The sequence below is a fragment of the Oryctolagus cuniculus genome, chromosome X (assembly GCF_051225735.1).
Source record: "Oryctolagus cuniculus isolate XC-2025 breed Fujian yellow rabbit chromosome X, ASM5122573v1, whole genome shotgun sequence".
NCBI classification, from domain to species: Eukaryota; Metazoa; Chordata; class Mammalia; order Lagomorpha; family Leporidae; genus Oryctolagus; species Oryctolagus cuniculus.
The window spans coordinates 67,957,502-68,029,590 of NC_142888.1; the positions used below are offsets into that span (position 1 = coordinate 67,957,502).

The window sequence follows — 72,089 nt, forward strand, 5'->3', positions numbered from 1 at the left end:
AGTTCACACAGAAATTTGAACAAACAAAAGTGTCTACAATACATATGTTTGTTTTGCATTTCAGTCTTTTGGTAAACACATCTCTATAGTTAATTAAAACACAATATTCCTCAATGTGTGTTATGTACAAAGACACTGTGCCAGATTACAATAAAGGTACAGAGAAATAAAATGTCAAGTCCAGCAAGTAAATATGGCTTAAAATAGCAAATAGATTGCATTTATCAAACACAACATTTGATAAGTAGTGAGCTTACCTTTTACACACATAGTATCATTTCATCCTGACAACTATCCTACGAGCTGTAGTAATCCCATTCCACAGATGGAGAGAAATGAAGCTTAAGACATAAAAGTAATCTCATCTAATCTATATGACAAACCGGTGCTGCAATTGGACTAAAAAGCCAATGATCCCTGACTTTGTACTTTTAACACATGACTTCCTTGTTATACTCAGATTAACTGTTACGTCTGTGTCTGGCGTCTGGGATATTCTGTGACTCCTGCCTTACAATACTAAATCTAGATCCTGCTATTGAACTAAACAAATGGTAGCATTTAGACATGGGGAAAGAGAGCTGCGAGTAAATTTTATATTATAGAAAGTTAACTTTGTGTGTCATATATTGCTTTAAAGTAGTTGTTTCTTAAAATTTTAAATAGGGAGGAGGAAGAGGAGTGGGAGTGTGGGTGGGAGGGCTGATATGGTGGGAAGAATAACTATATTCTTAAAGTTGTACTTACGGAATTTGTATTCCTTAAAAAATTTAAAAAATTAAAAAAATAAAATTACGAACTGAAAAAATTGTATATATTTATAGGGTAACACATGGTGTTTAGATACATGTATACATATTGTAATGTCCAATTAGGATAAACATATTTCTCCTTATTTTTCATTTCCTTAAGGTAAAAAAATTGAAAATAATTTCTCCTAGTGTTTTAAAAGAAAAATTGGCAACCCATTATCATCATATATAGCCATCCTACTTCTATTTATTTATTTCTTTATTTAAAAGAGTTACACAGAGAGAGGAGAGGCTGGTTCGCTCCCCAATTGGCTGCAATGGCTGGAGCTGCACCTATCTGAAGCCAGGAGCTAGGAGCTTCTTCTGGGTCTCCCACGTGGGTGCAGCGGCGCAAAGACTTGGGCCATCTTCTACTGCTTTCCCAAGCCATAGCAGAGAGCTGGATAGGAAGAGGAGCATCCCGGACTAGAACCAGCGACCATGTGGGATGCCGGCGCTTCAGGCCAGGGCCTTAACCTGCTGTGCCACAGCACCATCCCCATAGTCATCCTACGTCTAACGTGGGCAGTTGCAATGTCTCTTGGTACATCTGCATCTCATATTGGAGTGCTTGGGTTTGAGTCCCATTTCCACTCTGGATTCCACATTCCTGCTATATCACATGCTGGGTGGAAGCTGGTGAAGACTCAAGTACTTGGGTCCCTGCCGCTCACATCGGAGACCCAAAATAAGTTATAGACTCCTGGCTTCCATATGGCTCAGCCTCAGTTGCTGCAAACATTTGGGAAGTGAACCAGCAGGTAGACATTTCTCTGTCTGTTTCTCTCTGCCTTTCAAAAAATTTTGAAGAAAACATCAGAAATTCTTATTCCTATTCATAACTCATTACCTTGGCCATTCTAACGTTATTAAGAACTTCCTGTGCGCTTTCTTCTAATAGTTTTATAATTTCAGGCCTTACATTTAAATCTTTAGTTCACTTTCGGTAGTATTTTTTAACATGGTGAGATTTATTGATCTAGTCTCATTCTTCTGTATGTGAATATCCAATTGCTCCAGAAGCATTTTCTTTGTATTTTATCTTATTTATTAAGATTACTTATTTTGGGGACGGCGATGTGGCACAGTGGGTTAAAGCCCTGGCCTGAAGTGCCGGCATCCCATATGGGCGTTGGTTCTAGTCTAGGCTGTTCCTCTTCCAATCCAGCTCTCTGCTGTGGCCTGGGAAAGCAGTAGAAGATGGCCCAAGTCTTTACGCCGCTGCACCGACGTGGGAGACCCAGAAGAAGCTCCTGGCTCCTGGCTCTGGATTGGTTCAGCTCTGGCTGTTGCGGCCATCTGGGGAGTGAACCAGTGGATGGAAGATCTCTCTCTCTGTCTCACTGCCTCTCCTTCTCTCTCTGTGTAACTCTGACTTTCAAGTAAATAAATAAATCTTTTAAAGAAGATTGTTTATTTTTATTATTAAACTTATTTTCTCTGATACTATATTTTGTCATTGATGTAATATTAATACAAAGAGAACAGATTAATTGCAGGTCATAGATATAAATCTAAGAATATATTTATATTCCCTCCTCCCTCCCATGATTCCCCTCCCTCCTGTCATCCTTCTCTCTCCTCTCCTCTTCTCTTCTCTTCTCTTCTCTTCTCTTCTCTTCTCTTCTCTTCTCTTCTCTTCCCTCCTCCTCCTCCCTTCCTCCTCCTGCTCCTCCTCCTTTTTCTTCTTCTTCTCTCTCTCTCTCCCTCTCTCCCTTTTAGATTTTGAGGTATCATTTTAATTCACAGTACATTCAAGGGCTTAATGCTCCACTAAATTTTTTGAAATGAATGTCCTATCTCCAGTGAATGTTCTTAGCACCTTTTTCAAATATCAATTGTCTGTACATACTGCTGTTTTCATGATTATAGAAGAAATGTTTACTGAAAGCAAAAAATATCACTTAGGATAAAAGTGCAATAGATGAAATATCATGGAAATATCATGGAAATCCCTACTAGTCATAGTATATAGAATTAAGTAGTTAACATTTTAGGATTTACTTCCTCTGTGTGTATATATGTATAGCTATATATATTTATATATATTTATATATTTATATATATATTTATATATATATTTATATATATATATTTAAATATATATATATATAGCTATACATAACTTGTTTTTCCTTCTAAAAGCAGAGTCATATTATATATGGTGTTTTATAATTTTCATTTAACATTATGAGTATTTTCCATACCTATAAATATGCATCACCATGATTTTAATTATTATATAATGTTTTATGAGATTAATGCATATTTACTTAATACATTTTTGTAGAGCAAAATGTCTGGTTTGGTTATGATTTTTCCCTAGTCTAAAAGAGTCATGTTGTTTCTATATCTTTTATAATTTTCTTACCACAGTGTCTTAGAAAGGAGATAGGCAGGCTGACGTTTATGAACATTATTAAGATTCTATTTATATTACTAGATTTCTTTTAAAAAACACTATATCAATTTAGTCCTGAAAATCAGTATTTATTTATTTATTTATTCTTTAAAGATTTATTTATTTATTTGAAAGGCAGAGTTAAAGAGAGGCAGAGACAGAGGCAGAGGCAGAGGCAGAAAGAGAGAAAAGTGTTCCATCCATTGGTTCACTCTCCAAATAGCTGCAATGGCCAGAGCTGACCTGATCGGCAACCAGGAGCCTAGAATTTCTCTCCTGGTCTCCCACGTGGGTGCAGGGATCCAAGGACTTCAGCTATCTCCATCTGCTTTCTGATGCATATTAGCAGGGAGCTGGATCAGAAATGGAGCAGCCAGGAAAACCAGTATTTAATAGTGCCCGTTTCCCTACTCTTCATTCTGAATTTTAACTCCCATTTGAAAGATATTATCCACAAACATTGAAATAATACTAAATTTATTTCTGCAACCATGTAAATTTCCTGAAACCCTTATGTAAATTCACACATCCGAATTAAGATACGAGCAACTGATGAGCTGCTCCGTAACTGGATTAAAGTGTGTTTGAGCCTCTATATTTTCTAGTAGGAAAAAATAATGTTGCTGCTGCTGGTGATGACAAATGAGGTGAATACTACTGGAATCCATCCTTCAGATTAAAATGCAAGTGTTATATTACTTACCTTGTATAGAGTCACTCAGCTAAACTGTGGTAGAGTTAACTTGAAGCCATCACACATTTGACCCAGCATCTTTGAGTTCAGGCACTAAGATACCACTCCTCTCTTCACTGTACATGTCAAAGTCCTACAGTGTCTTTGTACTCACACCTTACGTGCTGAATAGACAAGAAATGAAAACAGACTTATTCTTCCAAAATCATTTAAGTCAGGAAAGCAGAGAAAGCTAGTCTCTTTTCTCATTGTCCTCAAATAATATCTATAGCATAGCCGTGCTACAAATATATCAAAGAAAGGAGTTTTTTTCTGTGACAGTTTCCTCCACTAAGACCAAATTCCCCTGGCAAGGTGAAATGGGGACTTTTGATGTGGGAGTGGAGAGGCAATTTGAGATCATGAGGAATTTTAAACTCAGTTTTATCTGCCTGCAGAGGGAATCAGAGGTCAGTCATGGGGCATTTGAGGGCACTGATAATGTAGGTAGTTAACAGGAGGGAGAGGCAAGAAGTGGAGAGACACAAAAAGAAAAGTGAAAGAGTATGTGAATATAGTGGGGCAGTATTGCTCATGGCTAATTAGTCATCTCAAAGTACAGGCCTATGGACTCAGTAGTCCAATTTCAATAGCGGATTTTATTTCTTATGTTAGTCTATGATTATAATACAAACTGACTCCGTTCCCTAGTCTTAGAAATTAGTAGGATGAGTAAATGACATAATTTCACTCATGAAACACTAAATATCACTGGAATTTCCTTGAACTGTAGTAGCTTCCTTTAGCTTTGGTAAATCAACAAAACACATATACAGGGACACACAATTTTGTGATATTTGCACTGACAGAATGTCAATTGTAAACCACAATCATATATCAGGGAGATATAAAAAATCACATCTTCGGCAAGTAATTCTCACCAACGCCCTAACCAAACTACAGATATTGCATAGAAACACGTAGCCCTATGTAGAAAAATATAAATATATAGCACTGTAGCATCTAGATTGTGAGTATACCCTATGATGTTCACATAATGATGAAATCACCAAATGATTAATTTTTTAGAATATATCTCTAGTTAAGCAATATATGACAGTATATTTCACTTAAAAGGATAACTCAGAAAGCTCATGGAAAATGAATGTTCCATGAGGTTCCTTTTCCATAAAGATAAGTTTATTTTAGTGCAAAATTTTTGAAATTCATGCATATGAATGGTCTTTCAAAAGTTCATGAAAAATCCATATAATTAAAAGAACTATGCACATACTTCATTTTCTGTACCTAAATAAGCCTATCTTTTAATTCCATTTTTCCAAGAATCTTTTAAACTGTCCTCATATATAATACTCTAACCTCTCCAGTCATTACACCTTGGGAAGTAACAAATTAGGTTCTATTGGTTTGAGTACCATTAGAAATTTTTCTCTTTATATATTAATTACTTGGTACAAGTAAGCCTACTAAATTGGTAGTAATTTGTAGCAATCTTAAATGTAGATACTTTAAGATGAATGCATATTTTGGATCTTAGATAACTGTACCACCTTTATAAAATTATTTTATTTGAAAGGCAGGATGAGAGAGAGAGAGAGAGTCCTCCCATCTGCTGGTTCACTCTTCCACATGGCCTCTAGGACCGTAACTGGGCCAATTTGAAGTTAGAAGACAGGAGCTTCTTCCAGGTCTTCCAGGTCTCCCACATGGGTAATGGGGCCCAAGCACTTGCACCATCATCCACTGCTTCCCGAGGTGCATTAGCAGGGAGCTGGATGGGAAGTGCAGCAGGCAGTACTCGAACTGACCCCCATATGGCATGCCAGTGCTAAAAGCAACGACTTTACTCACCACACCACAAAAGCAGCCCCAACTGCCCCACATTCAATTATGGTTGAATTTCCCAAGTCACCACAACAGAAGTTTCATTTACTATTACAGAAAATACAGATTATCTCCTAATTCAACTCACTGCCAACTTTTGAATCTAACATTAATGAATCTTTATGCATTATTCACGGGGTCTGACTTAATATGATCAATATTCTAGTGTTAATATTCTGAGAATATCACCTTCTGATAGGTGCTACTTCTTAATGATGTTATTCTAAAACAACATCCATCCTTTGTAAGTTGCAAATCATGGCCAAGAAGGCATCTAAATGAAAGCAAGATTCTTGAAGCTTAAAGAAACCAAAATCAAAGATTTGGTTCTTAGGTTATAGTGAGTGTCTTCTCAGACTTTCTGCTGATCATGCCTGTGTGATACTACAAAGAATTTTTGCATAATAGACATAAATCTCTCTACATGAGCCACCTGAGAGGCAAGAAAAATGGTCTCTGTCAAGGAACTACACACAGAAATACATTAAACAACAGCTCTCAGTAGAAGAAAGGTTACCATTTTAAACATGGGATTGGGGAAATATGAACAATTTTAAACCATTCTGAGACATCTTTGTTTAAAAAGAAGCGTGTTAGAATTTGTGGTTTTGGAGGCTTTAGAAGTGAATAATATAGTATATTTCTCATAATTTTAACTGACCTTCCAGAGAAAAATTTAGAGGTCTTTTCCTCTGCAGGCAGTCAGCACAGAAGTAGTTATTCATCTGGGAATTCACAGCACCACTGTAACTTCCAATTAGCAAAACATACATTAAAAGCTGCTGTAAACCACTCTAGGAGGCCAGCTGATGGCTGTGATTAATGGCTATGCATCTACAGCTATTGCACATAGGTCTTAACAGAGCTATTTGTAAATTGTCAACACAAACTCATGCAACCTCAGGTTATCAATCAGGAAGGTATGCACTGGAGTTGTTTAATTACAGCCCCTCTTCTATGGCACCACTATGTGTATAATATTTCTCAATGACTGAAAACTGCCAAAGACTAGTGATGAAGCTAATTTGAAAGCAAAAACTCACAATGGAAGTGTACTTGTTTCTTTCTGCTTGTTAGGTCTCACAAAGAGAAACATGGGTCTTATTTAAGTGTATAAAGCTCCTTCCCTTTCAATTTCCACGGTCCTTCCTTTGTTATACATGTCCTCATAAATTATTTTGTTGCTATAGCAATACTTTTCTATGTTGTAAAACCAAATCTAGCAAGAATGGTATTTGTAGAACTCACACTCATTACAGGCTATATCCTTACTAACTAGTCTCAAAGGTGTCTATCACACAATTGTGAACTCAAATGTAAATGTTTTGTGTGTCTCCTTTCCCCCTTAAGATTGGCCACCTTTTGTAATCCTTGGCTCATGGATGTCCCATTTCAGGCCTCAACAAGAACAACAGTCCTTTTGTATGGTACAGTTCTTTTTACTAGGCAGTGCATTAATATCTATTATTTCATGTGACCTTACAACATCCTGGTGAGGTAGGTAGGGCAGGCATTGTAGATCACAATAAATGGCAATGGAATAATTAATAACACAGGCATACATTGTTTTGATTAGTATGGTCATTCATTGTCTATATGAATTTATTTACTTGTATGTAAATAAAAGTATTTATTTATTATCTACTTTTATTTACACTTAAATAATAGTTACAAGTCCTGTTAAAATCAGGATTGACTAGTTGAGGTTAAAATTCTTTCCTGAGAAATGAACCACAATTGTAATCAGTGTTGATCAATTAATTTCCAGGAATACTAAGGTTTAGAGAGCTATGTAGGACAGATGCTAGGAAAACTCGTAAGATTAGTGAGCCAATAAGATTCCTCAATAATTTTTAACATGCTCAAATTGCTTTTCCTAAAGGGCTTGGTATAATTTTAAATTGTAAATATTAAAAGCAATCATTTAAGCTTGAGTTAAATGTTTTTAACCTCGTCTATGCATACGTTAAGGGATATATCTAATCAAATATTTCCAAAGAATTGTAGTATACAGAAATGAGTTTAAATAGGTTAGAATAAGCAGAATAAATGGAAACATATTTTCTTTTCATCACAAATGAACCAAAATGGGATGTTTTATTGGTACAACGTTTGAGACAAATGATATTTGACATTGTAAAATGTGGGTACAACTGTCAAAACTAACTCTAACTGCAAATTTACATCAGAATAAAATAAGGTAAATGTGACAAAAAATGCCACTGTATAGTTCCCAATAAGTGTTGCTGTATAGGGGTGGTCATTGTGGGAGAAGCCTGCACAACTATGAAGTAAACAAAATCTATCTTGCACTCTCTTCTGACCACTATCTTAAATCTATTAATATACATCAATGTGTTCCTACTGTATCAGGCTGCCTTGTGTCCACTGAAGCCCAAGGTCTTATGAGTCTATTCTGTGTTCTGTGATTGGAACTCATCTTTTTATGCTTTCCCCCTCCCCCCAACAAAATGAAACTTACTTGTGTATTAGATTATTAATTCTGATTTTTCCCATCTATATAATTAACTAAGATGTTGATATATTTTGCCTGATTCAAGTATTTCCATTGTCACAGGACAATTCTGGAGAAAGAGTTTCCTAAAAGGGTGATTCTAACAATGAATAAAAATTTAGGTTTGAGTGCTTTTTTTTGTCCCATGCGTTCTACCATCAGGCCATTTGCCTACTACACCTAAGCTCTGTGTTGACCCTAATAATCCTACATTGGCTGAGATCGAATAGTCTTCCCACTGGGTTAATAGTCACAGCTGAATAAAGCACACTCTGATTTTGGCACCCATTTAGAAATGTAGTGCTGAACAATAAATGGAACATCTGAAACACAGAGGGTTGCTTTTTAAAACAAATCTTGCTCTTTCTTTTGCAGTAAATTCCCTGGTGTGTTTAAAGTGGTAATCTGAACTCAGACCAGTAACACCAAATGACCACGGATTTAAAAAAAAAATCACTGTAGTTAAATACTCAGAGCCTGTGTAACACTTAAGGCAGTTATAATTTATTTCCTTTCTAAAGTGTTCTGATGCATCTTGTCATTTAGTCCAGCTGAGGCAAGGTTTCCCAGCCACTTTTCTCAGTCCTTCCAAAACAAGGCGTAACATCAGGGAGCCTCTGAGATCTAACCTGATTTTCACTATTGCGAATGTGTAGATGGCTGAGCTCTTAATGAGTCAGGCAAAAGGTCTTCCTTATAATTGACACACAGAAGTATTTGTTAATGGATTCCTAGTTCCTGCCAAGTTCTCCTGTTAAGCTATTCATATGTGTAATAAATGTAAGTTTCACAAAAAGAGTACAATGCTGGAAGTGGGAGAAAAAAAAATATATAAATTCCCGTAGCTTTCTACCCTGAAACTTCTGACTCAAGAACCACTAGTGCCCTCTCCTGGTCAAAGGAAAGACAAAATTCTTCCTTATCTAGCTATAGGGGAACAGTCAACAGAAAATTATCAAGTATTTTATGACACTCTTTCAAAACAACATTCCACCTATAGGAACAATGTTATGTAATATAACTTTCACAAATTACATTATTTTTTTCTGAGTAGCAATACTATTGGGTATATGTTCTAGATCCACATAAGAGTTGCATGTTACTTGTCAAAGTCCACATACATATATTGCTGCATTGTAAAATTGTCTAAATGCAAGATACTGGAAAATATGTGCCTACTTGTCCATGAGGAGAAAAGCTTTTCATAAGAAAGGATAATTTAAAATGTGGATACCTGTTTAAATTTTTTCTCCTAACAGGGTGCATTTTTTTTTCAAACACAATATCATTTCTTGTGTGCAGATGTGCAAGGTTTCAATGCAAGAGTTAAATTACATGTGTAAAAAAAAAAGACCTTAGCACATACATACATTCAAATGAGTGCCACCTTCAAAATAGGTATTTTGAGAAGTTACCCTCATATGTTGTAAATTTTGCAAAACGTCCTTTAAGAAACTATACATAGTGGCTGGCACAGTTGCACAGTAGGTTAATCCTCCGCCTGTGGTGCCAGCATCCCATATGGGTGCTGGTTCTAGTCTCGGCTGCTCCTCTTCCAATCCAGCTCTCTGCTGTGGCCTGGAAAAGAGGTAGAAGATGACCCAAGTCCTTGGGCCCCTGCACCCACATGGGAGACCCAGAGGAAGCTCCTGGCTCCTGGCTTCAGATTGGCGCAGCTCCGGTAGTTGCGGCCATTTGGGGAGTGAACCAATAGAAGGAAGACCTTTCTCTCTGGCTCTTTCTCTGTCTGTAACTCTGCCTCTCAAATAAATAAATAAAATCTTTAAAAATAAGGATCTTCCAGCGACAAAAGAAAATGCATTATTTCTTGCAGCAGTCCCTTCTAGGTTGGAAAAGAAAGAAAGAAAGAGAGAAAGAGAGAAAGAGAGAGAGAGAGAGAGAGAAAGAGAGAAACAGAGAGAAAGAGAAAGAAAGGAAGGAAGAAAGGAAGAAAGAAAGAAAGAGAGAGTAGGAAGGAAGGAAGGAAAAAGAAACTATACATAGAGTGAAAAATGCATTATCACTACTTTCTGGTAAACATGTACTTTTTTAACTTTTATTTAATGAATATAAATTTCCAAAGTACAGCTTATGGATTACAATGGCTTCCCCCTCCCATAACTTCCCTCCCACCCGCAACCCTCCCCTTTCCCGCTCCTTCTCCCCTTCCATTCACACCAAGATTCATTTTCAATTCTCTTTATATACAGAAGATCAGTTTAGTGTATATTAAGTAAAGATTTCAGCAGTTTGCACCCACATAGAAACACAAAGTGAAAAATACTGTTTGAGTACTAGTTATAGCATTAAATCACAATGTACAGCACATTAAGGACAGAGATCCTACATGAGGAGTAAGTGCACAGTGACTCCTGTTGTTGACTTTACAAATTGACACTCTTGTTTATGGCCTCAGTAATCACCCTAGGATCTTGTCATGAGTTGCCAAGGCTATGGAAGCCTTTTGAGTTCACCGACTCTGATCATATTTAGACAAGGTCATAGTCAAAGTGAAAGTTCTCTCCTCCCTTCAGAGAAAGGTACCTCCTTCTTTGATGACCTGTTCTTTGCACTGGGGTCTCACTCGCGGAGATCTTTCATTTAGGTTTTTTTTTTCCAGAGTGTTTTGGCTTTCCATGCCTGAAATACTCTCAAAACATGCACTTTTGATCCATGAATGTATTGCTCAGCTTGAGCCCCCATATAATTTAGCATGTTAAACTCTGAATCTTATTTAGCAGTTTCCAAAGATTCAAATGTATTTTCCCAGGACAGATATTTTTTCAACACCAAGGCTATTGAGATGAATTCTCACCCACTTGGAAAATAACTTTAAAAGAGGACAAAGTTCCAAGAATGTCTGAAGCATTGCTTGAAACAATGAGAATGCATGGAGGAGCCATCCACATTGACTACTCTTACAGAAATAACATACACACGTCTGAATTTTGGTGCATTCTTATAAAAATCATTCATACCTTTTTGCCACAACTAAGGAAATGTATGGTTGAACCTCAAATTGGATCCTAGGAACCACAGAGAGCATGGGTGTTCAGTAATGCGTAGAGAGAATTAAGGGAGCATTAGGCAAGTTCCTTCCCCTGTCCCATTGTTGCATTAGGGTGTCTTATTACACCCTCCTTAGAGTAGAAGTCTCACTCCTTACTTGGCCTTTGCTTTGGTAGAAAGAGTTAGGACCACAGGTCTGTCCTGTGGCATTTGGTTGTGGTAGAGTGAATCTTTTTTCTTGCTAGAATGCCACTTTCCTGGTATTTTTGGCTAAAAAGAAGAGATTTTTGTTGAGACTTTTAAAAAATTTTTCCATCCCTGTTGGTTATTCCAGGTCACTACTCCTTCACCTCCAAATCTAGGCTATATTAGGCCAAAAAAAACAAAACAAAACTAAAAGGGTAACTCACCTCTACATAATTTCTACAGCTCCCAAGGTCCTTAGAAGATCTGACTTATTTTCTCCACCTTTCAAAGCCTTCTTATATCTTTTTTGTACACAACATTGTGCAAAGTTTTTAAATATGCTTAGTGAATAATAAAAAGTATGGTTAGTTGATATGTTTTCTTATGTCACTTTTATTATGTCTAAATACATCCATTTGAGATGCTCAGTAAGCAAAACGATGTATGATAAGCTCAGGACAAGGTCTTGGTAGAAGACATAAATCTAGGAGGTATAAGAATACAGTTAACATTTAAGACCATGATCTTGGGTGAAGTCACTCAGGGAGTGATTGTAAATAGAAAAGAGAACACACTCAAGGACTTAGTGTTGTGACACTTCAATGCTTTAGAGCTGGAAAGGTGATAATCCAGAAAAGTATCCTGCCAAGGTATAATCAGAAAAGTGAAAGGAATCCACAGAAAGAATAGTATATATTTTTCTTCAATGAAATACTTAAAAAGGCTACTTTATAAAGAAAATCAGTTTGTTTTAGCTGATGATTCTGGAGGTGAAAGATCTAGGGACTGCATTTGGTGATAATCTTCTTACTGTTAATGTCCCAAGGTGACCCAAGACATCACATAACAAGAGACAGTGTGAGGTGAGTGTGTGTGTGTGTGTGTGTGTGTGTGTGGTATCTCTCCCTCTTCTTACAAAGTCACAAGGATTCAACTGTGGGACCTCAACTGGAGTAACCTATCTAATCCTAATCACTTTTAAAGGGCTACACCTCTAATCACCATAGTTAGATTAAGTTTCCAACCTCTTAGTACCTTATAATGAATATTAAATTTCAAAAAAATTTTGGGAAATATTCAAAACACATATAAATCACAGCAAGTGTTTTCCCAGAAGTAAAGTGACAATAGTATTTCAGGAATTAGAGTGGTCAACTATTCCCACCATAGCTGAAAGGTGAAATAATAAGAAAACTGAAAATGTACAAATGGGTTTCAGAAACATGGATAACATTTAGTAATTAAAATTATTTCTACTTTTGGAGTACTTTTTTCTTTATGTTGAATATTTATTTACTTTTAATCCCCCCTTAACAGTTGTAATTATAAAATACAAAGAAATATGTCCTACTATTCAGAAGACACTTCTGCTATTTAAAAAAAAAAAAAAAACTGTTTTTCCTTAACTTTTACCAGGTCTAAGCCTTTCCAAAGGTAGTAATTTCAAGAATTGCTATGATGCCACAAATATTCTCCACCTAAATTCAAGAAGAGTCTGATTTTGTCACATCTCATCACTCTGTCCCCACAAAGGCCTTGTCAAGCACACATGACCACAAGGCATATTTACACCTCCAAACAAGGCTCCTTTCCTCTAGGACATAGTTTTGTCATTGGCTGTCTATTATTCATCCTCCCTATGCTACATCTCTCACTAAGTACTAAGGTCCAATGTTTACCACTTTGTAATTTATTTACTTGATCTGAAGCTCTAACCCCAAGTGCATAGACAGAACAACCAAGCTATTACCAAGGCATGCATTAACAGTGGCCATTACATTTCCTATTGTCCTAAACTCCATTCTATAAGCTAACATCAACTCATCATAACAGAGTAAGGACAGAATGTCAAAATATTGTTACTAAAAACTCATTCTATTTGGCATGATGATTATTTCATCCCTGTTTCTAAGACTACCTGCTACCCATGCATGAGAAAATGTTCCAGGAAAAACATAGGTTATGGAGGGAAAGTCAAGACAACTTGAATGGATAAAAGTCACTATCTGGTTTCTCACACAGCCAAACTTCTACACAAGAGTTATCAAAGTCACTCTTATACCAGTCAGACTTTAATGGGAATTACCTAACTTTGGTGTAATTGAACAGAAAGCCACAGATACTTGGATTATATTTTCATTCTAATCAGTATCATTTGCATACTATAACCCATTTTTCTTTTTTAACTAATACTAAGTTAGTGAAACAGTCAATGCAATCTAAGAGAAGGGTAATGTTTATATGGAACCAATACTGTATCTACTACAAATCCTATGTTATTAGCTATTAAGATACCTTATTTCAACAAAACATTCAGTTAGATATGTCTTTGGCTTTTCTGCCTTACTATACTGAGATATGCTTTTCAGTCTACATTATTATTTCCCCAAACAATTGTCAGATTCTTGAATTTGACTAATCAACATGAATGAACTCTTTCACCTAAGGCCCCATTCTTTGAACTACCAGCCAATCTCTGTTAGCCCCAATAACCACTAGGGAGCTGGAATTTGAAACACTAAGCAAATCAAGAGCTAGATGCTTGATACCTTGTTTTGGTTTATCAGGACAGTGGCCCTCACAAAACCAACTTTTACCCAAAGTGTATATACCTTAAGACAGGACTATAGTAATCTGAACAATGGTCCTTAAAGTTGTTCTTGCCCTAATCCTTGGAACCTGTGAATATGTTATCTTACATGGGTCTTTGCAGGTGTGACTAAGGATAATTGAGATGGGGGAATAGCCTGGATTATCTAGGTGGGTCAACTATATACAGAGATCCATATAAGATGGAGGCAGCAGAATCAGAGCTAGTAGTAGCAGAAGTCGAAATGAAAACAAGAGTTTGTAACAATATGAGTAAGGTGTCATAGGTCAAGGAAAACAGGAATTCTCTAAAATGCAGAGAAGAAAGCAGATGGTACTCTCGATCCTCCAGAAGGAGTGAGGCCTGCTAACACCTTGATTATAGGACTTCTTATATCCCAAATTATAAGATAATAAATATATGTTATTTTAAGAGATTATGGTTTTCATAATTCATTACAAAAGTAATAGGAAATGAACACAAGGGCCTGTGCACTATTCATGATCCACCCTTTTCAAGACATCCAACTTGTGTCTTCCCAACATTGCTTCATTCCGATATCCCAACACCATATCCATGTAAAGATAATTTAGGAAATCTTTTGGTAGTCAGTTTCTAGATCAGTTTCTGTGCTTTAAATGTAATTATTTAATTTAATAAGTAAATGTATTATGTTTATTAATATATTTACTGTGATAGTCTATAATCAAGACTAGCAGTGCTATGGAAAATTATAGCTATAATTAGTTATACTTAGTTATGATAAATTGTGTTTAGTTATCATTAGCTATGGATACTAACCTGCTATATTACTAGTTATGATTGAAAGAAAATGGATACAAATATTAGTAATAGCTACTATTCTGTGGTCACTAGTTGTGAATATTAACTAGCTTCACTTATATATAGCCATGGTAAACAATCTCATGGTTTCTGATTGATTATTAACTAGTTGTAGTTAATAGTTTGATGACTGACAAGTTCTGATTCCTAGTATGACTAATAACTCGGTGTAGTCACTATTTTATGATTGATAATTACACAAGAATATTTGTAAGAGATTACTGACTCAATTTGGTTATTAGTACATCACTACTAACTAATTTGGGTTATCTGTTATAGATACTTAGTAAATAGTCATGGTGGCAAACTGTAATTAGTAATTAATTTGTTAAACTCTTTTTTTTTTATTTTGACAGGCAGAGTAGACTGTGAGAGAGAGAGACAGAGAGAAAGGTCTTCCTTTGCCGTTGGTTCACCCTCCAATGGCCGCCGCGGCTGGCGCGCTGCAGCCAGTGCACTGCGCTGATCCAAAGGCAGAAGCCAGGTGCTAATCCTGGTCTCCTATGAGGTGCAGGGCCCAAGCACTTGGGCCATCCTCCACTGCACTCCCGGGCCACAGCAGAGAGCTGGCCTGGAAGAGGGGCAACCGGGACAGAATCTGGAATGTCTGTAATAATATAATTATCTTAGTGTCATCAAGAAACCTTGAGAATCCTTGTGCAGTGGGCCTATTTTATTCTACTGTATTCATTTGACGCATTGTTAAGAGACTCTAAGATGCAATGTAGAACTATACAAAGCCATGAATGTAAACTTTCAAGACATATTTTTTTCCTGCATACAATTTTTTATACTTAGACTCCAGGAAGCACCTAGAAGACAAAACAACAAATATCTAAATGATCTTAATTCCTAGGAGTTCCTATCAAGAACCCCCAACTCCTACCAATCCCAAGATAATGTAATCTGAGAAACACCTAAAGGAAATTTTTAAATACAAGCTAAAATTATTATTTCTTCTTTCCTACATTTCTCTTTATGTTAATATTTTCAAAAGAGTTCACAGGAAAAGAATGGATGAGAAGGATCCAAAGTCATTCCAATATCATGATTTTAAAATACAGTTCTCTGAATACAATGAAATTTTGCAAAGTGAAAGTTGAGAGTTATTAGTGAGAGAGGTACAATCTAAAGCTCAAGGTGTTCTTTTGTCTTTTTGATATTATAGTTAATGCACTTAGCAAGTGGAATTATGTGGAATGATGCTTATTTAACTGCAGTTTAGAAGACTTATAGGAATAGTCACCCAAGTGGAATTATTGCAAAAATAGGAATAGAAAGATAAAGTGGAATAGCTAAAAAGAAATGTACATAAATCAATATATTCTTTGTCCACAAAAAATGATTAAGATGTACAATAAAAACAAAAGCATAATCAAAATTGGATGAAAAACAAGCACAATTACTAGGCATGACTCTCACATTCTTTCAAGATTTCTATGAAGAACCAGCATAGTTTTCTCAAAGAACAGAAAACTGTTCTGTATACCTTATAAGATACCAGTACAAGGGGATGTGCAAGATTGTATAAGGTAGGGTGATCAACACAAATTTGCTGGACATTTCATTTCTCAAAGTCCTTTATATGGAAAACTATTAAGTGTTTTGTGACAACATTATTTTCTGATTAAATGAGGTACATATTTAAACAAAGTTTGTGAACCAAAATATAAAAAATATACATAAGCGATTATATTATCATCAGAGTCTTTTCTATGCCCATCACTTTAATTCATTAGTGACTCAATAATACTCTATTCGCTAATTACTTACATACAGCGTGATAACCTTTGAAATGTTATTGTTACTGAATCTGCACACCCACTCTTTATAGTGTGTGTTTTGTGCTGTCATGTCTATAACTTGTCTCAGATCTCTCAAGATCCAAAGGCATCAGGCGTCAACTAAAGGCGAAGTTATTCTGATTGTTGATGACCACTGGTTTGCTGCTTGTATGAAACTGAACTAAGTTTCATGTTCAGTGCTAAGGGGGATCCAATCAGATTAACTTGTAAAAATAATAACAATAAGAAGCAAGTCACTTTGCATCTGTGTCTTCCCAGATCCCTTACTTAAATGTAAATTTTAAAAACATGGTTTTGTTTTTTTCTCATTTATATAAGGTTTTTTTATTTTTTAAATTATTTTTAAAATTTCAGAGTAATATGAAATACTTGAACGTTTTATGAGAAACAATGCAACATTTCAAAGGATATATGCAATATGAACCAACTGTACTAATTATTTTATGGCAGGTTATAGTTAACCTGAAGTTCTGTGGAACACCAGAACTGTATTTTGTTGCCCATTAAAATGATTTTACTTTTACTAATCAATGTAGTAGAACTGATGAAAGAGAAGGTGTTATTATATTTCTTTTTTTTTCTTTTTTTTTTTTTTTGACAGGCATCAGGTATACAATGACCATGAAAATCTTACATGGATTAACTCATTTAACTCTCACAGCAAACCTGTGCCATTTTTATTAACTCAGTGACACAAATTTGTCATGAGGATTAGAGAAACAACATGAGTAGATGCTAAAAAGCAACAGAGAAAATAAGTGATTATATCATTAAAAAACAACATTTCAGACACTAAAAGAAAATAAAAAATGACATGGTCATTATAGATTCACAGTCTATTTAACCACCAGTACATACATTTATTTTTAACTCTGTTCACTCTAATCCATTGTCACTATTAATTTGCTTTATCTTAAACCAAAGAACTCCAGTTTTTGGTGGTTCTAGTGAGTGACTAGATCATCTGGAAACAAAAGCACTGTTATAGGAGGGAAAATTTCTCAGAATTGAAATGGTCACTTAGAAACTCACTGATTTTGATGACATGAAATGCTGCTGCATTCATTACATTTATTATTCTCAATATCTAGAATGTAGTGACAATCAGTAGATAGCTAAGGCCAGGAGTAACAAGGAAAAATAACAGAAAATCAGTATTTTCTTTTAGTATCAGCAACAGTAATCACTGAGCAAAGACTATGAAAATAAGAACTAATGCAAAATAGAAAAAAGTCAAAATCCAAAGTCCAAAAACAAATCCTACTGCAGACATCTATGTGATAAATAGCACAACATTTCTTAAAAAGTACATATTAACAGAGTGTCTTGGCTTTCCATGCCTGAAATACTCTCATGGGCTTTTCAGCCAGAGCCGAATGCCTTTAGGGCTGATTCTGAGGCCAGAGTGCTATTTAGGACATCTGCCATTCTATGAGTCTGCTGAGTATCTCACTTCCCATGTTGGATCACTCTCCCCTTTATTTATTCCATCGGTTAGTGTTAGCAGGTCCTAGACTTGTTTATGTGCTCCCTTTGACTCTTAGTCCTTTCATTATGATCAATTGTGAACTGAAATTGATCACTTGGAATAGTGAGATGGCATTGGTACATGCCACCTTGATGGGATTGAATTGGAATCCCCTGGTATGTTTTTAACTCTACCATTTGGAAAGCCAAGACACTCTGGCAAAAGATCTCTGTGAGTGAGATCCCAGTGGAAAGAACAGGTCTTCAAAGAAGGAGGTACCTTTCTCTGAAGGGAGGAGAGAACCTCCACTTTGACTATGACCTTGTCTAAACAAGATAAGAATCAGAGAACTCAGAGGGCTTCCATAGCCTTGGAAACTCATGACCGGAGCATAGGGAGACTACTGATGCCATAGACAGGAGTGTCAATTGGTAAAGTCAACAACAGGAGTCACTGTGCACTTACTCCTCATGTAGGATCTCTGTCCTTAATGTGCTGTGTATTGAGATTTAATGCTATAACGAGTACTCAAACAATATATTTCACTTTGTGTTTTCATGGGGGTGCAAACTGTTGAAATCTTTACTTAATGTATACTAAACTGATCCTCTGTTAAAAAAAAAAAAAAAAAGAAAAAAGAAATTATCAACTCCCAACTTGACTCTCACTGGGATTAAACATGACAATAGGTCTGATCTGATTTCATCATCATTTAAAAAAATCATCTATTATTTTTCACTTTATGTTTCTGTGTGGGAGCAAACTGTTGAAATCCTTACTTAATGTATACTAAGCTGATCTTCTGTATATTAAGATAATCGAAAATGAATCTTGATGTGAATGGCAGGGGAGAGGGAGTGGGAAAGGGGAGGGTAGTGGGTGGGAGGGACGGTATGGGGGGGAAGCCATTGTAATCCATAAATCGTACTTTGGAAATTTATATTCATTAAATAAAAGTTAAAAAAAATATAAAAAAAAGTACATATTAACAGAGAACTGAAGAAATGCATAACTGGCAATTTAGTCATATTGGGAATGGGAATGCCCTATATGGTAGCATTACTGATTTACCTCTGATTGATTCATTACCTGGGGCCATTGTTGCGGCATAGCTGGATAAGCTGCCACTTGTGATGCCAGCATTCTTTATGAGCACCAGTTCAAATTCTGGCTGCTCCACTTCTAATCTAGCTCCTTGCTAAAGCATCTGGGAAAGCAGAGGAGGATATACGAAATACCTGGGCTCCAGCCACCCAGGTGGGAGACCCAACAGACTTCCAGGCTCTTGTCTTTGGCCTGGCCCAGTCCTGACAATTGTGGCCATTTGGGGAGTAAACCACTGGATTGAAGAGTCTCTATCTCTTTATTTCTCTCTCTCTCTGCCTGTCTCCCTCACTATCCATCATTCTGACTTTATTTTTTAAAGATTTATTTATTTATTTTAAAGGCAGAGTGACAGAGAGGGGGAGAAAGAGAGAGAGAGAGAGAGAGAGATATCTTCCAGTCCCTGGATAATTCCCCAAATGGCTATAACAGCTGCAACAAGGCCAGGTCAAAGCCGGGAACCAGGAACTTCATCTAGGTCTCCCACGTGAGTGGCAGAGCAGAAGCCCAAGCATTTAGGCCAACTTCTGCTTTCTCAGGCATATCAGCGGAGAGCAGGAACAGAAGTGGGGCAGTAGGTGCACATTGGATGCCAGCATCACAGGCCATGGCTTAACCTGCTGTGCCACAATGACAGCCCCTGTCACTCTGACTTCAAAATAAATCAATCTTTAAAAATCCATCCATTACCTGTCCACAAGTTCTGTTCTCAATATTATTTAAAGTAAAGTTGATAATGTGATTGTAATGCATACATCCTACTGTTATCGATTAGAAGGTCTTCCATGCGCTGTTTCACTCCCCAGATGACCGCAATGTCTGGAACTGTGCAAATCCAAGGCCAAGAGTCAGAAGCTTCTGCCAGGTCTCCCATGCGGGTGCAGGGGCCCAAGGACTTGGGTCATCTTCTACTGCTTTCCCAGGCCACAGCTGAGAGCTGGATTGGAAGAGGAGCAGCTGGGACTAGAACCAGTGACCATATGAAATGCAGGCATTGCAGGCAGTGGCTTTGTCTGCTACACCGCAGTTCCAACCCCTAGATACTATTTTACATGGCTTATAATAATAAACACAAAGTGAAATTGGTTTGCAGGGTAAAAGAGTTTTCTATAAAAAATAGTGGCTGATACGGCACATGAATACTTTGCATTTGCTATGGAAAAATACCAACTTATTTTCTGACTTAAAGAAGTAAACTCAAATGCACTCACTGTGAATTTCAAAGACAAATTTAAACTACAAACCGAAGCATTATTTTCTAGGAATGAATACCAATAGAATAATATGAAGGCAACATGCTAGATTAGAGTGCACACAGGGTGATATAATGTTTGGACACAGACATCAGCATATGAACACAAAATAATTTAGCTCATTTCACTATAGATTGACAGATGTGTGTTTGAAAATAGGGGTTGTTTAAATACTAAGGATTTAGGAATGTAGCTGAGGCAGAATCTTAGTGAATATGCAATGCTCTTTTCTTACACTTGGGTAGATTGGTTATATGGGAAGAGAATAGATTCATCTTTTCAAACGTATTAATGGGGTGAGTGTTTGGCACAGCAATGAAGACACCTCTTGGGGTGCCTGCATCCCATATGCAGTGTGGGGGTTTGTGACCCAGCTCTGCTTCAGAATCCAACCGCTGATGTGTGACAAGGGTGATAGCTCGAATGCCTGGGTCCTTGCCATACATGTGAGAGCCCCAGATTGAGCTGCTGGCTCCCAGGTTGTGCCTGGCCCAGGCCAGGCTATTAGAAGCATTTGGAAGTGAACCAGTGAACGAAATCTCTCTGTCTTTCACTTATCTTTTTACCTTTCAAATAAGATGAAAATAAGTATTATTCTTTTTAAACTGTCTGTAGGACCATGAAAAAAATCAATGTCTAAAACTCACCAAAGTTTCCTTTGTAAACTATATTATCATTTTTACAATTATACAAATTACCTCTGGCTGCCATAACCATATAGTGTAGGCTGAGTGGTTTAAACAAGAGAAATTCATTGTTCACAATTGTAGAGTCTAGAAGCCTAAGATCAAGATTCTGGCTGATTACTAGCTCTCTTCCTGGCTTGCAAATAAATGCCTTCTTGCTATGTTCTCACATGTCCTTTTCTGAGTGTATCCACATTAGGGGAGTGACGGGAGAGAGGGAGAAGGAGAGGGAAAGAGAGAAAGAGAGAGACAGAGAATGCACTATAATGTCTCTTCTTACAAGGACATTAGTCGTATCAAATTAGGGTCCCAAAGCTCTGACTCCAAATACAACCACACTAGAGGTTAAGACTTAAAATTTGAGAGGATACAAGCTTTCAGTCCATAGCAATAGCCATCCTTAATTTCTATATTCTTTATTTCAGGTGACACCCAACTAGATTAACATCAAAGAGAATGTATGAGGATTTCTGGTTCGGAAAGAAACCCTCAAGTCATATGATCAATATAATAAAATTACTTAAACAATCATCTGAAGACTAAGCCAGAGATGTAGTATTAAATACAAAAGAAACAGCACACGCAGATGCAAATCCAAAGTAGAAAACTCTAGAAGTATTCTGAATTTCAAACAGATATCTCCAGGAAATCAATTTATGTTTATTGTGTGAACAGATTGAAATATATAAAGTGTGTGTGTGTATATATTATATATATATAAGAATATATATTATTAGCATGGATAGACTAGGAATATTGAAAGTAAAAATTTTTCATTAATTTGGGAATTGTTTAATTTTAAAATTAAATGTAATTCATTCCATCTATTGGTGTATAAAATTGAATAAAGGTCTATACACGTTTGCTTATATCTAATAATGTAGAAAGATAATAAAAAAGCTTGAAATTAATCAGTAAGGAGTCTGTAAAAGATATTTCTATATAGTTCCTTATTGATCAAAGTTACATTAAGAAACCTCTACATTTAATATCAAAATTAAATAGAACATTAGATAGATAGAGTTTTAAATAAATTGGTTTGATAGACAAATCATTTAGGGCATTAAAATTGCTGGCACATTAAAATATGATCATAGAACTTATTACTAACATGAAGAATATAAGTAATATTCAGAAAAATATTGTGGTAATGGTAAAAATGGAATGACCACTCTGAAAAATTTTAAAAAAATAAATACAGTGTGATTAATGCATCTTCATCTTTTATTTCATGTGCCTAGGTACTCCCTGCAGATTAACTATTTTGTTCATTACAACAAATGTGTAACATAGAAACTATATTAACCAATGTCAAAGATTGTCGGGAGGACCAAATGAGGTGACATGTTAAAATACTTTTGGAATCTGAAGAGGAAATAAAACAGCAGGAAACATAACGCTGCTATCACAAAGAACAGCTTACTATTTTATTCTTTTTAGTATTTTCTTTTTCTACTTAATACCATTGGTTGAACTCTAGTTAACACAGAAATATTCTCAGGTGTTTTAAATCCAATTGAAAATTGATCCCTGTGAAAAATAAGAATGGGAATAAGAGAGGAAGGAGATGTACAGTTCAGCACACGTTCACATGGACTTACACCAAAGGGTAAGGCTAATAATTTACCATGGGACTAATGCAATATTACATGTTAAAGTGGTCATATTACTGTGTAACTGATCATATAGATATGGTTAAGTGTCAAAGGAATCACATAAATAAGACCAAGTGTCTGGTAATAACAAAAGATAGAATTAAAAAGGAGAAAATGATTCAACATGGGAAGCAAGCCACACAGCAGACTCATAGAATGACAAATGCCCTAAATAGCACTCTGACCTCAGAATCAGCCCAAAAGGCATTTGGATCTGGCTGAAGAGCCCCTCGTGGCATGGGAAGCCAAGACACTGTGCCAAAAAAACGTTCTACACAAAGGATCTCTGTGAGTGAGACCCCAGTGGAAAGAAGGGGCCATCAAAGAAGGATGTACTTTTCTCTGAAAGGATAGGAGAGAACTGCCACTTTGATTATGACCTTGTCTAAATACTGATGGAGTTTGTGGACTCAAAAAGCCTTGGCACCTCATGACAAGAGCCTTGGGTGATTACTGATGTCATAAATAAGAGTGTCAATTGTTAAATAAACAACAGGAGTCATTGTGCACTTGCTCTCCATGTAGGACCTCTGTCCTTAATGAGTTGTACTATGAGAATTAACAGTAAAACTAGTCTTTAAACAGTACTCTATTTTTTGCATGTCTGTGTGGGTGCAAACTTTTGAAATCTTTACTTAGTATATACTAAGTTGATCTTCTGTATATAAAAATAATTAAAAATGAATCTTAATGAAGAATGGGATGGGAGAGGGAGTAGGAGGTAGGACAGTTTGGGAGTGGGAGGGCAGTCATGGGGCAGGGGGGAGAACCACTATATTCCAAAAGTTGTATCTCTGAAATTTATATTTATTAAATAAAAGCTTTCTAAAAAATGAAAAAAAAAAAAGAATTTCACAGTTAACAGAATAAGTATAGTATGGCATGCAGATTCCCTATTGACAATATATCTACCTAAAATGAAGTAAGTTCTATGTTCAATTCTTCTTAGTTAAAATTAACTCTGCCCTTCCCCAGCTCTTCCCTGCCGGTCCAGGCCAATTGCACCTGCACAGGACGTGCCCTGGCCCACAGTCCCACGAGCTTTGCCTGGCCTGGATTCAGGAAGCCGGGGTGTCAGTGAACAGGGCTGATGGCGCCCTCCAGAGCCAGGCCCGATGACCAAACTCTAGCCCGAGGTGGACAATGCCAAGTCTGTAAGAGTGCAGGTTGCCTGGGCCAATGGCATACCTGCTGAAGATGCTCCACCTGGTGATCTGACAGATGATCCCTTCTGGTCATAGACACATAAGAACCCAGACATTTGCAATTGGAGGGCTCCAGCTCAGGAAAGGGGGAGGGGAATCATTTTGGTTCTTGTGCAATAAACTTTGAGCTTGCCTCTTGGAAGAAGTCTCTGCTGCTGCTGCCTGGAGCAAACAGATCCCCCTTGGAAGGTCTCTTGAAGCCCCCCAGGATCCTTTATGGAAGGGTTGCAGTTCAGTGGTGACCAGGATGGTGTCACCAAACACTCCACTCCCTGCCCACCCTCTGGCTCTCTCTGGTACCTGCCTCTCCACCAGCTTTCCAACCATACCAGCAAACTCATTATGATCCTTTGAATTAGCTATGAGTCTCCAAAAATGCAATAAATGGCTCTAAGTGGACAGATTTCCTTCAAACAGGTAACACATACTTTTGTCTTCTTTTCATTCTGCTGCTTTGTTCTTCTTTAAATCACCTGTGTATCTTTTTTTTTAATTTTTTTTTGACAGGCAGAGTGGACAGTGAGAGAGAGAGAGAGACAGAGAGAAAGGTCTTCCTTTGCTGATGGTTCACCCTCCAATGGCCGCCACGGATGGTGCGCTGTGGCCGGCACACCACGCTGATCCGATGGCAGGAGCCAGGTGCTTCTCCTGGTCTCCCATGGGGTGCAGGGCCCAAGGACTTGGGCCATCCTCCACTGCACTCCCTGGCCACAGCAGAGAGCTGGCCTGGAAGAGAGGCAACCGGGACAGAATCCGGCACCCCGACCGGGACTAGAACCTGGTGTGCCGGCGCCGCAAGGCGGAGGATTAGCCTAGTGAGCCGCGGCACTGGCCAAAATCACCTGTGTATCTTAATGTCTCAATTCAATGTTGGCAAAAATACCAGGAAAAGTAGATTAAAGTACCCTATCTATGTTTTGTTTTGTTCTGTAACTGATACTTAATTGGAGTGAGTCTCACCCACACCTGGAGACAACAATTTCTGAGGCATTGCACTGAAGTACTAAATTAAACTCCCTTTGAAACCAAAACTAAACTTTAAGCCAAAAGAGGTAATAGTGATTTAATACAGAATGACAAACACTGAAGCTTTAATATTGTAAGTGGACTATGTTAGCAGTTTGGAAACCAGATGTTGGTATTTAAGGCTGAAACTAACCCATTTGATTTTAACAATAGTTTTCTTCCTTTGCTGACTAAAATTAAGAAAAAACTGGTGGTTTGCTAACTTTACGATATGGATTGGCTGGTTTCTATTAATTATTTAGGGTATCATAAGATCTGTAAGTTCAAAAAGTCCTGTTACTATCAGGAACACATTTTTATAATCATTTCTATGAAATGTCTTTAATCAGTTAAGCTAATAAGTGAATTGGTTCCATTATTTGTATTTGGTACCCTACTGGAGCAACTGTGCCTGGTGCACCACTGCCTTTTAATAAATACTCCTTGGCTAAAATCCCTGCTTAAAATAAAATAAAATAAAATAAACTTCTATTAAATTACTTTTATCACCCCCACAAACATATACAGATACAGACATGCGTGGATATGCTCCCAAACACACATAAATAAATTTTACCATTTTTTTTAGATTTGACATGCCTTTGTTACATAGGGAAGGTTTTAAGTGTTAGAATAAAAAACATAGATTTTCTTACTTTAAAATTCTGAAAAGCAGGATGGTTTCCAACATTTATATAGAAAAAACTATTATAGAAACAGAACTATAAAATTTCTACCATAATTGATTACAAAAACACAAATTTTAAAATATTTAAATAAATTTGTGTGACAGTGGTGGCATGCTAAAAATCAATAATTTCAATTATAGGCAAAGTTTCATTTCTGTGCAAATACTTTATATATTTTCCAAACTAAAAATGAAGTAATATGTTGGCATTTATTATGGCTTAGTAAACCATCAGAATGGGTTGCTTTGTAACAGATTGTAGACTATTTTATCTAATTCTTAGAAACACATGAATATGATTGCTTTGTTGGACTCCCAACAAGTTGTATGTGTATAAGAACATCCTGTGAAAAAGCGAATAGTGCTGGAAGAATTCCTGAAAATATATAAAAGCAAAATCCTCAAGATATACTAGCCGGCGCCGTGGCTCAATAGGCTAATCCTCCACCTTGCGGCGCCGGCACACCGGGTTCTAGTCCCGGTTGGGGCGCCGGATTCTGTCCCGGTTGCCCCTCTTCCAGGCCAGCTCTCTGCTATGGCCAGGGAGTGCAGTGGAGGATGGCCCAGGTGCTTGGGCCCTGCACCCCATGGGAGACCAGGAAAAGCACCTGGCTCCTGGCTCCTGCCAGGATCAGCGCGGTGCGCCGGCTGCAGCGGCGGCCATTGGAGGGTGAACCAACGGCAAAGGAAGACCTTTCTCTCTGTCTCTCTCTCTCACTGTCCACTCTGCCTGTCAAAAAAAAAAAAAAAAAAAAAAAAAAAAAAAAAAAAAAAAAGATATACTAGCCCTGGCTACAGCAAGGATCAGAGGAGGAAAATAGGAGATTACCGAAGTCACATTTAATTCCAGTTTTTCCAAAAAACCGTTTCCAAGTGGGAGTACACCACAGCCAAGAAATAATTACTTCTTGCCAGAGTTGTTCAACCCAGGAAATTTTAACTAGGAATAGAGACTTAACAGAAATTAAGAGTATAAGAGATTCCTTGCTAATGGGCCTAATTTCAATCCATATTTAGATCTCACAGCATTCAAACCAGAACACTTGATCTAAAGTGAAACATACTGTAGAACCTACCTTAGTCATTCTAATTTTGACTTTGAGAGTATAGTGGCTTTTGGGGAAACTGATCTTATTTAACTTTCATCAATGGCCCCTTGACCTTTCTCAGTTTGGGCATTCAATAAAATTACTGTTCTCTTATAGCCAAGTACAAACCTATCAACTGAGAATAACATTCTTCATGTTATTTTTTCCTCATAAGAAAGGCAGGGTGCCTTTCATTTATATTAACTACAACAATAAATGTATATAATAAGATCATTTAAAACAAAACAGTAGGGCGATCAAAGATTTGTCAGAATTTCTGGGCCCTACATGTAAAATTGGTTTGAAAATGAAATGAGAGGACCTGACAGGTTTTAGCATACAATTCATCTCTTAGCTACTTAGTACCTAATATTTGCCAACCTCTTTATTTTAAATAACCTGAAAACATCACTATGATCTTAACAGTACAGTTTATTATCACCACATTGTAGATAAGAAGGGAGAAATATAAATATAAGTCAAAGTCAAAAAACTAGAAAATGATGAAGGAAATATATGAAGTAGCCTTCCGACTTTAAAACAAGTTTAAACTAATTTCACATTTCTACCATAAATTCATTTTTAAATTTTATTTAAATTATACAAGTTTCATGTATTTTACATAGAGAGATTTAGGAACATAGTGGGACTTCCCCTCCTGCGTACTCTCCAACTTTTCCTCCCCTTCCCTCTCAGATCCCCATTCTTAATTTTTACAATGATCTATTTTCAGTATACTTAGTGATCTAAGTAAACGAGTTCAACAAATAGTATGAAGAGAAAGAAAAAAAAAACACTATTTCTCAATGGAGGAGACAATGGCTATAAATAATCATCAATTTGCAAAATGTCTACTTCATTCCAATACATTACATTTCAGGTATTCTATTAGTTACATCAGATCAGGGACAACATTTGATATCTGTCTTTTGGGGATTGGCTTATTTCACTAATATGATGGTTTCCAGTTGTGATTATCTTGTGCAAAAGACAGGATTTCATATATTTTTTTTGCAGATGCATAGTAATCCATAGGGTTTCTATACCATAATTTCTTTATCCAGTCAACAGCTGATGAACATCTGGGTTGATTACATATCTTCACTATTGTGAATTGTGCTGCAATGAACATGTGGGTACAGATAACTTTCATATACTGATTTCTTTTGGTGTGGGTACGTTCCTAGGAGTGGGATGATTGCACCAGTTTACATTCCCACCAACAGTGGACCAGGGTACTTTTTCCCCACATTCTTGCCAGCATTTGTCATTTGTAGATTTCTGTATGTGAGCCATTCTGACTGTAGTGAGGTGAAACCTTGTTGTGGTTTTAATTTGCATTTTCCTGATGGCTAGTGATCTTGAACATTTTCTCAAGTGTCTGTTGACCATTTGAATTTCCTCTCTTGAAAAATGCCTGTTTAAGACCTTTGCCCATTTCTTAACTGGACTGTTTGTTTTGTTGTTGTTGAATTTCTTGAGCTCTTTATATTTTCTGGATGTTAACCCTTTATCAGTTGCATAGTTTACAACCATTTTCTCCCATTCTGTCAGTTGTGTCTTCACTTTTCTGAGTGTTTCTTTTGTAGTAAAGAAGCTGAGAAGCTTCTTTGGCTTTGATTGCCTGTACTTCTGTGGTCTTTTCCAAGAAATCTTTACCGATGCCAATGTCTTGCAGAATTTCCACCATGTTATGTAATAATTTTATAGTATTGGGTCATAGATTTAGAACTTTGATCCATTTTGAGTGGATTCTTGTGTCATCTCTAAGGTAGGGGTGTAGTCTAATTTCATACTTCTGAACACGGAGATCCAGTTCCTCAACACCATTTGTTAAAGAGACTGTCCTTGCTCCAGGGATTGATTTTAGCTCCTTTACCAAAGATAAGTTGCTTATAGATGCATGAATTGATTTCTGGAGTTTTTATTCTGTTCCATTGGTCTATAAGTCTGTTGTTGTCCAGTACCAGGTTGTTTTGATTATAACTGCCCTGCAGTGTGCCTTGAAATCAGGTACCATGTTGCCTCCAGCTTTGTTTTTGTTGTATAATAAGGCTTTAGCTAATCGAGGTCTCTTGTGCTTCCATATGAATTTCAGCATTTTTTTCTTGACCTGTGAAGAATGTCGTTAGTATATTGATTCTTAATAGGTGCATAAAAACTCTTACAGTGTAAGGATCATAATTTTTGTTGTCATATTCTCAGTAATCTCCCAATTATGATCCTTCTCTCTATTCCGTAACAGAACATATTTGCATGTACAAATGGGCATGGGCTGGCTTCTAATAATGCTATAGAATTCCATGCCAACATGCAGTGGTATTCTTAAATTTCAAAGTGGTTGCTCTTGAAAGATCTTTTTTATTCAGGAAGAGAAGATCAAACAAGGCAATTTTGGCTTTAGGTCCATTTCTCCTTCTTTTACTATAACTTAGAGAAAAGGGTAGTATTTAAGTCTACACACTTATATACCGGCAAAATGCTGCCATGATCTATTCGTGTCATGGAAAGAATTTTTCCTATATTAGGTTTATCAGTAAAATTATGAGAGTGTGAAATGATGGGAAAGAGAGTGACAAGAAAAATGTCTCCTCCAAGAATGTTTCTAGATCTGGTATGGACTAATAATCATAAAATGATTTGTTTTTCTTGAAATATCTAATTCAATTTATTATAAGCTATGATGATTTATAAATAAGCTCATCTGATTTAAACTAATAAATCAGGTCAAATGTTTAGAAGTATCAGGTTGTTTATAAAGGAAACATTAGCTAAATGCATATTAACTGGGAAATATTATGTTCCAGCACTGCTTAAAAGAGAGATATTAACTAGATACAATCTGTGAGCACTTCACTAAGTAGAAGAGATGAAATATGAGCACAAATTACAGTTTTATTGGACTTTGATTTCTTATCTAGTGGGGATTGGAAGGGATTCAGCAGATAAAATATGTCCCATCAGCCACATTCCTTTCAAGTAGTAGCAAACATGTCAGTGTTGCTACTACTATGACAAAACAGGTTATTTGAATTTGTTTTCCAAATTCATGTGTCGAATAATAAAATTACATTTTCACATGGTCTGGCCCAGGGGTAATTCCTAATTTGTAGGTTGGCTGTTATCACACTTCAATAATATTCAAAGGACAGTATACTCCCCAGTAAAAACATGTTTACCTCTGGCTCCAAGAATACTTTGTATTTGTGAAGGTTATACCCATCATATGTGCAGATATTTTCTACCTGAGTACTCAAGGTATGTCGTGTTCAACTCTTGGAAAGAGTGTGCACATCCCTCGTGTCTCTATCTTCTTATAAAGACACCATACCTATTTGTTTGGGGCCTAAAAAAATGACCTCATTTTTAAAAAACATTTTATTTTCAGAAGAGTTTTAAGTTTATGAAACAAAAATTGCAAAGTAGTGATATGCTTTCCACGTACCTCTCACCCTACTTCCCATATTATTAACATATCATATTAGTATGTTTGTCACAGTTAATGAATCCATACCCAGCTTCCCCTATTTTTACCCAGCTTCCCCTATTTTTACGACCCAAATTCCTTTTATTCTTCACACCTCTCTCAGCCTCCAATAATCAACATTCTGCGTTCAGATTGAGGGTTTTTATGTTTTGTTTTGTTTTTGTTTTTGTTTTATAACTCTAGCTCCCACAAAAAGAGGGAGAACATTTGGTATTTGTCTTTCTGTATCTGGTTTATTTCACTCAGCAAGATATCCTCCAGTTCCTTCCATTTTGCTTCAAATGTCAGAATCTTACTCTTCTTTTTAAAGCTGAATAGTGTTCTCTTGTGCATATATCCCGCGTTTTCTTTTTATTCTTTTTTTATTACTGAGACAACATATTTTAAATTTGCATTATACTCAGAAGATTAATGCTTCCTTAAATAAAGAGCTCAACAAATAAAATGCAAAAAGGTCAGAGTTCAGCAGGAATATAAGCAAGAGCTATAAACAATACTCAAATGAAATCGTCTTGGGGCCAGTTCTGTGGCATAGTGGGTAAAGCCACAGCCTGCAGTGCTGACATTCCGTATGGGCACTGGTTCGAGTCCTGGCTGCTCCACTTCCCATCCAGCTCCTTGCTAATATCCCTGGGAAGGCAGTGGAAGATTGTGCAAGTGTTTGGGCCCTAGAATCCACGTGAGAGACTTGGAAGAAGCTCCTGGCTCCAGGCTTCAGATCCACCCAATTCTGGCCATTGTGACCATTTGGGGAGTGAACCAAGTGGATGAAAGATCTTGCTCTCTCTCTCTCTGTCTCTCTCTCTCTCTCTGTAACTCTGAATTCCAAATAATAAATAAACAATTTTTTTAACTTTTATTTAATGAATATAAATTTCCAAAGTACACCTTATGGATTACAATGGCTTCCCCCCCATAACGTCCCTCCAACCCGCAACCCTCCCCTTATCCACTCCCTCTCCCCTTCCATTCACATCAAGATTCATTTTCGATTCTCTTTATATACAGAAGATCAGTTTAGCATACATTAAGTAAAGATTTCAACAGTTTGCTCCCACACAGAAACATAAAGTGAAAAATACTGTTTGAGTACTAGGTATAGCATTAAATCTCAATGGACAGCACACTAAGGACAAAGATCCTACATGAGGAGTAAGTGCACAGTGACTCCTAAATTTTTTAAACGTGGTCTTTTTCCATTCAATTATTATTAATAGCCATTGTCTATATTCCCACTAAACTAGGGTCTTCTTGCTTTTACTTGTTAAACTTCTTACTAGGTAAAGTGTCAAGCCTTTTTACTGTAATGTAAATTTGAAATATGCTATCTCAAAAGCTAAAAAAAAAAGAAAGGGAGAAGAAAGAAGGGTGGTAGTGAAGGAGGGATGGAGGAAGAGACTATCATTATGTTTTCAGAATTGTATCTACAAAGCACATTGAATCTGTAAAAAACTAATTAAAAATTAAATAAAAATATGAAATTGCTCGGATATATGGTAAATTTTAAGATGGTTACAGAACATTAAAACTATATTGGTACATTATTATTAACAATTTGACAAAGTTTTAAAATAAATTTTTACAAAACACTATATGCAATAAAACTAATGTACATAGGCTGTCATTTTTTCTTATCTTTTTTGTTCGTTTTTTAAAAAATATTAGCTTCCACATATAAGAGAGAAAATGTAGTATTTGTATTTGTGCAGCTTATTTCACTCAACATGGTGTCCTCTAGTTATTTCCATTTTAATGCAAATAATTTCATTATTTTTATAACTGAATAATATTCCTCTGTGTGTGTGTGTGTGTGTGTGTGTGTCACATGTTCTTTATCCATTCATCTGATGATGCACACCTTGTTTGATTTCATATTTTGGCTATTATGAACAGTGGTGCTATAGACATTGGGTACAGGTATCTCTTTGATACATTGTGTTCATGTTAATGTCCTTATTTAAGCTTAACCGCTTTCTTAAAGAGCCTGTTTTGAAATACAGTCACATTGGGTATTAGATCTTCAACATATGAATTTTTTAGGTGGGGGGGACACAATCTAGTCCAGAGCAATTTAAAAGATCCAGTATACCATGCCATGGTCAGTTACAAGATGTGCCTTGAGTAAATATTACATAATAATTCACTATAGACTGTGAATTACGAAAGACAAAACTCAAGAATATTCAAGGCAATCCTAATACTACCATCACTTTCACTCTCTTACATTATAGTTAAGTAAGTTGGAGACCTAAGGCTACAATAAATGCTAGGACATCATCTATAAAGCCATATATATCACTTATATTATTTCCTATGTACAAACTACAGATTACAATACAGATCAAATAATCCTATATATATTCAGACAATGTTATATATGTGCTTGTGGGAAGTTGAATTGATACTTTGTTGTCATAACTTCATTATTTTAGAATTTGACTTATTTGGAGATAGGAAATTTAAAGAGGAAATTGAGATAAAATTATGTAGTTACAGTGGCTGCCTACAAAAAATTAAAATTTGACCATAGAGACAGACACACATAAAGGGAAGATTATGTGACAATCTAATGAGAGTGTTGTCTAAAAGCCAAAGTGGAAAAGCCTGGAACATCTTCTTTCATCACAACCTTCAGTGTAATATTGGCACTGACTTCATTAACCTCCAAAACTATTTGATAATTTCTTTGTTCACTTAAGCCATTCTATTCATTGTTCTTTGTTATGGCATCCCTAGGAAGCTAATGTACACACATGCTATTTTGGTATAGATTTTGATCATAATACCAACACCTTTTTTGATTCTTGTGTTCTAACTCCATATCTACTTTGAAGAAATCACAAACACCTAAGAATACTTTTGTGTACAAAACAATCATACTTCACTACTTACTGGAAATATAGAAGGTATATACAAAGGATACTTACTCAAAAACTAATTGCTGAGGCCAGTGCTGTGCCGTAGCAGGTAAAACACCGCCTGCAGTGCCAGCGTCCCATATGGCCACTGCTTTCAATCTCAGCTGCTCTGCTTCTGATCCAGCTCTGTGCTGTGGCCTGGGAAAGCAGTAGAAGATGGCCCAAGTCCTTGGGCCCCTGCAACCATGTGGGAGACCCAAAAGAAGCTCCTGGCTCCTGGCTTTGGATCGGCACAGCTCCGGCCTTTGCAGACGATTGGGGAGTGAACCAGCAGATGAAAGACCTCTCTCTCTGCCTCTCCTTCTCTCTCTGTGCAACTCTAACTTTCAAATAAATAAATTTAAAATAAAAATAAAAAAAAACAAAAGCTAATTGTCTTAAAGATAATTTTTTATTGTAAAACTGCAATTATCACCAGATACTAAGTGCAAAAAATATTCTTAAAAGACTTTCAAATCCTTTTTACTCTATCAATAGTTTGCTTGGGTTCTGAAGCAATTCATTGATGAAAAGAACCCAATGAATCAGGGTGATGTTATGGGTTGCATTTTATCACTGAAAAAAAAATATTTCTTAATTCTGACCCCTAGTATTTCAGAGTGAGACACTATTTGGAGACAAAGTGTTTTTACAGATAACCAAGTTAAAATGAGGTGGTTAGGACTGGTGTTAATCAAATATGAGTGATGTCCTTATAAGAGAACATGAAATTTGAACATAAAGACAGATACAAACTGAAATATGAAATGAAGGCAGGGAAAACCTCACTGTGTGACTAAAGTAAGGCATCTAAAGCCAAGCCAAGGAACATCAAGAATTGCAAAAAACATCAGAAGCTAAAAGAGGCAAAGGAAGATTATCTCCTAGAGTTGTCAGAGAAAGCATGTCAACACTTTTATTTCAGAATTCCGGCCTCCAAAAATGTCAGACAATATATTGTTTTAAGCCACTAGTTTGGGGCTACGTTGATATACTAGCCCCAGGAAGTTAATATAGGTGACTTTTATTAATGCAGTTTATATTCTTGTATGTATATTTTAAGATGAAAGGCATATGAAAAGGCTTTCACAGCTTTAAATAGCAATTGTACTATTCAACATCATCCAGTAAGATTTTAAATAGCACAATTGTTACTCTCCATTCTTATAACTCTAAACAGCACCTAGGTATTTGCAGCACACAATCTGACACTAGACTATATACCATCCTATATTGTTTACCTCTATTATATGTAATTTATAAGGGGACCCCGCACACAAGAACGTCATTGATTGTAGCTCTTCCATACATATGTTCCCTATATCTTTACTTCTCTATGTGCTTCTTTTTGACTATAGATTTTTTTCTTGGTTTCTGAGGATTATTAATCTCTTTCCATCCTTTGCTTTCACATATATTTTTTGCCTTATTACCTAAAGTAACGAAAAATTCAATTTCTCCTTAGTTTGGTAAATCTAAGTTTGACTTTGTCAGTAGATAGACAAAATCTAAAAGTATTATAGAAGAAAGACTCAGAGTTCTTATCAGTCACATCATATCAAGTGTAAAAATTGCGAGCAATTATTTTAGTTAACATTTGCTGCATCAAATAATGCTATTAAATCTTTTCCTTGTGTTTTACACATTATTTTTTCCTTATAAGAAATCAGTGTGAAGAAATTAAGAGGGGCTGGTGCTGTGGCACAGCGGGTTAAAGCCCTGGCCTGAAGAGCCGGCATCCCATATGGGCACCGGTTCGAGTTCCGGCTGCTCCACTTCCAATCCAGTTCTCTGCTCTGGCCTTGGAGAGCTGTAGAAGATGGTCCAAGCCCTTGGGCCCTTGCACCCATGCGGGAGACCCGGAAGAAGCTCTTGGCTCCTGGCTTCGGATCAGTGCAGCTCTGGCCATTGCGGCCAACTGGAGAGTGAACCAGCGGATGGAAGACCTCTCTCTTTTTCTCTCTGTAACTCTGTCTTTCAAATAAATAAAATAAATCTTAAAAAAAAAGAAATAAAGAAATGAAAGATCAATTTTCTCAAGTTCACACAGGTAGATTTTAAAAATGTGAAGGGTTAAAAAATTACCAACCTAAATTAGTACAATTTCCCCTAGATAGCAAAGAACATGATCTCTTGTGATAGTTTTTGTTCTGTAAGACGGGACCAGAAAAGTATAAAAATACTGCTTAGTGTAATAATGCAGCCATTTATTATTTCACATGAAATTACATGTGAAAATGAGAAATATTCTTTCACATAATGTTTTTCTAATATCTTCTATGTTTTTAGAAATATACAGGCAAAATTGTACATATTATGTGATAAAATGTGATGTTTCACTAGGTACAAGGATTTTGTAATGTCCATTTAAGGTAAGTATACTTATCTCTTTAAACATTTAACATTCCTTTACAGTCGAACCAACATAATCCTATATTCTAGGTTTTTTTTTTTTTTTTTAGAAATACATTGCACAATGTTGTTTCCAGGAAACTTGATAAGGTCTGCTTATTTCCTAAATAAAATCAAGGATAGTTCTGGTCACTGATGCAAATAATTTACAATTGGAAAACTCATTTTTTGTTTTGTTCACTGTAGTAGATCTCACTCCTTTTCTTTTCAGGATCGTCAATGACTAAGTTAAGTTTTAATCAATATCCAACTGAAGCCTAAGGTACTTGAGTTGAAAACGAGAAGAAAAGATAATGCTAAATCACCCTCATCCTCCACATGAAGCTGGAGTTTTCCAAAGCAATGTGGAGAAGGATTTGAAGGAGAACTCTGCATAGAACAGGTAAGGAAAGAAGACAGGCAGAGACAGAGAGATACACAGAAAAACAAACACACAAAGAAGAGAAACTAGAAGAAAGGAAGCACCCACACAGAAAGCAGTTATTTTATAGAGTTAGTTTTTAAGGCCTTGGTCCCCAGTGGCAGAAAAATTACAAACTGATATCCTTTCAAACGCACTTTAACTTTTTGAGCTCTACCTAACTCTATTACAGAACTGTATGTGTCTCCATTCTAATCTATTCTGCCTTTTGTATGGGAGAAAATTGTGAGAAAAAAAAAACATGCTTAAGAAAAGAATAATTGCAATAAAGACAGGCCAGAAGAAGCAACCATCTCATGCACTTCATAATTATCTTTACTTAGAGATATCATTGGTTAGTAGCAGCACCATCAGAGAGAATATCCTTCAAGAATAAATATTAAACCAAAATTTGCTGATTATTCCTTGTCCTAATGAATTCATATTGATATAACAATATATTGGATAAATTACAAATAATAGAAATTTATTTCTCTTGGCTCTGAAGGCTAGGGAGTCCAAGATCAAGGCAGTATCAGTGAAAGTGTCTGTTGATGACTGTTCTCTGCTTCTAAGGTGGCACGTTACCACTCGCCTCATAAAATATCAAGTAAATAATACATACCTCTTCTTTTCTAAGACAAGGTTTTTTGGAGGGCACACCATTCAAATGCAGAGTATCCCTACACAGGTTAGTAAGGGATAGCTTTAAAGATAAAAATACAGATTCACTGCCTTAGAAGAATTTGGTGGCTCATTATCTTATCAGGTATGTAAAACAGTTACTTTTTTTTGATACAACACTTTGGGAATCAGATAAAACAGAATTATACTTAAGAGAAGTATTCTGAATTTTCAAATCAAGCTTATTTGGAAGTTTTCAGAAATAATATAATTTAAACTTCATTCAAAAATCCGTGCCCTTCTCTCCCACAGAAGGCTATTAGCCTTGAATTCCAACATACTACAAATTTGCAGCTATTCTAGATTTGAATGTCCTGCTCCCTACAGTAAACTGGTTTGTGTATACCTAATGTTAAAGATTCCTTTTATAGTTTCATAGCATGATGAATCAATCTGGCAGCTGCTGACTTTGCTTCTCCTTCATTTCTGTGGCCCTTGATGTCCTACTCATTTCCCTGAAGAATACTCACTAGTTGATTGTTAAAGTTACCTTTCAAGATTGGGCATTATGGCACAACAGGCTAGGCCACAGATGCCACTTGAGACACCCATATTCCAAATTGGAGTGCCTGGGATTGAGTGATATAGCTTCTTGCTAATGTGCCTTGAGGCAGCAGATAATGGCCCAAGTACTTGAATCCCTGCCCCAGTGTGGGAAACCTGGGTGGAGTTCTTTTTTTTTTAACTTTTATTTAATGAATATAAATTTCCAAAGTACACCTTATGGATTACAATGGCTTCCCCCCAATAATGTCCCTCTAACCCACAACCCTCCCCTTATCCACTCCCTCTCCCCTTCCATTCACATCAAGATGCATTTTCGATTCTCTTTATATACAGAAGATCAGTTTAGCATACATTAAGTAAAGATTTCAACAGTTTGCTCCCACACAGAAACATAAAGTGAAAAATACTGTTTGAGTACTAGTTATAGCATTAAATCTCAATGTACAGCACACTAAGGACAAAGATCCTACATGAGGAGTAAGTGCACAGTGACTCCTGTTGTTGACTTAACAAATTGACACTCTTGTTTATGGCATCAGTAATCACCCTAGGCTCTTGTCATGAGCTGCCAAGGCTATGGAAGCCCCCTGAGTTCACTGACTCTGATAATTTTTAGACAAGGCCATGGTCAAAGTGGAAGTTCTCTCCTCCCTTCAGACAAAGGTACCTCCTTCTTTGATGACCCATTCTGTCCACTGGGATCTCACTCATGGAGATCTTTCATTTAGGTTTTATTTTTCCCCCAGAGTGTCTTGGCTTTCCATGCCTGAAATACTCTCATGGGCATTTCAGCCAGATCCGCATGCCTTAAGGGCTGATTATGAGGCCAGAGTGCTGTTAGGACATTTGCCATTCTATGGGTCTGCTGTGTATCTCACTTCCCATGTTGGATCATTCTCTCCCTTCTGTAAATACTAGCTGATAGAATCCAAAATGGGTGGAGTTCTTGACTCCTGTCTTTGGTCTGGCCCATGAGTGGTTGTTGGCAGTCTTTTGGGAAGTGAATCAGCGAATAGAAGATCTCTCTCTCTCTCGATCTCTCTCTCTCTCTCCATTTTTTTGAATATATTTTAAAAAACTATCTTTCAGGCCGGCGCCGTGGCTCAATAGGCTAATCCTCTGCCTGCGGTGCCAGCACACGGGGTTCTAGTCCCAGTCGGGGCGCCGGATTCTGTCCCGGTTGCCCCTCTTCCAGGCCAGTTCTCTGCTATGGCCCGGGAGTGCAGTGGAGGATGGCCCAAGTCCTTGGGCCCTGCACCCGCATGGGAGACCAGGAGAAGCACCTGGCTCCTGCCATTGGATCAGCGCGGTGCACCGGCCGCAGCGCGCCAGCCGTGGTGGCCATTGGAGGGTGAACCAACGGCAAAAGAAGACCTTTCTCTCTGTCTCTCTCTCTCACTGTCCACTCTGCTTGTCAAAAAAAAAAAAAAAAAAGCTATCTTTCAGCAAATGCTGGCTCTTTCATTCATTTTCCCAAGCTTCTCTGTAAACTTACATCTGCTAACAAAGCCCTCAGAAAGCATCAGTTTTCCTTTCTTGTCACATTCGCTCCCCTCAAAGTCAAGAAGACAATGTATTCTTTTTTTCCAAAGTAGTAACTTCTTATTAAGCCATCCACATATTCTTCATATGTGAAGAATATCTACAGATTCCTACTTCCACTAATAGTATAGAAAATTGACATATTCTATAATCTATAAAAGTTCCTGAGCAAACATGGGAGACTCGGAGTTTCAGGCTCCTGGATTCAGCCTGACCCAACTCTGGCTATTGCGACCACTTGGGGGAGTGAACCAGAAGATGGAAGATTATCTCTCTCCTCTCCTCCCCTCACCCTCTCCCCTTCCCTCCCCTTCCCTCTCCTCTCCTCCCCTCTCCACCTCTCCTCTCCTCTCCCCTCCCCCCTCTCCTCTCCACTCCCCTTGCATTTCCAATAAATAAATTTAATAAATAATCCATAGGACGAGGATGTTAGATATTTTCCATGCACATTGTAATTACCAAGAATTATAACAGAAGTAATGTTAAATTTATTTTAAGCAAGAAGTTGAAAGATTTAAGAAATGAGAAGTAAAAACATGTTTGTTGGTAGATGCCTGAAATAAGGTTGATAAATAAGTAATACAATCTCATGACGTGAAAAGTCAAAGAGAGGTATCATTATGGAGAAGGGAGGCAAAATGATCTGAAGAGTCAATAAGGAACAAGGAGGCCATCTGCTATATTCTAAACCTTGTGGTACACAGGAGATCAAAGAGAAAAATAGCTATTTACTGAAAAGCCTGTGGGCAAAATAATGTCTTAACAAATCTGGGCATTAGAAAAAGAAGTTGAGAGTATTATTAGATAAGATGCTTTGAGCATAGGGTTTTCTTGAATGACTGTGAACAAGGGAATGCATGAAAGGTTTACAGAAGATAAAGAATGTTTTATGGCATCTAAAAGGAGAAATGTTCGGGGCAAAAGAATTGGAGTCTTGGATATGAAGAATAACTGGTTACTTGGGTTTCATGGAGAGATTTTCATGATCAAAGATGAAAGGCACAATGATATTTCCTGATTGATCATGATTAGACTAGACTGGTAAAGATGGAGGCCATATACATGAATATAATTAGAATAATTCCCTTCTGGTCAAGAGTTCCCTCTATGCTACCAAAATTGCAGACTTCACCTCACTAAAAGAGACTAAGAGATTAATCAATTCTGCATGCCAAACAGACTTTCTCAATAAATACTTTTGTCATTTTCATCCTGTTTTTGGTCTCAGCTTTTACAAAGCCAATTTCAATGAGAAATATTAGAATGTAGGAAAGATGTTTTCTTTTACAAATTTTATTGATCACTGAATCATCCAGTTTTGATTGAAAAAGTCAAACTAAAATATAAGATTAATAGTTATCACAGTCTTTTAATATATTAATTTAGACACTAATTATCAACAGCTCTAAATTTTTTCATGAAACAAAAATAAAGACAAATACAAATTATTGAGTACTAAATATGAATCAAACTTCTCTCATTAGGGTGGGTGTTTAGCAGCAGTGGGAACTGCATTATGTCTAAGAACATGACCACAATTTAGAAAATGAGGGTGCAAGAAGTCTTGAAAATGTTGGTTATATAATTGTATTTAACCAGGCCCAAAAATGGTCGATTAATGGTAGCCTCCCTGGATACATATAAGAAAAATTGTTGGATGTTTAAGATTTCTAGTATAATCATCTAAAGGTTCTAACCTTCCTCAAGTAGTGACCTATTAAAATAAAACTAAGATGGGCTATTAATCTGGAGAAACATTCTACTTGAAATTGAAGAACGAATATATTAAGAACCATTATTTAGCCATTCCCAAAATAACTGAATTTTTCTCCCTTCTGTTTGAGTCAAAATTTCACAAATTAATTTTTCAAGTGTTTATTTTCCATTCATAGAAACTAATGAGGGGGAATTTTCTAGAGGAAGTGATTAATATATGAAAATGTTAATTCATTTCACTTAGAAAAACCTCCTTACCATTCACTGAACTCCCTATCATCACCTTGAAAACAATTCAGGATTAATTTATTGTGTCATAATTTTTGACATTTTATTTGTTTGTTATTTATTATTCATGTAAGCTAAATGATACAGTCCACCAAAATTGCAAAAAATCACTTATGAAGAACTATCATAGGTGTTATCCTTCCAATTTATCCCCAATAATTTACATACATATAATATATATTATATAATATATATAAAATATATATTATACATATATATATATATATATATATATATATTAGTTCCCAGAATGGCTGCATCCCAGAATCTGGTTACACTGGAGCAGTTCAATCATTTAGAGGAAGAGGGAATGGATAGAAATGACACAAACATTTTCAACCATTGCAGCCAACAATTACAGCTCTTGCACACATTAGCATTAATTTGAATTCCTCCTAATTTATTCATGATTCCCTCCCTAGTTAGATGTATGCACTCTTTCAACTACTCCCATTTGGATAAGAGCTTCTAGCACCTTTGCAACTGTCTTCCTGACTGACAGAGGCAGGTGTCGTAGCTTCTGCTGTACTGTTTTAATCTCTTCATGTATTTTTAGTTCTTGCATAACCTCCTGGATAAAAACCAGAATTGGTGGTGATGCTTCCTTTTTGGAAATCTGTAACTGACACATGATAGGCAGGTGGGAACTTGCAGAATGGCACAAACTGTAACTGAAACACAGGACAACTCTGGTAAAGCTTGCATAGAGTGTGTGATTTATTGTGACACTAACTCAAAAACGTTAAGAAATAGAGTCCATGGATAAAGAAGCCAAGAGACTTTTCCCAACTCTTAACTAAGTTGTGAAAGAAGCAAATCCTAACTTCATTGAGATTTACATCTTCAATCTTTGCCCTCTCCACAATATCTACTTTGAACTCCTGCTATCACAAATAGTCACAGCTGAGAGCCCAAGACTTCTACTCTATTACACAGGAAAACTAGTTCATAAATTAATTCATAAGAAAAGTGTTGGGAATATTTTTTCCCTTTTTATATTCTTTTACATTTTTTAAAGAAGTCAATGAATTTCTCTATGGAACAAGTCACTAATAGTAGAACATTAGTTATCAAATGTCACCCCACAGGCAACCTCCTAATTTGATTCCATATAAGGACAAATATGAATGTGTCATCTCAAGATAAATGAATTGGGCAATTTTTTCCTAAAACAGCACACTTTGTAGATATATTGGACTTACCCAAACTTGTCCTCTGTTTTCACATTAGACACATTTAAAAAACACACCATCAATTTGGTCACTGTCGAAACGACAGATAAAGTTTCAGGATAGTAGTATCTACTAAAAAGTAGTCGGCATGAGAGGGCTTTTTATTGTAATGTTCATTTATGTTTATTTTTCATCTCATTGAAAAGTACAGTAAGAGTGAGGCAGAGATGAGAGAGAGAGAGAGAGAGAGAGAGAGTCGTTTGACTTCCCAAATGCCCTCAACATCCAGGGCTGGGTCAGGCCAAATCCAGGTGTCAGGAACTCCATCTGGGTGTCTCATGTGGGACCCCAATCCTTGAGCCATCATCTGCTGCCTCCCAGAATGAATCAGCAAGAAGCTGGATTGGAAATGGCATAGCCAGGTCTTGCACCAACATGCTGATATTGGATGTCAGCGTCATAACAGGCAGCTCAACTTGCTGTGCCACATGCATGCACCATGTCTTTTTTAATTTTTATTCCTTTACTTTGATTTGTTCTTATTGGTGACTCTACTTTTTCTTTTCATAACTGTCCTTTTATTTTGTTTATTTTAAAAGATTTATTTATTTATTTGAAAAGCAGAGCAACACAGAGAAAGGGAGAGACAGAGACCCTCCCTCCTTTAGTTTCCTCCCAAAAGTGCCAGAACAGCCAGGTGTGGTCGAAGCTGAAGCCAGGAGCCAGGAATTCCATCCTGGTCTCCCACATGGATTGAAGGGACCCACATACTTAAGCCATCTTCTGCTTCCTTCCCAAGTATATTTATCGGAAGTTGAATTGGAAGCAGAGCCGCTGGAACTCAAACAAGCACTCACACATAGAATTCCTGCATCACAGGGGGCGTCCTAACTCACTGCACCACAAGGCTGGCCTCTTTTGGTTTTGTTTTGGTTTTGGTTTTGCTTAGGAACCACTAAAATATTTTAGCTGCCTGCCTTTTCTCTTTTACTACTGAATCTTTTTTTTAAAATGATAATGCTCTAGTACTAATAAGAGGCCCAGAGATAACATTGGGATTAGCGAAGTAGTGTAGATGGATTTTTTAAAGTTTTAGGTAGAAATGGGAAGGATGAGGACTCTTAAGGCATTCTAAGTAGTCACAGGGAAAAAGAAATAACATCACCCTACTCATTATTTCCTTTCTTTTAAATTTAATTCAATTTAACTTCAGAGAAAGAGAGAACAAAGAGAAAAGTAGAGACAGGGAGGGATAGAGGGAGGGAGGGAGAGAGAGAGTGAGAGAGATCTCCCATTCTCATATTCTTCAGATAAATTCATTTAGGTTAGATAAATTCCCACGTGGTTGGCAGGGACTCAATTGCTTCAGCGATCACTTTGCTTCCTCCTAGGATGTACTAGCAGGAAGCTGGAATTGAGAGGGAAGCTGGCTGGAACTTAAACCCAGAAATTCTGATATGAGATGAAAGTGTATCAAATGACATCTTTTTTTAAGATTTATTTATTTTATTTGAAGAGTTACACAAAGAGAGGAGAGGGAAAGAGAGAGAGAGAGAGAGAGAGAGAGAGAGAGTCTTCCATCCACTTCCAATTGGCCGCAATGGCTAGAGCTGTACCAATCTGAAGCCAGGAGCCAGGAGCTTCTTCTGGTTCTCCCATGTGGGTACAGGGGCCCAAGGACCTGGGTCATCTTCTACTGCTTTCTCAGGCCATAGCAGAGAGCTGGATTGGAAGTGGAGCAGCCGGGTCTTGAACCGGCATTTGTGCAGGATGTGGGCACTACACTCCTTTCTATAAACACATTTTTGATAGAATTTTATACTGATATACTGATAAGACGGTATTTTCATCTGACGCCTCAGGTAAAAAAGACCATAAAGACATACATGATAGAATTATGAACTCAACCTCCACTGCCTAGCCATACATCCTATGTTTAAGTCTTAAATGTGTCCTTCCCATGATTCCCAGAAAAGTCCCCCACTTTCAGGTCATTGTCAGATTATAGCACTTTAGCCTTCTTGTCTCAACTGAATTTTTGCTCTCCTCATGACTCATTTTATTTAGAAGAAATATCCCTTCATATTTATAGAAGGAAACAGAATAAAGACAATATACTTTAAAGATTAGAAACCTGGGTATCAAAGAACCTTGTTTCAATACTTGGCTTTGAACTCTTACTTCACTATTGTGGAAACAAAGTTATGCAAGTGCTTAATGCCTCAATTTCCTCATCTGCAATGTGTGGGTATAATAATAAATATTTTTGTGAACATTAAGTACAATAATATGTGAAGTATTAAGGTTCGAGTATGGTATTGAGTAAGTACTTTGTAAATGAATGCTATAAATTTAAGAAGAAGACAGCGAAAAACCTCTCCAAGTTTCCTTTCTAGCACCACCTGCTCAAGTAAAAACACTGTCTGTTTCTACTGTACACCAAATGTATTAATTTAGGCTTGTGGATCTTTAACACTAACAAAAATATCTTACAAATAAACTATCCCTTTTGTGATGTAGGGGAGGCAGGCCCTTGAAGTAGAGGAAACTCTTCCTTGTTTTACCCTAAAAATCACTTGGACAAATATGGCTAGATTCAGTAGCTCTTTTCACAGTCCCAACAATAAACAGAGTTAAGCAATGACACCTGAAACATATATTTAGAGATAAACCTAAGCCACCTATTCATAGAAATGCTGAGTGGCATATATTTAACACAGTCATTTGTACATGTAAGTAGAGTAAGTGGTAATATATAAAGTGTGACATAAGAATTACTGAAAGCCAATATTCCCACTACCTTTATTTATGCCTCACTTGTTCTGGCAAATGTTCCTATTAATTATCTTTTATAAAGGCCTTAGTACAATTTAACATAAATATTTATCTATGTTTTTCAAATATGAAAATCAAGTCTCAGTGTGGTTAAAAGATGTTCGGTTAACAGAAACATAGCTATTTAATGGTAGATTTGAAACTGCTCAGTTGGTAAAATGGCACCTGGTGGATGTTTCATAGCACCAACAGAAGCTGTCCGCCAAACTTTCTATTATACTGTAAGGTTTCTGCTCAGTGGTGAGGAGCAGATGATTTTGGGTAGTCCCACCAGTGTTCCCGATTCTCCCACATCACAGAGACATGAATCTCAGTGGCCACCCGTATAATTTCTTACTGTTTCCTGTCAACCCCAGGAGAGGGTGGTGCAGAACTAGCAATAGGGAGGTGGGGGGATTGGGAGAGGAGGATTGGGGATAACGGGTGTAACACAATCTTTCTGGGAACTTATGAGCTTGTGTCATACAAAGACACCCGGAGATGTTGGGAAGGAGACCGGAAGTAGGGGGTGTGAAGCCAGGAAGTGAGAGAATCGGAAGTCTGAGAGGAGGCCCACTGGCGGGAGTTTGGCGTTAACGCTGAACTCTAGTAGTAGAGAACTCTGTAGAGTGGTGAGTGGTCCAGAGAACATTTTTCTGCCTTATTGGTGGTGAGGTGTGGAGCGAAAGGGCTAGCAGTAGGGTCAGATCCCCTGACATCTGACACGAAGGATTCCTGCCCCTCGATCCCCGCTCTACTCCCGCACATCTATTGGCTGACTTCGAACTAAGATGGCTGCTGTTGCCACGATACCTGATCCTGTGCGGATTCTTCAAGAGGAGGCAATGTGCACCATCTGCCTTAATTACTTCACAGACCCAGTGTCTATTGGCTGTGGGCACAACTTTTGCCGAGTGTGCGTGACAGAGCTGTGGAGTGGAGAGGATGAGGCGGACAAGGATGAGTCAGATCAGGAGGAGGACGAGGACGGATCGGAGGAGGTGAATGGAGAGGATGAGGAGGAGGAGGATAGTGAAGAGGAGGAGAGTGGAGAGGAGAAAGATGGCGAGGAGGAGGAAGGAGAAACTGTGGGGGCCGGTGAGGGGTGGAACAGCCCCACACAGGAAGAGTACACTGAAGGAGACAGGGAGGAGGAGGCGGGGAAAGAGCATGAATTCTGGAGTATTAGCAGTGGTGGCTCCCACTCGGGCTATGGGTGCGAAGAGGAGGAGGGTGAGAAGGAAAACCCATCCTACTATATGGCGGACACAGAAGGGAACCTGAGGGGAGAAGATGAAAATGAGGAGGAAGTACTTGAGGAAGACAAGGAAGGGGAGCTAGACTCTGATAGTCCAATGCCCCCACCTCCAGCCCCTAAAAGGTACTTCACCTGTCCCCAGTGCCAAAAGAGCTTTTCTCGGCGGAACTTCCGCCCCAACCTACAGCTGGCCAACATGGTCCAGGTGATTCGGCAGATGCACCCAATGCCTGCCATACAGATTGCTGTGAATAAGCAAGGCATCTGTCCCAAACACAAACAAGCCCTAAAGCTCTTCTGCCAGGTAGATGAAGAGCCCATCTGTGTGGTGTGCCAAGAATCTGGGACCCACAAATATCACAACTTGGTGCCATTGGATGAGGCAGTGCAAGAGTACAAAGCTAAGCTACAGAGTCAACTGCAGCCGCTAAGAAAGTGCCTGGAGGATGTACAGAATAGGAAGGCCAGAGAGGAGACGCGCTTGATAGAACTAAAGAACCGGATGAAGTCCGAGCTGACATCCGTGGCCTTAGCATTTGGGCAGTTGACAAAGTTTCTGACGGAAGAGCAAGCATACGCGGAGCAGTGTCTCCGACACAGGCACGGAGCCCAATTGGGGCATGTGGGAGCAGTGGCCAGCAACCTGTCAGAGCAGGCCACCCAGCTAAGGCACTTGCTGGCCCAGGTCCAAGAGCAGAGCCAGGAAGGGGGCCTACAGCTGCTCAAGGACATCAAAGAGACTTTAGATAAGTGTGAAGGGGTACAGCTGAAGCCCCTAGCCCCCAGCTGCACCTTCTTGTGCCAACCCCAGAGTCATGAATACCTGAAAGATTCCATCGTGAGGAAAATGGGGCAGGTATTCTGCCAAGTTGAGAAAGCGGACGTGACTCTGGATCCTGACACTGCTCACTCAAACCTGATGCTGTCTGCTGACTGTCGGGGGGTCCACCTGGCAGAGCAGCGACAGGACCTTGCTTACACTCCCAAACGCTTCTTGAACAACTACTGTGTCCTGGGGGCCCAAGGATTCTGCTCCGGCCGGCACTACTGGGAGATAGAGGTACGTGGACCAGGGGGCTGGGCATTAGGCGTTGCCTGTGAATCCATCATTCAGAAGGAAAAGTTGGATTCGGAGGGATCCCATGTGGATAGCTGCAATTCCAGCTCTGTGGACCATCATCTTAACAGCCAGCCGCAGCTGCTCCAGAAGCTGAACTACCAGGGGGGAGTATGGTGTGTTGCAACCCATTCCATTTCAGAGCAGACATCTTCGAGTTCAAATGATAAAGCGGGGCGTTTGGGCATCTACCTGGACTATGAGGCTGGGCGCCTGGACTTCTACAATATGGACAAACTAACCCATTTGCACACCTTCTCATCTGATTTCTTGGGTGAGCGTATCTTTCCTTTCTTTCAGTTGTTCTACAAGGGCACCTACCTCAGACTATGCCCTTGATCAGCCTACCACCTGCAGGGGCCCCTCTGGTCATCACTCAGGGGTTAAGAGATAGTGGAGGATAATCCATAAAAATTAGGGCACTCAAAAACTCCTCCCACTACTTGTTACTAATTGCGGCTACTAATTGTTACTAATTGTTCCTGGCTCCCCCTTTGTAGTAGTCCCCTACTTCTCCCTAGAGGGAGACCATCATCTTGATAAGCTTTCACCTGCTGTTGCTTCCCAACATACCTGAATGGATCCCTGATAATGAGAGTAGCTGTCTGGTCTTCCTTCCTTGTCTGCCTAACCCAGTCCAACCCTGGGGTCTGCATTTGAGTAGGGAATGAGTGGAGACAGTAATTTTATCCTTTAGCTCTCTTTTCCCCACCCAAACTCTACAAGTTTTTTGTGGATGGAGGGTTTGGACAAGGCACAAAGATCACCACTGCAGTTGGATTTTTTAGTACAGATTTTAGCTAAAGGATCTCACAGCTGTTTGGAGGGGAGTAGGCTGGGCAAAAGTTAGAACTGGGTAAAGAAACATCTACTCTCCTGGGGAGTAGGAGGTATGCTAAGCTTTCCTTCTGTCCTCAGTTTCTACCTCCATAGATGAAATAGTTGACAAGATGGAAACTAACGTACTGTTACATGACCTAGTAAAATATTTTCTTCCCCCTTTTTCCAGCACTCAGTCCACAAGCAAAGCTCATCTCACTCTACCAGACCTCTAGGTCATTTTACTGCCACTTTCCTTTCCCCTTTGTTCAATGCAGTTACTTTTGTCAGTTTCCAGACTCTCTGGGAGCCTTTTAGTTCCCCCTCACACACTGGCATGCCCTGACAGGCTGCCTGGGGATAGGGACAGGGAGTTTGGATTGCCAGGAGGAGAGCTTTGTATATAATCTTTTTTCTAGTGACCTCTTGTCGTTTGTCACTTACAAGTTCTTATTCTCTGTTTGATTCCAAGGTCAATTCATTTTCTTGGGAAACAGGAAAATGGGTTGTGTTATAGATATAAGATTTTTATTCTAAAAAAAAATATAAAAACAAAACAAAATACAAAACAATTTAAAAAAGGGTTCATGTTGCAAATATTCAGTCAAGTATAGTCCTGTCATTGAAACTGTCTTTATATTGTTAATTCTCAGAGTACCATTTGTTAGAATAATTTTTAACTTTGTGCATTGATAGACTTCTACATTTCTTTAGCCATTTCCTTATATATGCTTTTTTATTAATTGTAGAAATTAGTGTATCTTAAATATATATTCAATCTGTAAAGGGCTTGATTTACATGTCATGTTGCTTTCATATAATTGTTAAAAATTATTTCTGATATTTTATAATTTTAACTGGAGAATTTTTCTGATTCATTTTTATTATTTTTACTGTTTTCTTAGTAAATTGAGTAAGTTTAAGTAACAATAGTAACATGAGTTTATTAAGTATATTGTGTTTTACAGCTTTTACAGTTTTAAAGCTTGTTTGATGTAATTTTGGGAAGTTATATTTTTTCTGTCCTTAAGTGATTTTGTAAAAAATTTTAACGTGTATAATTATTTTAATGTATATTCATGCATAACAATTGTTTGTAGTAAAGTATACATATATACAATTTATAATTTTAATCATTTTAACGGTGCAACTGAGTGTTCTTAAGTATATTGATGCTGTTGTGCAGCCGTCACTGCCATCCATATTCAGAATGTATATTCCCAATTTTAAGTTCTGTAAACACTAAACACTAACTACATTTTGCTTTATTCAGCCTCTAGATACTACCTACTTTATGTTTCTTTGAATTTGCTCCAGGTGCTTCATATAAGTGAAATGACAAAATATTTTCCTTTTGTGTCTGGTATATTTAGCATGGCAACATATCTTCAGAGTTCATCCATTTTGTAGTATTAGCCATAATTTCCCTCAGTTCTAAACTGATGAAATTATATATATGCTGCTGTGAGCGTAGTTGTACATATATCTGTTTGAGTCACTGCTTTCTCCTGAGTCCTCTGTATTTGGTTTGTAGATGATCATTTTCTCTCAGTGCCTTCATATGGTTTTCCTGTGTGTCAGTCAGTATGCAAATTCCCTAGTTTTGTAAGGACATCAGTTACATTGCTTTAGGACCCACTGAACTTAATTACTACTTCAAAGACCATTTCTCTTTGTATGGTCACCTTGTATAGCATTGGAGGTTAGGACTTAATCGTGTATATTGGGTGGGACAAAGCTCAGCACATAACAAGTGTGGGCCCAGAAGTAGAAATGAAATGGAAATTTAACATTTAATTTTCTGAGAATTCCCATACTGCCTTCTGTAGTGGCTGTACCACTTTGCATTCTCAGCAGCAAGCACAATGGCTTTAATGGCTACCCATTTTTGCAAATACTTGTTTCATCAGTAATATGTAATTTTCAGTTTAGAAAAACTTTTTGAACTTGGTTAATTTTATACTAGACATTTTATTTTGTTCAATGGTATTGTACTGTAAAATTAATCGGCTTTTCTTGTTGCCCAATGAGAGTATATAGAAATGGGCCTGATATTTGGCATGCTGATTCTGTATCCTACAACTTTGCTGAACTGTTACATCTTCACTGCCTATTCTTGCACTGGGGCAATTCTTACACAAAGTTTTTTTTTCAGTTTTCTACTAATTTCGGTCTTGCCTTGGCCCTTATTGTATTTGTTTTTTAATTCTCTGTCATGGATGCCTTAATTTTCCAAAGATTTTCACTGTATTTTCTCCCATCTCTATGGATGGTCTTTTGTGTGTTTCCACCTGTACACTGTTATCTCGGCATACTACCTCTTTCATTTTCATGATAAGTACCTGTTGCCCTTCCACTTGAACTCTGTACTTGGTAATCTATTGATCAATCTAAGTTCACATTGAGCAATTATTTTGAGTAAATATTTTGTAACTGTTTATCAGTGTTTTCTATTTGATGACACATTTTCAGCATACATTTTTTTTCTTTTATTCTTTAAGTGTGATGTTGGGGTTATTTATAATAACTTCTTGAAGTCTTTGCTAAGTTAGATATTGAGGCCACTTCAAAAACAGTTTTATTGCTCCCCTTCCCCAGTGTGTGGACAATACTTGCTGTTACTTTTCATGTCTGATAACTTTTTGCTGAGAAATATACATTAGCATTTGCAAACTACTTATTTGGCCAAGGATTAATATCCAGAAATATAAGGAACTCATTAATCTCTGTACCTAAGTCTTGGGAAAAGAGTGATCTGAGTAAAATATGGACAAAGAGCACGAATACTCATTTATCCGAATAAAACATTTGAAGGGCATCAAATATAATATGAAATGGTGCTCAGCACCACCAATCACCAGGTCAGTGCAAACCAAAACCACAATGAGATATCAATTGCAATTTGTTAGGATAACTCATCAAAAAATAAGACAAAAATTGCCAAGTATGTGAAGAAAAAACACTTGTACATTTGTGAGACTGTAAATTAATATATATATATATTATGAAAAATTGTATGGATGTTTCTCAAAAAGCTAAAAATTAGATTTACCATGTGGTCCAGCAATCTTGCTTCTGTGTTATTCACCCAAAATATTTGAAATTAGTTAGTTGAAGAGATATTTGCACTCCCATATTCATTGCAGTGTTATTCACAATCAGGTACAGAAACAACTTATGAATGTCAACAAGTGAATGGATTTTAAAATGTGGTATCAATGAAGGATCTTCAGAAAGTTCATGGAAGATGTGTACTATGAAAAAAATGCATGGGTCTCAAATTTTTGCACCAAAATAAGCTTCTCTTTTAGTTCCATTTCCCATTAATTTTTGAAAGGGCACAAAATTGAAGTTACAAGATGAATAAGGTTTGGAGACATAATATACCATGGTAAGTGTAGTTAATAATAATGTATACTTAAAATTCTGTAAGAAAGTAGGTCTTAAATATTGTAACCACAAAATAAGGTAATTATATGGGATGATAAATATGTTAATTAAATTTAGTTGTAATGATTTCACAAAGTATACCTTGTACACCTTGAATATGTAGGATTTCTGTTTCTCTGTTATACTATAATAAAGTTGAAAAAAAATCTATATTGTACAGTATACTCATTCATTATTCTGGATACAGATCTCCACACATCCCCCATTTTGTGACTTGTTGTATTTTTTTTCTTGATTTGTTTAGCGACTTGTTTGGATTAGTACACTGAAATATTTCCCTCTGAAGTGTGCATGCGCAGCCTCTGATAGTACTCAGAGGGCACAGCTTTGGGCATGTTTATATTGTTCCTGGCTGTCAAGGATGACTGTGATTTTCAATGGCCTATCTTTCTTTTTTTTCCCTTTTCACTCTGTTAAGTTTCTTGCCAGTTTGTTTCTGTTGGAGTGACACCCAAATTGTTAGCTTTCACTAATTTCTAGCTTATTACTTTATGGTTTTTGACCACCTCCCAGCATATAAATTGCTCTACAGTCCAATCGAATTAAAGTCATGCTTATTCATGCAGTCCAATCTTTGATGATTTCTTCAACCCTAACGGAACATTTCTTAGCTGTCCCTTTCCATGAGCCTCTTCTAATTTTATATCTATATATGATTTCACTTATTGCTACAAGTATTTTGGACTTCATTAGTACCAAGCTCTCCATTGTTTCCATTGGCACAGAAAGTGTATAAGGCTAAGTTTAAAAACAGGATCAGATATATACATATGTTTGCAATTACCTTTAGGTAAGTGATTACAATTGCTTATTATTTTGTTCTTTACACATCTCTGAAATTTTTAATATTTTTTATTCAGTAAAAAATGTTTTTTAAACAAGTTAAGGGCCGGAATATGCGTGATTTTTCATCTAATGGAAGCTGCATTGAAGATACATGAAGGAAAGAAGAGCAATACATTTCCTCTTTAGACTAGCAGTGAAAGCCCAGGTAAAGTAAGATGACATATTTTATACAGGAGCCAACTGGCACACTTATATAACTAGAAATACTCTGTGGTGAGAATAAAGTGATCAGTATCTGATGAAAGATTTTGGAAATTGGCAAGGCAAATGTGGGAGTTATAGAGAGCAAGGAATTCTTGGGTACTAGAGATAACTTAAAGCTCCAGTCAAGCAACAAAAGTAGATAAATGAATGTCAACTATGAATAAGAATAAAAAAGTAAAAATCAAATATTTGAGAAAAGATAATCCTCAATCATAAGGTCAACAAATTCAACATGTAAGAAAAGGTACATACAAGCAAACAAGGTTGATTTCAGCCAGTAAAATAAGCATACTTATGGGGCCAGCATTGTGGTGCAGCAGGTTAGGCCCACTTGGGCACCAATTCAGGTCCCAGCTATTCCACTACCTATCCAGCTCCCTGCTAATACCTGAGAAAGTGAACAGAAAATGGCTTTAGTACTTGGGTCCCTGGCACCCACGTTGGAAACGCTGGTGAAGTTCCTGGTTTCTGGCTTCAGCCTGGCCCAGCATTGGCCGTTGTGACCAGTTGGCCAGTGAACCAGCAGATAGAAGATATCTCTCTGTCTCTTCATCTCTGTATGTAACTCTGCTTTTCAAATGAATAAATATTTTTTAAAAAGCAATTATACTTGGAAAAGCATATTCAATATCATCACCTGATTGAAAATGGATATTGAAAAGTGATATTTCAAAATGTGGTTTCCATAAATATATTTCTGATATAGCTAATATAGAAAATTATTAACTTGTCACTTGGCTAATCCTCTGCCTGTGGCACTGGCACCCCGGGTTCTATTCCCGGTTTCTGTCCCAGTTGCTACTCTTCCAGTCCAGCTCTCTGCTGTGGCCCGGAAGGGCAGTGGAGGATGGGCCAAGTGCTTGAGCCCTGCACCCGCATGGGAGACCAGGAGGAGGCACCTGGCTCCTGGCTTCGGATCAATGCAGCGCCGGCCGTGGTGGCCATTTGGGGGGTGAACCAACAGAAAAAGGAAGATCTTTAAAAAAAGAAAGAAAATTATTAACTTATATTAATAACAAAAAATAAAAGACTTGGGAGCTAGACAAAAATTAAACCTTAGTGAAGAAATTTCACAGAATACAAAAAAGGGAAGAAAAGATAAGAATTATAAAAGAAAATCACAAAAGCAAAAAATGCCTCTGTATTTCAGTTTTCCTGCAAATACATTGTTTTGTGAGACTTTGTTATAAATCTTTGTCAAATTGTTAACAATGTTATGCCACTATAGTTTAATTGAGCTGTGAGTATTTTAAAATTTACTGTACATGAGTATTGATAGCCCTTGCCTATATTTGTGTTAAACTGAAATCTTTTTATTTATTATTTGTTAAACCATTCAATGGAGTATTAAGCCTTTAGTTATAATGTGAATTAAAAATATTTTGTCTCAAAAATAAAAAGTAAAAAAAATGCCTATTTAGAAATCCATGGGACAATGGTAGCTATTTTTAAGAAATTAAAATTTTATGTTGAAAAATTTTCCTAACAGTGGACTTCACATAAGGGGAAATTATAACAAATTCCCCTGCACCACAGTGCTGGCCCCAAGAGCCCACATTTTAAGAATCACCTAAATTGATTCATTCATAAATTCATTCGTGCATTCCAATAATGTTTGACAATCCAAAAGTGTATACCCAAAAGTAAACACTTTGAAATTGTGGCTTATATATTTTTCCCCCAAAAAACTGAAATTAGATATAACAATTTCAGGCCAATAGTTCGAAATGATTTAATCTCTAATTCAGGAAAACAATAATAAGAGATTATTAGAAGGATCTTTATAAAATCAGTGTACAGAAACAAATTTCATTTCTCTATAGTAACAACATAAAGAATGAATTTTAAATAAAAGGGTCATTTACAACAGCACAGAAAGAGCAAAAGAAGTTATGCTATCTTAAAGATAGAAATCATGTGGGGATGTAATGGAAAAACTAAATTGTACTATTATTAAAGGAAACACAAATGGGCCAGCGCTGCGGCTTACTAGGCTAATCCTCCGCCTGGCTCAGTTTTTGCCAGAATGATTCACTGTTCAGTGTCTCATTTTTTCTACTTTGTTTTTGTTGTCATATTTGATGAGTGTGTTTGTGTATTACATATTTAAATGTCTTCCAAGTTATATGTCATACTCATTGAAATATTATAAAACTTATTTTTAATGATCTATTAGTTGACAATTTGATTAGATCTTCCATGAGTTTTCTTTTTTTTTTTTTTAACTTTGGAATATTGGACTGTCCAAAGGAATTTGTTATCCATTCATTTAATTCATTTACTGAAGGTATTATGAGGGCTTAAAAATGACTGGTAATTACTCCAATCACTGTTTCACTTACAGGCACTTGGTTTAACACACCATAATTTGAAACAATTTATAAAATAAAAAATAAATAAATATAATACTTTGTAAAAAAAGGAAACACAAATGAAAATAAATAAATTAATATTCATGAATAATCTCTATAACTATCAAAATGATGTTAAATTTCTCTAAAAATTAAATTTATTATAGAAATTATTACTGAAAATTTTGTAGCTATTGTGAATGAGATTACACTTAGTTTATCATTTCTCCATGACATTTTTATTGGTGTTTAAAAATTCTATTCATATTTGCATATTGATTTTTACACTGTGGATTTATGAATTTGGATTACTAATTCTAATAATCTCTTCCTGGAATCCTTAGGTTTTTGTCTATAAAATCATGTTATCTACAATGGATAATTTAGTTCAGCCTTTCCTATTTGTATAGCCTTTATTTCTTTTTCTGCCTAATGGTTTTTGCTAAAATTTCCAGTATTATATTGAATAAGAGTGATAAGAGTAGATATTCCTGTCTGGTTGTAGATCTTGGAAAAAATGCTTTCAATTTGTCCCCATTCAATATGATGTCAGATGTGAGTTTGTCATAGATGGCCTTTATTACATACATGTAGGTATCTTCCTTTTATGTCTAATTTATTCAAAGTTTTAATCATATTTGGATGTTGAATTTTATTAAATGCTTTTTCTACTTTCAGGAGGATCATGTGATTTGTATACTTCATTCTGCTTAAGTGGTGTATTAGTTTTTTGATTTACATACGTTTAACCTTCCGTATATCCCTAATGTAAATTCAGCTTATTCAGCATAAATGATCTTTGTGATATATCATTGGATTTGATTTGTTCTGATTTTGTTGAGAACTTATGCATCTATGTTAATCAGGGAAATTGGTCTATGGTTTTCTTTTTATGTTGTATCTTTATCTGATTTTGGAATCAAAGTAATTGAAACCTCATAGGATGCATTTTGAAAAGTTCCCTCCATTCCAGTTTTTACGGGATTGTTTGCAAATCCCTGGCATTGATTCTCCTGTAAAAGTTTGGAAGAATTCATCTGTGAAGACATCTTATCCTGGGCTTTTCTTTCCTTGGACTTTTATAGCTGATTCAAATTCTTAACTTGTTATTTGTTCAGAGTTTCTGTGTCTTCATGTTTCAATTTTGATAAATGAAATGTATCCAGAAATGTATTATTTTCTTCTAGGAGTTCCAGTTTCTTTGTTGTTGATGTTTCTTTGTTGTTTGTCTTTTGTTTTGTTTTGTTTTTGTTTTTGTTTTTTTGCCTCTCTATCCATTGATGAAAGTGGGTGTTGAAGAGTACCACAATATTATTGTATTGGAGCTATTTCTCACTTTAGTTGTAATAAACTTTTTTTTTTATAAAATTGGGTTTCCCATAATTAGCAGAAATATATTTATAATTACCATGTCCTTTTGGTGAATGATCCCTTGATCATTTTACAATGATATTTGTCTCTTTTTACAATTTTTTTTTTTGACAGGCGGAGTGGACAGTGAGAGAGAGACAGAGAGAAAGGTCTTCCTTTGCCATTGGTTCACCCTCCAATGGCCGCCACGGCCAGCACGCTGCGGCCGGCGCACCGCACTGATCTGATGGCAGGAGCCAGGTGCTTCTCCTGGTCTCCCATGGGGTGCAGGGCCCAAGGACTTGGGCCATCCTCCACTGCCCTCCCTGGCCACAGCAGAGAGCTGGCCTGGAAGAGGGGCAACCAGGACAGAATCCGGCCCCCCGACCCGGACTAGAACCCGGTGTGCCGGCGCCGCAAGGCGGAGGATTAGCCTAGTGAGCTGCGGTGCCGGCCCAATTTTTTTCTTAAAGTCTAATTTGTCTGATATAAATAGAGCTACTCCCTGTTGCTTTTAGTTTTCATTTGCATAGAATACTTTCCCATCCTTTCACTTTAGCCTTTGGTTGTCTTTATTGGTGTGGTCAATTTCTTAAGAGGCAGCATATCACTGGGCCCTGTTTTTAATCCATTTAAGCCAGTCTCTAGGTTTTAATTGAGAAATCCAGTCTATATACATTATTATTGATAGATAATAATTTTTTCCTCCAGTTTTTAAAATTTATTTTTACTTCCTTTGTTATCTTTAGTGTTGGTTTTATACTTTTACATGTTTTCATGGTAGCTCTTATCTTTCTTTAGCTTCTATATATATGATTCTATTAATCATCTTATAAGTCTCATCTGGTGGTAGTGAATTCCCTTAGCTTTTTCGTGTCTTGGAAAGTCTTTATTTATCCTTTATTTGCAAAATATTACTTCACTGGGTAAAACATTATCTGTTGGCAGTTATTTTATTACAATAATTGAAATATTTCACTCTATTTTTGCCTGGTCTGTAAGATTTCTGTTAAAAGGTGCCATTAATCTAATGGATGTTCACTTAAAAAGTGGCCTGGCCCTATTTTCTTGTAATTTTTAGAATTCTTCCTGGTTTTTTACTTGTGAGAGTTTGACTATAATGTATTGTGTTGAAGATCTGTTCTAGTCTTATTTGGTATCTGATGAGTTTCCTGAACTTGGATAATGTTAAGGATTGAAAAAAAAAATTGGCTAACCAAATTTAAGCAGAAATTTGAACCTCAAAGTCTTATGAAAACATGTAATGATTTAATATTAATGATTTATAGATTAGGGTAGAGGCTTTATCCAATTATGACACCTGATGGAGATGTCTTTGGGAAGTAATTGGATTGGATTCTATTGTTAAGCTTGAGCCCCTTGACCAAATCATCATGACATTATATGGGGAGACTACTTAGAGGATAGGTCTTTCTGCTTCCTGGCTCCCCATGTGACCCTCCCTCTACATGTCCTCTGCCATTGCCAACTTCCACTGGAGCCAGACTAATTGAGCCACCTGATCTTGGGCTGTGATGCTCCAAACTGTAATCCCAAATAAAAGTTTTTCTTTCCTAAATTGCTTGTCTCAGGTATTTCGATTAATGTAACAAAAGATAAAAATATAGATTCTCATACATTTTTTCAGATTAGGAAAGCTTCAACTGTTGAGTCATTGAAGAAGTTTTCAAAGCCTTTATTTCTCTCTTTGCCCTCAGGAATCCTCACAACTAAAATGTTTGTTTAATAGTGTCTCAGAGGATTCAGTCTTCATTCTTTTTTATTCCTTTCCTATAACTGGGATATTTCAAAAGACCTAACTTGAATTTCAGATAGTCTTTCTTCTACTTGATCTTGTCTGTAATTGAGGTTTTCAACTGGACTCTTTATTTGACTTGTTGAGTTTTTAATTTTCAAGATATCTGGTTCTTTCTCAGTATCTTTCTCAGTATCTTTATGCCTTTTTAGAATTTTTCATTGATATTTTGCATTGTTTTTATGATTTTGTCTGCCTGTCTGTATTTCCTTGTATATCTTTGGGCGGCCTTATAATTGTTATTTTTTAAACTCTTCATCAGTTATTTATTTTGTTAATATCCCTTTCATCATATTGCCTTACTTTTCCCTACTTTGTCCCTATATTGACTTTTGTGTGTCTAGTGCATTACTTGTTTCTATGTTTTAATGAATGGCTTTCTTAATAAAAAGCTTTTTTCCTGAGGATGTATCATCAGGTATTGATTTGATATGTTATATTGTCTTTATTTTCAGTTGAATGCTCTATTATAGTCTCCATATACCTTTATCCACAGAAATTCATGATATTAGCAGTGGAGACATAGAATGCTTCTCTCAATCCCAACTTCAGTCCATGGGTCTTGGTAGCAGCCCATGGCACTGTCTGCAGGGTCACAGGCATGCTGACCCTCAGTCTACTATGGCTTAGGTTGGAGATGGAGTTGTTTAGGTTCCTATGTTGGCAAGTATACGGTTTCAGTCATGGTAGTACCTGTCCAAAGTCTGGCATGCATGCACCAATCCTTGGTCCCAGCACCAGGTTATTTTTACGATGTCTTCTCATCCACCTACCTTTTATTCCTCCAGGGAGACACATATTATCCCTGTGTTATGTTGTCTGGGTTGCAGAAGGAATGGATTAAGAACTGAAGTGTGTTTTGGGTGGTGGGAGTGAAGGGAATCATTGTGGCACCTGTGACACCAACTTCCCATATGGGCACCAGTTCACATCTGACTGCTGTTTCCCATCAAGTTCCCTGTTAATGTGCCTGGGAGGGCAATAGAAGATGGCCAAGTACTTGGGCCCCTGCACCCATGTGGGAGACACAGATGAAGCTCTTGGCATGTGACCATTTGGGGAGTGAATCAGATGATGGAAGATATCACCCTCTTTCTCTCTGTAACTCTGCCTTTCCAACACATAAATCAATCTTAAAAAAAAAAAAAAAAAAGAAGTTCAGTGGGAAACCTGCAACCCAATGCTTGCTCAGATTCAGAACCTACAGCTTGTCAAGACCAACATGTGATAGACACTAGGCTCACTTAGCTATTAATGAAATGATACTTTGTTATAGAAATTATTCAGTCTCCTCAAATTAGAAACTCAGAAAGGAAATTTTTATGGAAAATAACTTTTAATTTTTTCATGAATAATATATAAAATACTATATATTTATGTAAATAGACTACAAAACACACGGTACATTTTTCACTGATAAGTTCCCATATGTAAGTGCATAGAAAAACATATGGAATGAACAATTCCAAACTGCCAACAGTGGATAATATCTCTAATATCTGTCTGTATTTTCCTTGATATAGCTACGTTTCAAAGCCATCATCATCTTTCATGTGTACTAGGTGAAGCTCTCTTGGTTTCCATAACCTTAGCTTTATTCACCTATAATTTATTATTCTTTCTAATGAGATGCACCTTTAAAGAGTGTAAACCAAATCATATTATTTCATGGTTAAAGCTCTAACAATTTCCTACAGTAATCAGAATCGGACTCATTCATATAGCTTAAAATTTACCATAATATTGCCCCTGGCTCTTTAATCTGTCATATAACTCTCCTAAAGACCTTTTGCTACACTCACTTTTATATTTTATATTGCTTTTTTATTATTACATAGCTTTTAATTGACATGTAAAAATTTTCCATATTTATGGGGAACCATATGATGTCTTGAGATGTGTATACACTATTATATACTACTGAATGCTCAAATCTGCATAAACCTATCTATCTCCTCTCAAAAAATTAGTATTTCTTTTTCATGAAAATACTCAAAATACTCAAATAAGTTTTTCTAGCTTTTTTGGAAATACATAGTGCATTGTTATCTATAGCCAACCTACTATGCAATAGAATATCAACATTTACTTTTCCTAAGTGTGACTTAGAACCTGTTGGTCAACCTCCATCCCTCCTACTCTGCCCAGCCTCTGGTAACCGCTGTTCTATTCTCAGATTTTTCAGATCTTTTTTTTTTTTTTTAATTTCACATATGAGAAATCAAGTGACATTTGTTTTTCAGTGCCTGGCTTATTTCATTTCACGTAATGTCCCTCCAGTTTCATCCATGTTCTCAAAATCGGTTAGATTCTTTTAATGGCTGAATATTATTCCATTGTGTACCTGAAAGTATTTCAAAAAGTTTGTGGAAAATTGAAATCAAAAAATAAGTTTATTGAGGTGGTTGTTGTGGCACATTAGGTTAAATCAGCATTTGGGAAACCTCCACTCCCATTTTGGAGTGCCTGGGATTGAGTCTCATCTTCTCTTCTGAGTCAGCTTCCTGCTAATGTGCACCATGCGAGACAATAGATGATGACACAAGTATTTGGGTTCCTGCCACCAATTTGGAAATCCAGGTGGATTTACCTCCCAGCTGCAGAATTCAGCCTGGCTCAGCCAGTACTGTCAGCGTTCATGGAGTGAACCAGCAGATAAAAGATCTCCCTCTCTCTCTCTCTCCCACTCTGTCTTTCAAATAAATATAAAAAAAATAAGTTTTGTAAAAAAAATCCAATAACAAAATTGCTACCAAGTTTAAATAAACAAAGTTCACTCTTTTGCATTTAAACAATTATCTTTTATTAAAGAAGCAGTTGAGAATCTGATTATAGTGGAATAGAGAATCCAAAATTTAAAATTACCTCACCTGATCATATATTGTGATCATATGCTATGATTCTTCCTAAGATTTTCAACTGCTTCTTTAACAAAATGCAAAAACATATCTCTGACCAAAATAATTTGTTATAAGCCACCTCAAGCTTAAAAAATTGTATATGAGTAGAAGTTAAGACATCTACATACCAAATGCCAATTGCCTGGATAAAATTTCTGGCTCCTCTCCTAACTCCCATTTCATGATAATGTACACTCTGGAAGACAATGTTAATGGCTCATAGTTGGGTTCCTGCCACCATACGGAATAGCTGCATTGATTTCTTAGCTCCTGGCTTTGACTCCACCCCAGCTCTGGCCATGTTGTCATTTGGGGAATGTATGGAAGCTCTGTCTGTATCTCTCTCAAATACATTTCAAAAAATATATTTAAAAAAATCGATGCAGTTTTTTCATAACATACATTTTCCATTAGCTTTTTGAAAGCACTGATATGACTAGATTCAAAATGTACCAAAATAAAATGGTCATTTAATTCTTTTTCCTTCCAAGCTTTTTTGAAAACCCTTATACATGCCACATTTGATTTGTCCCTTTGTCAGTTGACTGATAACTTAGATCATTTGTGTTTTTTGGCTGTTGTGCTACAACAAACATGTCAGTGTCCACATATCTCAGACATACTGAGTTTTGTCTACTTTGGCAATATATCCAGTAGCAGCATTACTGGATCATATGATTGTTCTATTTTTATTATTTTTTTTGAGAAGGCTGCATAACGTTTTCTGTGGGGGCTGTATTAATTTACATTCTAATCAAAGTGTGCAAAGGTTCCTTTTTCTCCACACTATCCCCAGCCTTGTTATTTTTCATCTTTTTTTATAATTGGCATTATAACAGAAGTAAGGTGACATTTTATATGGTTTTGTTTGTTTAGAATCTCCATGAGGTTTAGTGATGCTGAGTTTTTTTTTTTTTTTCATATATCTCTTGGTCATTTGAATGTCTTCTTTTGAGAAATTTCTACTTATGAGTATGGCCCATTTTTAATGTTTTTCATTTTAAATTTTAATTAGTTTTTTTTACAGATTAAGTATAGTTCGTAGACACAATTCTAAGGATGTAATGATATTCTGTTCCTGCCTCCTTCCCTTCTTCCCTTAATCTTACTCTCTCCCTCCTATCCTCCCTCTCTCTCACCCTTTATTTATTTATTTTTTGTTTTTGAGATAACTTCTTTTAAATTTACATTACAGTATAAAGACCTAATGCTTCACCAAAGCAGAAGTTAAAAGCAAAAACACCCTCCCTAGTTTATTGGGAATATAGACAGTGGCTATAAATAATAATTGAATGAAAAAATGATTTCACCCATATACAGTAAATTTTAAATAATCGCAGATCATTAGAACTATAGTAATATAACATTCTTAACCACTGGTTTGAAAGAGGTATAAAACAAAGCTTTACAAAACTATATTTGCAAAATTACTGATACACATAGGCATTTCTTTCTTATTTTGTTTTTTTTTTTATTTCTTTTTTATTTTTGTTTCCCACATATAAGGGAGAATATGTGGTATTTGTTTTTCTGTATCCAGCTTGTTTCACTCAACATGATGTCCTCCACTTACATTCATTTGTTGCAAATGTTAACATTTCATTCCTTTTTATAGCTGAGTAATATTCCTTTGTGTGCATTTACCATTCATCTGATGATGGACACCTTGGCTGATTCCAAATTTTGGGTATTGTGAACAGTGCTGCTATAAACATGTGATACTGGTATCTTTTGATATAACACATTTATGTCTCTTGGGTATATATCTAATTTCATTCTTCTCTCTCTCTCTCTATATATATATATATGCACATATATATATATATATATTTCTCCATATATCCAGTTTGCCAGAATTATTTATTGAAGAGATTATCCTTACTCCACTTATGCTCTGAGAATTTTTTGTCAAAAATGGACTGGCTGTGTGTACACAGATTAATTTCTGGGCTCTTTATTCTGTTCCACTCATCCTTGCATTGGTTTTTATGGCAGTACCATGCTGTTTTAATTCATATAGCTTTGTAATATGCTTTGAAAACAGATATTGTGATGTTTGGCCCATTTTAAGTCAATTTCTTTTTTACTAAGGTGTTTTAGTTCCTTATGTATCCTCGATATTAACCTCTTACCAGATAAATAGTTTGCAAATGTGTTCTCTAGTTCTGCAGGTTGTCTCTTCATGATGTTGATTATTATATAGTACATAAGCATTTTAGTTTTATTTAATTTCAGCATATTTTTGCTTTTGTTGTCTGTGCTTTTCAGACATTAATCAAGAATTCTTTGCTGGGGCCAGTGCTGTGGCACAGCGGATAATGCTGCCTCCTCCAGTGCCGGCATCCAATATGGGCGCCGATTCAAGTCCAAGCTGCTCCACTTCCTATCCAGCTCTCTGCTGTGGCCTGGAAAAGCAGTAAAAGATGACCCAAGTCCTTGTGCCCCTGCACCCACGTGGTAGACCCAGAAGAAGCTCCTGGCTCCTGGATTCAGATAGGCGCAGCTCTGGCTGTTGCAGCCATCTGGGGAGTGAACCAGCAGATTGTAACCCTCTCTCTCTCTCTCTCTCTCTCTCTCTCTCTCTCTTCCTCTGCCTCTCTTTAACTCTGCCTTTCAAAGAAATAAATCTTTAAAAAAAAATAATTCTTTGCCTCATCTGATGCCCTGTCACATTTCACCTAAATTTTTTCAACTAGTTTTATAGCTTTTGATTTTACATTTAGGGTTTTCATCCATTTTGTGTTGCTTTTTAAATATAGTGAGAGATAGGGGGTCCATTTATTGAAGAGACTCCTTTACCTGATCCATGTTTTTAGCACATTTGCTGAAGATCAGTTGGTTGTAGATGTGTGGGTTTATTCTAGGATCTTTACTTGAAAGGCATAGTGACAGACAGAGCAAGAGTGAGAGCGGGAGCAAGAGAGAGATTCCATCTGCTGTTTCATTCTCCAAATAACTGCAATAGCCAGGGCTGGGTCAGGCTGAAGCCTGGGGCCAGTAACTCCATCCTGGTCTTCCTATGGGCAGTAAGAGCCAAAGTACTTGACCCTCATCCACTGCCTTCCCAGGAACATCAGTAGGAAGCTGGCTTGGAAGCAGAGCATCCCATGAATTGAACCAGCACTTTGATACAGAATGTGGCATGCAAATTGAGACTTAACTCCAGTGCACCAAAACACCCACCCCAGGACTTTCTGTTATACATTTCTTAAGACAGGCATTCTCTTTCTCTGGACCCTAGGGTTTCAAACAAAGGGTTTCTTCTTTTTGGGATATTATTATGCACTGTCTTTTTTTTTCTACTGATCTTCAGATTGTAGATAAATGAAGCTTGCTTTTGTATGAATTTTCTAACGCATAGTTATCCTCTATCCCCATGCCTCTGCCATTTGTTCTTATAGCGCTCTGAGCAATTCCTTTCATAATGCTCATTATACTTTGTTTAAAGTATGCTTAATTCTTGTCTTACCTCATACCATGTAATTGCCACAGGAGTGTGAAATTTTTCTTTTTTATCTCTTCTAAAATATATTTTCCAGTACAGTAAGTTTAGTGTGATCCTATTTACATAAAAGTACATGCATGCATGCATGTGCCAATGGGTATGTGCCTGAGCCTTCTTAAAAGGACACAGTGAATGAAGGATACGCAGGGGACTGGTAACAGGAATGGCCTCTAGAGGACAGTACAGGGCCTGGGATGGATTGTAGTGTGCAATGGAACTTTTTCACCTTTCGCCTTCTGCAATCATTGGAATCTTTTGTCTCTCTTTGCCATCAGCATGCATTCTTTGTCATTTAAAAAAAACTAGCTAATATTTTTATATATCAGCTAAAAATAAAAAATTAAACCAGATTATCTAATGCAAAAGTTATTTTTAAAAGTTTCCATTGATGTTCTTCAGGAAGAAGAGAGCTGCTGTCACAGAGGGAGGGAGAGGAAGCTTGTTTGCAGTGTCTGAGGTGTGGGTGGGAGGCGAGCTTGTGGGAGGCTGAGAATGGATAGCTCTTCTAAAGTGAAGACTTTAGAATGAATGGCAATGTCCTCAAGTAAAAATGAATTCAGAATTTTAGTTTCAAATATCACAAGTAATTGTTTCCCACCTCATTCCTGGTGGTGGGTAGCATAATCTTGATTGATGATGTCCTCAAACTACCAGTGAAGCAAAGGAAGTAGGGATTCTTCTATCGCCAGGTCATACTCATGTCCTCATGACCAGAAAAAGGGCTCCAGCCGGGTAGATACTGAGTTGGATGGTGCAAACTGTGATGAAGGGAAATATATGAAACCTAAGCTTGGAACCCAAAGGTGGAAAGTCATATTTTGGAGCTAGGATTCTAGGTGGAGGTTGAGGGTGAGATTTAGAGGTGAGAACCAGAGATGAAGAAAGCAAATAAGTGATGAGAACACTTATTTCTCCTTGTATAGTGCTGCTGAAACTAAAATGACTAATAAATAAAATATGAATATGTAAGTATGTCTAGAAATAACATTACTCTTTGTTTTTATTTGCTCTTTCCTTTTGTAATAATTTATAGTTTTCAAAGAAATCTTATGTACATGTTCATTTTGAAATAGAGCAATCCCCTGCCCCCAAGTTGAATGGAAAAGGAGCTGTAGCACTCCTGAAACAGTACACTCAGTAGGCAGAAAGCAAATCCCTGACCACAAGATGACAGAACAAAGCAGGAGTTTACTACACACAATGCTCAGAGCAAGGAATTAGGCAGCTCTCTTAATTCCAAGGTTCCTCAATGGGTTTGGGATGAAGGTTTTTGTGGATTGAAGATGGGATGAGAGGTACATGTTCAGTACATATCCAGGTTCCTGGGTTTTTGGCAGTGCCCATGACCTTCCTTTGTTTGGTCAACAATGCTGTGTTTTTAAGGGAATTTTTATGATAGCAAAGTGGGCTTCAGCCAGTTTGGTGATAACATGCAGGTAATAGTGACTTTTTGCCACAGATCTGGAATTCCTGGACAAGAAATCGCTGGAGACCATACTGACCATCAAGACATTACCTATTGGGGAAACAAATGACCTCATGAGTCAGGCAATTAGAACCTAGAAAGGACAGCTGCACCATTCTCTGAATTCAGTGAGTTAATTTTAGTAAGTGAATATCAGTAATTACAAAGGCACAGTGAGGCCACTTGAAGCTAAGGGAGGAAGGCTAAGGGACTAGGCCCTGACAGTAGCTAGTACCTGCATTCAAAGCACTGCATTGGGGCTGGGTTTCAATTTCACAAATAATTCTGAAGGGGAAGCAAATTGTGATTATTACCCTAATTGCACAGATGAGGGCATTCATGAATTGATTTGCCTTTTCCATTGATTCAGGTTACAGATGCAACAAGCAAGTAAGCAAACTTTAATTGTATGCTGAATGCCCAAGAGAAAATGTACAGCCCTGTGGGTACTGGCTAAATTTAAAAATCTAAAAACAGTTACCATAAACACCATACTAGTTAAAATATGTTAATTTTATAGCACAAGTTATTTTCAAAATTGTTCTCTTTTCTATTCTTAAATTCTATAGGTTGGATAAACTATCTCCAGGATTTTTGTGCTTCTTTTTGGATTAGAATAGCTGTTAGGAATTTGACAAGCTATCAAGTCTCCCTTAAAGCATACTGCCTGTCAAAGATCCGATGGTCAAATGTTTCACATATTGCAATAAAACCGTGTATAGGGTCTGAAAAATTCCAACAGAAATCTGTCAGTGAAGAAATGAAGGTAAAGTAGCCTGAAGCTTTTGAAGCATGCTGATCTAATTATAATGACATGCTCACATCTTTCAGATTTTTATTTTTTCCTTTAAATCAATTTTAGTTTAAATCTGGGACATTTATTGAGTAATACAGAATAACATCTGTAACGTTGTTGCAGAAGTATTTTCTCAAGAAATGTGGCCTTTCCTTTTGGTGCATGCTAAAGAATGAATTTTATGTTTTACAACTATCCTTGCTGCATCAGTTCATTTCTCTTCAAGATATCCATAATAGATGCATAATATAGCTGAAAATATATGTTATATATAATATGTAATATATATAACTGAAAAGTACTAAGGAAAAGAATCATATATACTAAAATTATTCAGCCAGTAAGCTTGATCAGTTTCTAGACATCCTTTTTGGGTTAATGGGGTATGGGAGAGCCCCTGGAATACATATTTGGCCATAGCAACTTACCTAAAATTCCAAATGCATTCCCAGCTCTCCTTGGTTATGACTGAGAAAGTGTTGGCTTCAGGCAAACAGCAGTGGATAAAAGCTTAATTTAAGACAATGAATACTTATCAGGTACAAGCAAGCCTCCAGTCTGGTCTATGTCCTAGAATAGTGCTTCTTAATTTCTAACATGTATGCAAATTACCTTGGAATATTTTTAAGCTGCTGATTTTGACTTTGTAGGCCTGCAGTGGGGTTTGAAATTCAACATTTCTTCTTTTTTTTAAAGATTTATTTATTTGAAAATTAGAGTTACAGCAAGAAAGGGAAAGACAGAGAGAGAGATTTCTTCCATCACACTGGTTCACTCCCCAGATGGCTGCGATGGCCAGGACTTGGACCAGGCTGAAGCCAGGAGCAAGGAGCTTCTTCCAGGTCTCCCATGTGGGTGCAGGAGCCTAAGCACTTGAACCATCCTCTACTGCTTTCCCAGGCACATTGGCAGGGAGCTGGATTGGAAGTGGAGCAGCCAGGACTTGAACTGGCACCCATATGGGATTCCAGGTTTGTTGGTAGCAGCTACACTGCTAAGCTCAATGCCAGCCCCGAGGTTCAACATTTCTAACAAGCTTTCAAGTGATCTTTAACCTGCTCATCAAAGATTCACCTTTTGTAAATTGAAGTTTTAGGCTCCAGAGATCTAAATGAGCTGTAGCTCAGAGTGTAATAGGGAACTAAAACAAGTATGCTTTGTCCTATCTGCATGGCGCATAGCTCTGAGTTCCAGAATTTTACTCCCATTGTCCTTTTCACTCTGTCAATACTCTGCTTCATCATGGAGAACATAAAAATCCCTTAGTACCAATGACAACTATCATTTATTCAATCCCATTTGTGCGCTGTTCGGAATTGTATTAACTTCTTTTTCCCAGATTATCTCCCTTAATAGTCAATCACATAGCACATATATTATAATCACTTTGGAGATGAGGAGGCCAACATTTGAGGAGTTTCATCAACACCCTCTGGTGGCAAAGTTAGTCAGCAGTGTAGGGCAAGTGCGGGTCTAACTCCTAAGTATCTGCTTTATTCACTAAGTTCATCTTACACCAGGTTGAAATAGTAGCTCAATAGATCATTATATAGATTGACAATGACTTTTTAATATATCATGCATCCCTACCCTGTTCCCAATGCTATGAATAGCATTCTCAATATTTTAAACCAGTTTTTCCTCACTTCTGCCATTTGCATAACCGCAATTTATGGCATAATGGAATATCACTTATACTACTATAAAATATTCAGCAAATTACTTGTTTATTTAAATTAGTTCATATAATTGTATTTTATTACTTAATGCATATCATTGTTGAAATTAAAGCAAATATTACTATAAACAAAAATAACGGGAAAGCTAAATATATAATTACTCTTAAAAGTTGGTTCTTGGACAGCTAAAATAATCTTATATACCACAATGCTATACTTGAAACAAGTTGATCTGGTTTAAGCTGGAGAAATAAATTTTAAGGAATATCTTGTACCACCACCTTAAAACCCACACAGAAGAAAGAAATAGAATAGAAACAGCTGGCGCCGCTGCTCACTAGGTTAATCCTCTGCCTGCAGCACCGGCACCCCAGGTTCTAGTCCCGGTTTCTGTCCCGGTTGCTCCTCTTCCAGTCCAGCTCTCTGCTGTGGCCCGGGAGTGCAGTGGAGGATGGCCCAAGTGCTTGGGCCCTGCACCCGCATGGGAGACCAGGAGGAAGCACCTGGCTCCTGGCTTCGGATCGGTGCAGCGTGCCGGCCGTAGCGGCCATTTGGGGGGTGAACCAACAGAAGGAAAACCCTTCTGCCTCTCTCTCTCTCTCTCACTGTCTAACTCTACCTGTCAAAAAAAAAAAAATAGAAACACTGCAGGAGAGAAAGCATTTACATGAGAGAAAAGACATGTTAACTTACTGAATTCCTTCTGTTAGATAGCATTAATGAAAAAGATACTTGCATTACAAAGTGCACCTGCATTACTCACAACAGATTCCATAAGTGGAGGCCACTTTGAATATCAAACAGTTCATATATATTATATATTTGGATCTATTCTAATTATAATATGTGAAGTATGATGCCAATCATTTATTTTGGCAAATCTATGGAAACATTTTGTATATAAAAAGGCTACACGTTAAAAATTAATTTAAATTTTAAAATTCACAGTTAGTTTAATATTCTTGAAAAATTCTATTGTAAGGCTAATCCTCCGCCTGCGGTGCCAGCACACTGGGTTCTAGTCCTGGTCGGGGTGCTGGATTCTGTCCCGGGTTGCTCCTCTTCCAGTCCAGCTCTCTGCTGTCGTGGGAGTGCAGTGGAGGATGGCCCAAGTGCTTGGGCCCTGCACCCCATGGGAGACCAGGAGAAGCACCTGGCTCTTGGCTTCGGATCAGCACGGTGCGCCGGCCACAGCGTGCAGGCCGTAGCGGTCATTGGAGGGTGAACCAACGGTAAAGGAAGACCTTTCTCTCTCTCTCTGTCTCTCTCTCTCACTGTCCACTCTGCCTGTCAAAAAAAAAAAAAAGGAAAAAAAAAGAAAAATTCTATTGTAATAAAAACATTTAACATAAGATGTACCCTGTTAACAAATTTTGAATTGTACAATAAAATATATATTATTGTTGATGCTCAGTACAATGTTTTACAGCAGATATCTACAATTTTTTCATTCAACTTGCCTCATTGAAAATTTCTGCCTATTGATTTCCTCTTCATTTCACCTTCCTCCAATCTGTGTCAACCACTATTTCACAATTTGATTCTATGAATCTATTTCCAAGACTTCATATAAGTGGCATCATGTAGTGTTTGTCTTTCTGTGAATGGCTTATTTCATTTAGCATAGTGACCTCAGAGTTCATGTGTGCTACTGCATGTCACAGAATTTCTTTTTTAAGGCTGAATAGCATTCCATTGTTTGTGTATATCATATTATCTTTGTCCATGCACATGCATATTTAAGTGGCTTTCACATCTTGATTGTGGTGAATAATGCTGCAATGTACATGGAAATGCAGATGTCTCTTTGACATACCTAGTTCTTTCTTTCATGTATATACAGTTACTATATCACTTTGTAACTCTTTGAAACTTTTTGAAAACCAACATACTGTTTTCCATAATAGTGACACTATTTTCATTCCTACTCACCCTGTACAAGGAATAATTGCTGTCTTTTTTTTAAAGATTTATTTATTTATTGAAAGTCAGAGTTACACAGAGAGAGAAGGAGAGGCAGAGAGAGAGAGAGAGAGAGGTCTTCCATCAGCTGGTTCACTTCACTCCCCAATTGGCAGCAATGGCTGGAGCTGCACCTATCCAAAGCAGGAGCCAGGAGCTTCCTCTGGGTCTCCCACGTGGGTGCAGGGGCAGAAGGACTTGGGCCATCTTCTACTGCTTTCCCAGGCCATAACAGAGAGCTAGACCGGAAGCGGAGCAGCTGGGACTCGAACCAGCACCCATATGGGATGCCGGCACTGCAGGCGGCAGCTTTACACACTACACCACAGAGCCAGTCCCTGCTGTTTTTATATACTAAAACTATCCTCAAAGTTGTAATGTGATTTTTCCATATACTTTTATTGTGAATGTGATTAGTACATAGTAGTTTTCAATTGCATTTTCCTGATTGCTGGTAATATTCAATGTCTTTTCAAATATCTGTTAGCCACTTTTACAAATTCTTTGGAGAAATTTCTATTTGTAAAAAAAATAGAGATTTATTAGCTTTATTCTACTGAGTTTTTGATCATATGTCTATCTTTATACCAGTGCCACACCAATTTGTTCTATTTTAGTAATACAGTCTTATGTTGAAATAAGGAGGCATGACGCCTTTAGCTCTTTTTTAATTCATTAAGATTGATTTCACTTGTCTTGATCCTTTGTGGTTCCCTGTGAATTGTACAGTTTTTGTCTATTTCTGTAAAAAAATCACTTTGGGGATTTTGAAAGAGGTTTCACTAAATCCATAGATGGCTTTGTGAAGTGGTGCAGATATTTGACAATATTATCAGCTTATAAATGAACACAGGATGTCTTTCCATCTAGGTGCTCTTTAATTTCTTTCAGCAATGTTTTGTAGTTTTAAGTATATAAATCTTCACATCCTTGGTTAAGTTTATACTTGTTTTATTCTTTTAGAGGTGATTTTAAATATAAATGAGAATGTTTTTCAAATTTCCTTTAGAGATTGATCATTAGATCATGAGCTATAACTGATTTTTTCATGGCGGTATTTTATCCTACAATTTTAGTGAACTTTGTTTTTTTAATTAGCAGGGTTTTTTAAATCTTCAGGGTTTTCTGTACATAAGATCATATAATCTGTAAATCCAAGCAATTTTACTTCTTCATCTCTGGTTTAGATAAATTTTATTTATTTTATTTTTTTTCCAGATAATACTTCCAATACTGTGTTAAACAGAAGCAGTGAAAGTGGACATCGTGTGGCTTTTGTATGCTCAGGTATTTTCCTTCTAGTCTCGGTGTGTTGAGATTTTTTTCTCATGAAAAGGTGATGGATTTTGTCAAATTCTTTCTTTCCATCTATTGTAATAATTATGTGTTTTTTTTCTTTTTGTAAAATTTATTTGTGGGACGGAGAGAGTTGGACTGACAGACAGACAAAAGAAAGCAATCCTATCCAACCATTGACTGCCTAAATGCCCGCATTGACCAGGACTGCCAGAGATGAAAGGCAGGAGGCAGCAACTCAGTGCAGGTTTCCTATGTGGGTAGCAAGAACCCAGTACTTGAACCATCACTGTTCTAGCCCTGGGTCTGCATTAATAGGAAGCTGGGTGCAGGAGCCAGGTTTTGAACTCAGGTACTTTGACATGGGACTCAAGCATCTTAACCAACACCCTAACTGCTAGGCTAAATTTCCATCCTTGCTTGCTTTTATTTTTATTACTTATCTAAATATTGTTAATAGATCAATAGAAAACACATAAATATGTA

The 72,089-nt window shown here is 37.0% G+C and overlaps 1 pseudogene; it reads left to right on the top strand.

Annotated features, from left to right (window-relative positions):
• Positions 1-45,322: 45,322 nt before the first annotated feature.
• Positions 45,323-48,494, top strand: LOC100346490 (E3 ubiquitin-protein ligase TRIM41 pseudogene; annotated as a pseudogene).
• The last annotated feature ends 23,595 nt before the right edge of the window (positions 48,495-72,089 follow it).